Source organism: Gossypium hirsutum, chromosome D11, assembly GCF_007990345.1.
Source record: "Gossypium hirsutum isolate 1008001.06 chromosome D11, Gossypium_hirsutum_v2.1, whole genome shotgun sequence".
Taxonomy (NCBI): Eukaryota; Viridiplantae; Streptophyta; class Magnoliopsida; order Malvales; family Malvaceae; genus Gossypium; species Gossypium hirsutum.
Genome location: NC_053447.1, coordinates 48378230 through 48450318, shown reverse-complemented (window position 1 = coordinate 48450318; position 72089 = coordinate 48378230). Strand labels below are relative to the sequence as shown.

Genomic DNA, 72089 nt, shown 5'->3' with positions numbered 1-72089 from the left:
TTGGAATTCTGTAGCTCAAGATATAAATAATTTAGGGACAATGACTCAAGCAGACAGCTTTGAATGAACATATAGGTAAATAGTGAAAACATATATGAATATTTAGCTAGCATAGGTTACATTAAAAATGAATCACACGGCCAATGCCAATTTGGGCTGAGTGGGCCACACGGGCACACACGGGCATGTGGGCCCACTTTTACCGAAATGTTTTTAAGGTTGCACGGGTCGTCCAAGTCGACTGTGAACTTACTGTAAGGTTGGTAAGCGCTACTTAAACTGCTAAATGTGTGAAATTGACTGAATGATATCTGTACTGAGCATGTTAATATCTGAACCGAATATTTGTACTGAAATTACATAATAGCATATCATCCATTGTATGTTGCATTGCATTGGGTTGGGGTTGTTATTCGGAGGAAGTGTATTGAAAGGCTTTAAGCCTAATTTACTGGCAGCTCAGCTGCAAACTACTGTTTTGTGCCACATTCGGTACTACTTGGAATGTAGAGAGTGGGTTAATTATATCCCCACATGGAGTGTAGGGTTGGACGGAGATGGTGTGTAGAGGCTGGATGGGTAGGATTTTGCTACTGCATAACTGTTATTACTACTAATACTATGATGGGCTAAGGCCTTACTGCATTTTTTGACACTTTACTGAGATGGGCCAAGGCCCAAACTGTCACTGATACTAAAAAGGATTAGGCCCAAAACTGTTCAACTGTGCATCGAGAATACTGATTGTTTGTTTCTGCAGGATTACACATTGAGTTTACGTAAACTACCCTTTTTGTTTAATGTGCACAGGTAATCCCCCAGACTTAGACGGATCGATGCGACGGAGAACTCAGTGGTGACCACAGAAATTTTTGGACTTCATGGTTTTCAATTTACGTTTTATGATTTAATTATTATTGATTATTTGGTTTGTAATTTAAGGACCCTCTGGGACTTTGGTTTTAAATTTTGGGTTTTTATTTATTTATTTTACTTTATGGATTTATACCTGCTGGTAGTAGGAAATTCGGTTTTCAAAAAGTTAAAGTAGTTTCTAAACGCATGATCACTTAAACTGTTTTATTAAAGCTTCCGTAACGAGGGATGTTTCAAAAAAATGTTTTAAATGAATAAAGACGACTTCCTAAGTTCTAAAAAGGTTTACTAAAGATAATAACATGGAATGTTTTCAACGTAACAATGAAGTTTCAAAAACACTATCGTGTGACATTGCCAGATACGGCATAACGTCTAGGCTGGGTTTGGGGTGTTATAATCCCTAGTTTGTTTTGGTACCAAATGCGAACTAGCAGTCCTTGCCAGTTTTCCAGCAACTCGTGTAGTATTAGTTTTCTTGTCGAGGCTCAAAGCTTGTTCTATCATTTTCACTCATTCAACTAGATCGGCAAATTCTGAGATTCAGTGAGATACGAGTTGAACTCTAAGTTCGTCACGCAAACCACACAAGAAAAATTTACAAATTTCAGCTTCGGTAGGTACAAACTTTGAGGCATATTTACTGAGTCACCGAAGCTATGTTACCTTCTGTATGATCACTACTCTATGTTTAGAGTCTACTACAAGTATCTGTCGAGTACTTGCTCATATCATTCAACCACGGTCCAACAAATCCAACCTTTTCAGAAATAAATAAGTTTAAGGGTATGCTGCATAGTCGACTATGTCTAGGGATTGCTCACATACATTGTAAAGAATAAAATAATTGAATGAAATAGTAAAATAACTCAGATTTATACTGCTGCCATTAAAGGTAGTTAAAGTGTCATCAAAGTAATCTCAACCCTATGAGATTTAACTCATAGGTTGGTAAATAAAATTCAACTAAAACATCATTTTCATCACTGTAATTCATGAAGGAACAAATTAGAAATAATGGAAGAATGTCGGGAAGACAGCGTTCGCTTGTCCAATCCACACTCCAACTATGTAGTGTCTTGAGGCATATTTACTGAGTCACAAAAAATCATGCTTGTAATCAGTTGCGAACATTTCATTCTATTTCAATAAGAAAAATTATTGTTTTCGATCCTCTAGGTACAATTCTTCGACGTACTTTTTCTTCAATTCGGTTTGAAAGAACTCCCAATCAGCTCACTCGATAGGTACGTGGCGTCTAACTGTCTGCTATTATGTATATGCTTCTCCTTACAGTAGAGAAATAGTAAAGATTACACATTCACACGTGGTGCATTCAAATTGTTGCAAAATTTATTTAGTCGGTTCCAACCAAACTTTAGCAGTTAAGGGATCAACCCCTTTCAAACCTAGAAATTCGGTAGCAACATACTGCCGTAAATATTTAATTGGGGCATGTAGAATGAAAGGTACATGTACTACTGTAGGAGTAGTTCCCACCACTCTCCAAAGAGCTTCAACAATAGCTCAAACTAAAGTCAAATCACCTTACCCCTCATTTCTATCTCTATCAACCCTATGTTGTTAAGCAGCAGCTGAATCAACGCTTGGTGCCATTAATTCGTCCCTAATTTCATTCTCAGCAGAGTGACCGCTACTACGAATACTCTCATTTACTTCATTTCTAGATTCGTTTTACATCATTCAACTATAAAATAGAAACAATATAATCAACACCCATATCTTGACTCAAACTTGACCCAACTTCAGCATGTACATTTAGACTTGATTCTAAGCTCGATTTAGACTGAGAATCGACTAAACCTATATCTCTGATATCGATAAACGTAACACCCCTTACCTGGTCCGATCGTCGAACCTAAGCAATAGGATGCTACGAAAAAAACCAAACAATTACATGCAATTTATAATTCAAAAATTCAATAAAAAATCATTACATCAAATATGATCAAGTTTAACATTTAATTCAATTAAATTCGGGTTTATATCGAGCTTACAAAAGCTTAAAATCAACCTAGTATCATACAAGGATCTATTTGAAGTAAAAACAAAAATATGGAAAAATCTGCAAATAAGGGTCACACGGTCATGTCCTTTGACCGTGTGGAAATTTTAAGCCCGTGTAGGATGGGACACACGACCGTGTAAGAAAGTTGTGAAACAGACTGATGTCGTGTAACACCCCTAACTAGACTTAGGAGTTCCGGCTAAGTCGAAGGCTTTACATTGATCACCGAAGTGATCTAGTAAAGCCATTCTTCTGCTTGAGTTAATTTGCAAGAAAATTTATATTTTGTTTTTAAGGAAAAAAATTCATTTAATCAATCCGGCTTTACTTAGTAATCTAATTACAATATTATTAACGCAAAGTTTTTGAGAAAACGGTTAAGGTTTAAAAAGACTTATCAAAACTTTAAATATTTTGCAAAGCAATAGAAAACCATAATAAGAATACTAGTTTTCTAAACCAATTAGCATGCTATAATCAGAGTAATAACTAAATGACATGCTTAAAAATTTATAAGCAAAATAATCCCCAAACCATAGTTATGAAAACAATAAACAAATAATAGTTTACAAGCCGATAAAAAAAACAATTATGGAAAAGGGGGAGTCAGCTTAGGACATCCCCATATGAGTCTAATTTTTAAACCATTACAGATAATTGTTCAAATGGTAAAGAATTCAGTAAATTAAAGCATGTACAAATTTCATAATGCAATGCAATTATAATTTTAAGTCCCCACCCATCCATCCTATCCGCCCTCGAGCATATCTTAGCACTCCAAAATTACACATATCAATTACACACACAGAGTTTCATATCAATTACACATACACAGGTTCTTCATGCAAACTAAAAACTTGTATCGATATATTAACAATAGGTTCTTAATATGCTAGTTAGGCTAACACACACATAACAGGTTCTTCATATAGGATTCGCACATAGGCTTCGAATACTAATTCATATAGGGTTCACATAAAATATAGGGTCTGCATAATATATAGGGTTCGCATAATATATAGTAAGAGATCACATACTAAATCATATAAGGTTTGCATATGGGTTCGCATAATATGTAGGGTTCGCATATATAGTAAGAGATCGTATACTAAATCATATAATGGTTTGCATATGGGTTCACATAATATGTAGGATTCAAATAATATATGGTAAGAGATCGCATATTAAATCATATAAGAGTTTGTATATGGGTTCGCATAATATGTAGGGTTCGCATATTCACTTATAATTGAGTTCACATGTATACCTATTTATGCAAAGGTTCGCATGACATTTCATATAGGGGTTCGCTTAATAGTTCACCTAGGGTTCGCATTCATAAGGGTTCACATACCTAAGGGTTAGCATACAAGGAGATTCGCATACATAATGGTTCACATATATGGGGGTTCGCATACATGGAGGTTCACATAACAAATTACCCTAATTAATTAATCATACACAATGGTTTAAGTTAAATCCTACACTTGATTGAAGAAACAAAAACATTAATTTTTGGATGAAGAAATTGACAATCACTGGGAGGAGAGGGATGAAATTGAAAACCTTGAAATCTTTTAAGAACCCTAATTCCAATGAGGGTTTCAGTAATGAAGAAAAAGAAGCGAGAGTTTTGAGAGCTTTTCTTTGAAAAATCTTCTAAGTATGAATTCTAGGTTTTGAAAATATTCGCTATTTATAAAAATTTTCTTCCTTAATTGCAATGGGATTAGGAATTAGTTTAAAATTTAGGGTTGATTTAAATTAAGCACTAAATTAAAAAGAACGATTTTTGGTCTAGGTTGGTTTAAAATTTTAGTACTTTATTGGCGTAAAAATAAGATAAAATATTTTGGCTGAAAATGCACAAAGGGTTTCAAACTTGGGACCAAATAAAATGCTAAGTATTTATAACTGAACAAGGAGACTCGTTCTTGTCATAAGTCTTCAAGAAAATTTTTTTAAGGGTTTTAGCCAAGCATTAGGGGAAATGGAAAAAAATCAGCAAAGGGATGCAATCAAGGGAGTTCGAATCTAGGACCTTAGCTTGCCTAACACTTAACCATCAAGCCTAGTGGTTTATTCTTATTAATTCCTTATCAACAATAATTTTTAAGGCATTCTAAGTTCGCTTACCTTATTATTATACATAAAAATCTAAATTCTATCCCTATTTCTTCTAGCCCTAATTTTAGGATGTGACATACTGTGTGGGTTGGAATTAGAGGTGTTCATGGGCTAGGTGGCCCGGCCTGGCCCGACGGCCCGCCCGAAATATGGGAAGGTTTATGGGTTTGGGAAAAAAAACAAGGCCCGTTTAGAAAACGGGACTGGGCCTCGGGTACCACTTTTTTGGCCCGGACCCGGCTCGGCCTGACCCGAATATAATAAATAAATATTTTTATTTTTTTATTTTAAAATATTTTAAAATACTTTTTTATTTTTAAAATAAATTTTTGGTGTTTATAAAAAAATGGGCCGAGCTGAGCCGGGCTCGGGCTTAGGAATTTTTTCTCAGGCCGAGCCTGGACAAAATTTTAGGCCCATATTTCGGGTCGGGCCCTGGCCTAGGATACGGGTCGAAATTTTTTTCTGGGCCAGGCCGGACACCTCTAGTTGGAATCGTACAACCGTGCGAACAACCGTGTACACTCACCAAGGCCGTGTAGGTCAAAAGTGTAAATATTCAAAAATGTGTCACACAACCGTGTCGCTGGGCCGTGTAACAAACTATGGTCGTGTGCAACAAAAATCGTCCAAACCTACAGATCGCAAAGTCGTCACGGTCGTGTTCCAGGTTGTGTATCAGGCCATGTGTACCTGAAAATACCTTCCAAAATAAGCTATTCAACCTAAACTCACTTGGGCAATAAGCAACCATTTAAATCACATCTCAACAATTCAAGAGTATCAAAATCAAACCATAATCATCATTTATAACAGCTATCCTAAGTGCATAACCAACATGTCACAATTGGCACCTCAATATGTTCAACTAAGCATAGATCATTTAACCCTTTTTAAGACATAATGAAACAACTCAACTTAAATCACAAATCATGCACCAAATCTTACCATTCAATACAATATCAATAATAGCATACCATCCATCATTTTCACAAACAAGTATCAATCAACCACATCACATAACATATTATTTACTCAACCATTAGACCATTAATCACATAAACCAAACTACTTTAGCGAGACAACAACAACATGACTTTTCTCATCACATACATATACGTATATATACATAATCTTCAAAATGCCAAAATAAACACTATAACCATAAGACATCTTAGGTACATGCCAAGACCGAAATAAAAGCATCACCAACACTTGAGTCTGGGATTGTCGCTAGATGCTAAGTTGACGATCAAATCGTTAGATACCTAACCTGCCATAGAAAACAAAACTATATGCTGAGTATAACTCAGTGGTATTTCTATAATCCGAACATTAAAAACATTTCATAAGTCATCATGAATTAAAATGTTTGAATCTCTAAATATTTGAGCTCCAGTAAACAAACATTGGTTGGTAAACTAAACCACAGTTGAGCTTGTTATATTATACTCTTATCTGCTACTACTCTGGTTTACTTAAACAAGATATTTGCATCGTTATATGCATTGACTGCCTTTGTTAAAATAAAAGTTATTTAGCATTTTTATAGAAGAGTGGTGGAGAAAACATTATACATTTTCAATAGTGATATGAGCCTGTTAGATATGCCAAATAATATGGAAAATGATCCAACAAATACATCAAAGTAATAATTCATCTTGTTATGCGCCTGCCCCTATTTCCGAGTCTTTGGAACAACTATAAATTTAAATTAACTCAGAATCATTGCCCTTGATGATGATGGCAGTGGATAAAGGAAGAGATGGGGTGACATGGAGGGGAAGAAGATGATGTAACAATAGTAGTGGGGTCAAAAATGATATGCCACATACATAATATTTGGGTGATTAAAATGAAAATATTTTTTGATAGTAATGATTAAATTGTAAATATTTTTATTTAGATAATCAAAATGAAAACAACTAAAAAGTTCAGAGATGAATTAAATAATTTACCTTTTCTTGAAAGTTACTTGATATACTTTTTTTTATATGTAATTCATGTTTTCTTCAACTCCGAATTTCTATACTTATATGTCCAAGAGATTTTCTTAGTTATTCTTGGCACACACCACTCCTTTTCCTTTTTTTTTTAAAAAAGGTTAGTTATAAGTTTTGATTTTTTTAATATAATTAATTCTTATATTTTAATTTTAATATAATTTGATATTTATATTTTTATAATGTTATTAATTATTTTAATATTTTTTAATATTATTAATTAATTAAAATAATTAATATTATTGACTTTTCAATAAATTGTGGTTATATATAATTTGAGAACAAATTTTTAAATCTAAATAGTACAGGGATTAAATTGTTTTTTAATAGAACAGGGATTAAATTCTTGAAAATAAAAATAGTACTAAATTCTAAATATACGAAGTGTAGAGACTTAGGGTCATAGTTGTTTGAACCGAACTAGCAGGTCGAATTGGGAACTTACCAGGGTACCAGTCTGAAGAGGCTTCAAACTAGTTGATCAAACCGGTAGGGGTCAGTTGAACAAGGCTAAAAAACTAATTGATCTATTTTTTATTTTTTAAACATTTTTATTTTTATGATTTATTTATTTCAACCGCACGAACCAATGACCTGACCAGTTTAATCGCTAATCCAGTTCAGAAAACTTTACTTAAAGTATATTTTAATCTTTAAATTATTAATTTATAATTTGATATAAACAAATAATCAACCCGAAGCGAAACGTGAGTGAATTATACTAATAATACTTAGTAAAATGTTTTCTCTAAATAAATCTAACTCTTATAAGTAAGAGTTCACTATTACATCCCTATTTTAAAATCCTAATTCACTTATTATTCACCTTATATTAAAATTCAAATTAATTAAATTATTTTTGGGATCTAAAATCGTTAAAAATTTCTAATATTGTTTCTATAATAATCATCTTTATCTACCTACCTATTTATCTATCTATCCATTAAAAGTGAACAACGTAAATACCCTTTAAATTTTTAAATTTAACAAATTTATGCTATTTAATAATGTTATTTTATTATTTTATTTAAACTTAAATTAATTAATATTTAAAAATAAAGTTCACATTATATTAACATACTTCAAAATTAATAAATTTAAATATGAAATTTTAATTAATTTATTAAAATTTTAAACTAATAATTTTTCTTTATTTAAGTAGGTTTTAAAAAATAAAATTATTTAATTAAAATATAGTTTGTCATTAATAAATTTTCTTTATTTAGGTATGTCAAAGGGAAAGATTGTTAGAACTTTAACGGTCTATTCAATAAATTTGATCTATTTCTTATTTAAACAGTAGTTTGAAATAGTTAAACCTTGAAGAATTAAAGTTGATCAAATTCCTTGAAGAGAGAAACCATTTCGAACTTTGAAGGATAATATAGTTTGGGATAATTCTGGATACCTAAAGGTTTGCTACTTCATTTTCAAAACACAAAGCTTATTAATATGCTGCTGATTTCGCACAATGTGGCAGTTTTTTGGAGTGCTTTTACTTGATAATTTAACAGCCGATCATTGTCTATTTAAACACTCTTTGTTTATGTATTTATTGGAGAGATATTTTTAATTGTAAGTGAGTTTATTTAGGAGAGAGAATAAAGCAATTTGGGTTTGACTTTAGATCTGCAATTATCCTTTGTAAGAAGGTAGATTATGCTTAAGCTAATAGTTGTATGGGGTTACTTGTTGAGTAAAATCATTCTCTAAGTAAAGCTTCGCAAAGTAGAATTGGTGAATCTGAACTATAATAATAAAAAATATTATGTGTTGAACTTTCTCCTTACCTTACTCTCTTTGCAAAATTTTTTTGTTCCATTTTCTTGTCATAACTCTTATTCAAACAACTAACAGATCAATGACTTGGAACAAGTGCAAATCGAAGCTTTTTCAATGCTAATGAGATTCTTTGCAGAAGTGAAGGACAATGGGACTAAGATGGACCATAACACCCATATTGAGATGGTGTTTAAAATCTCATCTAAGAACTTTGTTGGCTTTAAGGCTACTTATAACCTAGAAAATAAAAAGCTTAACCTTACACAGCTCATGAAAAAGTCAATTAGAAAATAGGGAGTTTATATTGAATGGTAAGCACCCAATTCAATCAAATGTTGAAGCCAACTTTGCGATCACTTCTTCCTCCTCCAAAGGGAAGAAAATGAAAGCTAAGGGAAAAACAGGCTAAGACTTCGGTTTTGTCCAAAGCGGATGGGATGAAGGATACAAAGATGAAGGATATATCAAAGTCCAAATCTTTCTTACATAATAAGAAAGGACACTTCAGAGTAGATTGAAAAGAGTACAAGGACTATTTATATAACACCCTTAATCCGTATCACTTCAGAGTAGATTGAAAAGAGTACAAGGACTATTTATATAACACCCTTAATCCGTATCCGTCGCCAGAACAGGGTTACAGAGCATTGCCGGAGTTTACATTTCAAAACTATCAAAAATTTTAAAAAATTTAATTCATATCATCAATCATAGGAAAACCAATCAATAGCATACATATTGTCCCTTATACGAGTCCTCGAGGCCCTAAAAACACCTTAGAAACAAATCGGGACTATATCAGAAACATATAGAAATTTTAGGGAAAAGATGAAAATTTATAAACTGCAGGGGTCACACGGCCGTGTGGCCAGGCCATGTGACTCACACGGCCAAGAGATACGCCCGTGTCTTAGGTCGTGTAGGCATTCAAAATACGGTCGTGTCCCAGCCCGTGTCTGTGCCTGTGTAACTCACTGACTTGGGTCACACGGGCAAACTACGCGATCGTGTGTCAGGCCATGTACCCTTTGAAATAACCTCACACGTCGTGTGCCAGGCCATGTGCTAGGCCGTGTAAAACTTGACTTGCAACCCTTTGAAAACTACAGGGGACACACGACCGTGTTACCTAGCCGTGTGTCACACACGGCTGAGACACACGCCCGTATAGATGAAAATAGGCTATTTTACAAGCCATTTTTTCACCTTTTTCAACATGTACCTATAATCCCTTTTGCACATATACCTAAGCCCTCAAAAGGCACCAAAGCCATGCATAATCAAGCCAAACACATATGGTACAACAACATCCAACCAATATGCCCAAAGGGACCTCAAATGACAACATTAAAACATGTATAACCATGTATTCAATTTGGCCAAAATAATTGATTAACTTCTAACTAAGTTTGCATCATTACACAACATGTAAATCACTTGCCAAAACATACCATTTGGTACCAACTGTACCACATAATTATTAGTATCAAAATACATATATGCTTATCATGGTAAAACACCAATTCACAACAAGTTATATGTCATATCTAATATGCACATTCATCTACTTTTTTATCTACCATAATTCAACCATAACAAGTCATATATCAAACATTACAAGGCTACTTATATACACCTTATAATATATATATCATTTTACCAACACAAGGCCAAAATGCAAACTAACCAAATGATAATTTCCACAACCAAAACACATAGGCTAACATTAGCCAAAATACATATACATGCCATTATAACCTTAACCAAGATATCAAAATCTACCGATATAATCGCTGGATAGTGTGATAAATCCCTAACGAGCTTCCAACCTAATGGAGCTTTCGATAGTCTGAAAAGTAAAGAAAAATAACTAAGTAAGCAATGAATGCTTAGTAAGATCGTATAAACTTTAATCATATATATCCATTTCAAATATGAAATTTATACATATAAAGAATAATCATATATTGATACCACATGATTCATGAAGCCAAATCCAACAACTCACAAATTGAATAATTCCACAACATCACTTATACCTATCATCCCTAACAAAGTAGGATTTTATAAAAACTTTAAATCTCTTTCAATTTTCTTCCTTTTGTTTGCATGTCATTACTTTCCATTACATTTACTTCCTTTAGCTTAAATAACATCATCAATTTACCTCATTGTTCCATTTCATATGTATAATACACAAGACACAAGCATATCATTAACCATAGCCATAAGCTAGTGCATTTAAACATAGCTCTTTTAGATTTAATCACATGATAAACCATTTCATAAGAATTTACATAATTTAAGCCTTACCACTTATTCAGGAGTACAAGTATAATTTCATTTGAGCACTTACCATTTCAATACGACTTATAAGTAAACATAATACCATTCAACCACTAACTTGACACTTGCCTAAGCATCAAATAGCAACACATGTTAGCATACTTGAACATATTTCATATAAATTCAACATTGATAACGTTATTTTCTATATATGTCACACTTGAGTTCATTACTCGTCTTAACTTACATATTTACCACGTATGAAGATATTAAAGATATTCATATATGTACATGTCATGATGCATATCAATATCTTACCGTTTCATCATATACATATACCATCCATTACAATATATCAATATATCATGTATCATCATTTCCATGTATTTCACGTATATACATGTATTAGTTCGTATCGAACTCATATCGTCTCATAATAGAATTATACTCGTTGAACCACTACAATAATATCAGATACGCGGGAATCTCATACACTATGTGCCAACACGTGGTCAAAACCACTACTATCTCATATATCATATTGATTCTCTCTCTCGAGCCATAACTGGGTCTGGTCACACAAACTGTCAGTCAAGACATAGCTACACGGTCGTGCTCACACAAGCTGTAAAGTAATTACAACACATGTAGAAAACTAAGCCACCGGTATGACATACGAGACCAACACCCAATACATAGTAACATCTAATTACATGTCATTTGTATCCTAAATATTCCTAAGGTTCAAACGGGACTCGACAGTCATCATTCGTCATTGAATTTTCCTCGTTTCATTATAAGCTAAATCATATAATTACATATATATATATCGATTCATTTCCAATAAAATTTCATATAATAACATTCAATTTGATCAAAAATATACATAGTATAGTTCATACGAACTTACCTAGCTAAATTGTAGAAATACCAAAATTTAGGGGCATTTTGGTAATTTTCCATTTTCCTCAATTTTTCCACCTGATCTTGATCTAAATTAATAATTTCATTAAATATATTAATTTAGACAATAAAAAATTCATTTCATACAATTTGGTCATTTTTGACATTTTACAAAATTACCCCTAAAGTTTTACTTTTATTCAATTTAGTCCCTGAGCCCAAAACATGAAAATTAACCATTATTACCCAAAATTGAGCTTATTTTAATGTTCATGGTATCCAAAACAGCCCATTCATGCAACAATTTCACATTAAATCCTTGTACTTTTATTAATTTAACAAATTAGTCCCTAATCGAAAAATTCATCAAAATCACTTAACAAAATACTTATAAATATAAATCAACATTCAAAATTCATCATCTAACATCAAGAATCACAAGATCCATCAGTGGAAACATTCAAAATCTTTAACAGTTTCAAAATCGAAGGTACGGGCTAGCTGGACCTAGTTGCAATGATATCAAAAACATAAAATATACAAGAAACTAATAGTTTAGGGGCTTACATGCAAGGAATTTGACTAGCTGAAATTTTATAGCATCCATGGCTTCTTTCTTGCTGAAATTTTCGGTTGAGGAAGAAAAATAAAGATGAAAGCTTTATGTTTTCTTTATTTATTCATTTAATACCTAATTACCATTTTACCATTACCTAACTTTAAAAATTACACTAATTCCAAGTGATGCACATCCACTATCACCTTTAATGGTCTATTTACCATATAAGGACTCCACTTTAAATTTCTATAGCTATTTAATACCTTTAGCTTATAGAACACAATTTTTGCACTTTACGGGATTTAGTTTTTTTTGCTAAATTAACTATCGAAACGCTAAAATTTTCCAACAAAACTTTAATATCACCTTAATTACACTCCATAAATATTTATAAAAATATTTACATCTTGTTTTATAAAAAATGAGGTCCTGATACCTCAATTTCTAAAACCACTTGACCTTAGGGTCATACCACTTGAATTTAATAAATCGCTTATAAAACAAAAATCACAATATCAAAAACTTTTTTAAAATCACAATTAACTCGTAAATATTAAATATAATAATTAAAAACTTACTTATCAGATTTGGTGGCCCCGAAACCACTGTTTCTAACACCACTGAAAAACGGGCTGTTACAATTTAGTCTCAAAAGAAAAAGGTAAATAACTCATTAATCATGTTTGTATTTCTTTAAAGGGGTTCAATGAAACAAGAAGTCTACAAGATAAAAACCTCTTGTTACGAACAAGTGATGAGAGCATTGTGATAGCTGAAGTAGTGGGAGAAGTACATATTTATTTTAATAGTTTTAGGAAGATTGTTTTAAAAGACATTTTTTTATGTTCCTAATTTAATGAGAAAATTTATTTTAGTTTTTTTTATGTAATGATGACTATGCCATGACATTTAATAAAGGTGTTACAATTCATAAAAATCTTTCTTTTATGAGTCACAGATGGATGAAAAATAATCTCTCTTTTATCAAACCAAATATATACTCATTGCTTGAAACCAAACTAGTGAATAAGAAACTTATAACTTCTCATTCTAACGAAGTGTAACATTAACGTTTAAGGCTTTGATATAAACTAAGAAAGAATCACTAGATTTGTGAAAGACGAAACTTTAAGCTCAAATAAGTAAATCATCCATAATGTGAATTTTACTTGAAAAGTAAAATGACAAATATGTCTTTTAATGCCAAAGGTACAAGGGCTACTCAACTACCAGAACTTGCACACATTGATTTATACAGCACCATGAATATTAATACATGAGGAGGTTATGATTATTACATAATTTTCATAGATATTGGTATGTTTACCTAATGTACCATAAGAGCAAAGCTTCTGGTAAATTTCAAGAGTTTCATGTAGAAGTGGAGAAGCATTAGGTTTATCAATTAAGACATTATTTGATCAAGGTGTGGAATATTTATCAAACAAGTTCTTAAGCTACATCATAAAAAAATGAGATTTTATCCCAATTAATAGTGCCTGGAACTCTACAATAGAACGGTGTATGTAACAGCCCGGTTTAGACCCTAGTCAGATAATAGTTTCGAGACCACAAATTCGATCAAAAAAATATTTTAACATTATTTTTCGTGCTTATAGTATGTGAATTGACATGTGTGAAATTTTCGTAATTTAATTTATCCGTTTGTGTGTTTAATTTGATAAAAGGATTTAATCGCGTAAAGTGAAAAATTTGAGGTCTATTTGTTAAAGGGAGCAAATTGATATAAAATGGAAATGTGGAGCACTTGCATGTCAATTATACCATTAATAATAGTGGTGGACAATAATGGAAAAGGTTAGGTGAATTTTATGTTAAATTATTAAGGTTAAAATAGTAAAAAGGAAATTAACATACAATTAAATTAAAGAAAACACAAAATGGCCATGCATTTGTTCATGCTTGGCTGAAACTTCAAACGAAAAAAATAAAGGAAAACAAGGCTAGGTTCGGCACTTTGAAAGCTTAAATTGGGTAAGAGTTTTGCTCGATTTTTGATAATTTTTACGTTTTTTATATCGTTACTTTGTATATGTGTTAATTTTTGGAGTTGATGATGAATTTGAGAATTTTCATTGCTGATATTGTGTTGTTTTTGTTGTTTGATGATAGAAAATAAATATATGTTGTTTGATTATCATGTTTAATTAAGTGATTTTTTGTAAAAATGCCTATTTGGGATTAAATTGTGAATTTTGTAAATTGAGGGGTCTAAATGTGAAATAAATGAAAGAAATGGGCTACTATGAACCTTAGTAAAATTTGACCTAACTATAGGATGTTGAAATTTTGAATATTTTGTGTTATTTTGAAATAGGGATTAAATTATGAAAAGTATAAAATGTCAAGGGCAAAATGGTAATTTTCCCATTTATGTTTTTTTACTAAATTGAATAAAATGGTGTTAAAATAAATTTAATTTGAATATGTTTAGATCAAGAACCAAAGAAAACGGATTTGGATCGGAGGAAAACAAAAATAATCGAATAGTCGTTTATTCCGACCGTCGATATCCGAGGTAAGTTTATAAGCAAATAAATGCTGTTAATTTTCAATATATATGAATTTTATATGCTGATTTGAATTTTATGAATATATTTAAGTGTTGGCTGAATGTTTATAAGCTTGGAAGCTATCTTTACGAGATTGATTCGATCGAGTTACGATGTCCAAAAGTCCTGTACAAAACGTAGGAATAGCTAGGATACATATGTCATGACATAGGATTCCGTTATGTGTTATCATGTAACACCACGTCTGGGACATTGGCATTAACTTGTGTTTACGTGTAAGACCTTGTTTGGGATAGTGGCATCATTATGTGATGACATGTAAGACCACGTGTGGGACGTTGGCATTGTACGATATGTTTGACTATCTGAGTATCCTTTTTAATTCCGAATGGTTCAACGGGCAATGATATAGTAATATTGAGTGTAAAATCGAGTTAGAAAGGATCAGGTATGCATTCATACTAAATTATGAAAATAAGGTAAGTTGAATGTTTAAATTGATGATATGATGCTATATGTTAATGTGAATTATGTGTATATATATACATATATGTGAGAGTAGGTATATTCGGCCTAATGATGTAGTTGTATTATTGAAACTAAAGGTTAAATATACTAAGGTTCAACTAAGTACTCGACCAAAGGAAAGTTATTACAGGTTATATATGCTTTGATATATAAGATGATACGTTGGATTGTATATGAAATTATAATGGCTTATTACTACTTAACTAGCTTAAATTATGTAAATGATTAAATGTTTATTTTCTTATGGCTTACTAAGCTATTTAAGCTTACTGTATGTGTGTTTGTTCGTTGTTTTATAGATTTTGAAAGCTAGTTACGAGCTCGCGGATAGTTAGAGAAATCTGTCACACTATCGATTACTATTTCGGTATATTTTAAAAGCTTGAATTATGAACTTATGGCATGTATAGGCTAGTACTTGTCTTGGTTGATTTAGAAATTGTAAATATAAAGCCATGCGAAAATGGCTAGAAATGATGTTTATGTTTTTGCATGTTCGGTCTTGGTATATATTCATGTTGGAAAAATTATGCTTCTTGGTATATATATATTTGTGGTAGGATTTGTAAATGTGGATTGTTATGACTCGATTCAAGTGAATTTAGTGTATATATGCTGTCCAATTTGGTGTACAAATGTTGTCTAATTTGGTATATATATGCTGCCCAATTGGTGTATAAATCCTGTCCAATTTGGTGTATATATGCTGTCCAATTTGGTGTATAAATGCTGTCCAATTTTGGTGTATAAATGTTGTCCAATTTGGTATATATATGCTGCCCAATTTGGTGTATAAATACTGTCTAATTTGGTGTATATATGCTGCCCAATTTGGTGTATAAAATGCTGTCCAATTTGGTATATATATATGTTGTTCAATTTGGTGTATAAAATGCTGTCCAATTTGGTATATATGTATACTGTCCAATTGGGTGTATAAATACTGTCCGATTGATGTATAATAGTTGTCCAAATAGGGTAGATTACTTATGTTTGAAATGAAATAAATGTGTACAAATAGATGTTTTGATATATGCTTGGTATATGATATATAATCATAAATGTTTGAAAATGTTTTAAGAATTTGAATGATATCAAATTTTGATTAGGTAAATGATAATGTTATGGTTGAATTTTGAAACATGGTTGGTATATGTAATTTGATTAATGATTGCTAGTTGAATTTGATCGAAAAAATATATATATGGAATGAAATTTTGTGATTGAGTTAGCCTATTTATGAATAAATTTTAAAATCAAAGATTGTTCTGAGTTGGATTTTGATCGGTAATGCCTCGTAACCCTAATCTGACAAAGGACACGGGTTCGGGGTGTTACATTATATTGGTATCAGAGCCACAATTTAGTCGGTTCTAGGACTAACGTAGCGCGTGTGAGTCTAGCTATACATGCCATATTTTATGCTGTGATAGTGTGATGATTCCTGACATTTACAAATGTGTTTTTGTATACTAAATGGATACCGATATATCTGTAGCAGATGATGTAGATAGTAATGCACCCGCTCCCACTCAAGGGGCAGTGCAGTTTGATTTTAGATCTTCTGCGAGTAACCAAGAGGGAGAGGCTAAGCAAGGATTCTTTCAAATGATGAACGAGTGGTTTACGAAGTTCGTACGAATGAATCCGGCTGCTCAATAACCTCTACCCTCGCCTAATCCCTTCAGGCTTCTGTTGTATCTCCTGTTATGAATCCGATTTCGACGAATAAGCCTCTTGTCGATAAAATCCAAAAATATGGGGTCGAAGAGTTCAGGGCTACCAATGATGATGATGCTGAGAGAGCCAAATTTTGACTCGAGAATACCATTCGAGTATTTGATAAAATGACTTGTACTCCCGAAGAATGTGTTAAATGTGTTGTTTCTTTGCTGAGAGATGCAGCCTATCAATGGTGGAAAACTCAGATTTTTGTTGTTCCGAAAGAGCGAATTACCTGGGATTTCTTTCAATCTGAATTTTGGAAGAAATAAATTAGCCAAAGATTTATTGATCAAAAGCGAAAAGAGTTTCTTGAGCTTAAACAGGGCCGTATGTCCGTAACGGAATACAAGCGAGAATTTGTTCGCCTGAGCCGGTATGCACGAGAATGTGTATCAACTGAAGAAATAATGTGCAAAAGATTTGAAGATGGTTTAAATGAAAATATTCATCTATTAGTCAGGATTTTAGAGATCAAAGAGTTTGTTGTGCTTGTTGATCGAGCATGCAAAGCTGAGGAACTCGATAAAGAAAAAAAGAAAGTCGAATCTGAAACTAGAGATGTGAGAAAGAGATCTTCGAGTAAACCATTTCAGTCTGCATCAAAGAAATTTTGAGATGATTGTAGCCACTCAAAGGCCAATGTGGGACATTTGAACAGAGATCGTGCTAGATCACATTTGAGCTTTAAAGCTCCTGCTACTTCAGTTGCAAGTGTTGGAAATGTTCCCTCCGATCGACCTAAGTGCAAGCACTGTGGTAAAAGACACCTGGAAAGTTGTAGATTGAATGATCGAGCTTGTTTTAGATATGGATCATTAGATCATTTTATCCGTGATTGTCCTGAGTTGGCTGAATAGAATACAGTACAGAACATGAGATCGAGTAATACTGAAGCTAGAGGAAGACCACCCAGAGGTGCTGGAAATGTTAGTGGGAGTCAGAGATGACCAAAGACACAGCTGTGAGGTCTGAGGCCAGAGCACCTGTTAGAGTATACGCTATTCGTGCTCGAGAAGAAGCATCATCTCCAGATATCATTACCAATACTTTTCTTCTCTATGATACTACTGTTTTTGCATTGATTGATCCTGGATCGACTCATTCTTATGTATGTGAGACTTCAGTATCCAGTAAGACTTTGCGGGTAGAGTCTACTGAGTTTGTGATTAAAGTATAGAACCCCTTGGGCCGATGTGTCTTGGTTGATAAAGCATGCAAGAATTGTGCATTGATGATTCGAGATTTATATTTTCCAGCTGATTTGATGTTGTTACCATTCGATGAATTTGATATAATTCTGGGTATGGATTGGCTAACTTTGCACGATGCTATTGTGAATTGCAAATGAAAAACTATTAATTTGAGATGCAAGAATGGTGAAATAATCCGAATTGAGTCCAGTGATCTGAACGGGTTACCAGCTGTGATATCAGTAATGAAAGCTTTGAATTATGTAAAAAAGGAATGTGAAGCTTATTTTGCTTATATGATTGATTCGAATATGACAAATAAGAAATTAGAATTAGTGCCTATTGTTTGTGAGTTTCCTAATGTGTTTCCTAAAAAGTTACTGGTTTTGACGCTGATCCGAGAAGTTGAGTTTGGTATTGAATTAGTGCTTGGGATAACTCCGATTTCAGTAGCTCTGTACTGAATGACTCCGAACAAATTGAAAGAATTAAAGTCTCAGTTGCAAGAATTGACAGATAGAGGGTTTTCTAGACCTAGTTTCTCGCCTTGGGGTGCTCCGGTTTTGTTTGTGAGAAAGAAAGATGGCACGATGAGAATGTGTATTGATTATCGTCAGTTGAACAAAGTGACTATAAAGAACAAATATCCTCTGCCCAGGATTGACGACTTATTTGACCAGTTGAAAGGGGCTACCATATTTTCAAAGATTGATTTGAGATCAAGCTACTATCAGTTGCGAGTTAGAGATTCAGATATACTGATGATACGAGTCACAAAGGCCCAACTCAAGCTCAAGAACGTGATGGGCTCAAATTACCACAAAGTCCAATAATAAGGTCAAAGGCCAGGCAAATACGTATAAAACTAAATGGAACAGTTCAAGACTTTATTAGCAAAGCCTTAGACGCGTATATAAAGGAAAAAGAAAATCAAGATTCACTTTCTTGTTTTCAAAAAAATCAAGAAACCGAATCTTGGTCCAATTTTGCTATTTTGAGCGATTTTAATAATCAAGAAAATCAAGATTTCAAATCTTGGAAATCTTGGTTCAAGAAACTGAATCTTACAGTTAAGGCCCATTGGATCTCAGTTACGAGCATCAACGAACCAATTTTAGGAGAGAACAGATTACAAGCCCAAGTTATTGAAGATACAACACTTAGTTGAAAATCAGGCCAAATTGTCAAAGTGGCCCAATTTGTAAAATTTTAATTCTTTAAATACTTAGTTTTAATTTTTAGACTTTATGATTAAATTCCTATGTAAAAATTCAGCCCAAGAAGCCCATTAAAAGCCTTGGTCGAATTTCCCTTGAAATTAGTAATTAGGTTTTTTTTAGATTTCCTAATAGGGTTAGGAAAAATAGTTAGAATGCCTATATTAAGGCTTGGCCGGCCACCCTTAAAAAAACACATTACAATACATTGAAATCAGATTTTATTGAGTGAAAAATTCTCTTTGAGTTTTCTCCAAGAATTCTTTCTTGAGTTTTCTTTAGAAGTAGTTTTAACAATCTTTTTTATTGTGGGAGCCATCTTCAGCCTCCTTCTTGCCATTGTTCTTCATTGGAGGGGAGATTAGAGCCGTTTGAAGGGAGTTGTAAAATCTTTCTCGATTTCAAGGCTTCTTAGGACTTTATTCATCTTTCTTGTTGTTTGTCATTCTTTAATTATTTTTGTTTTTGCTGATTTATGGGTTAACTTAATTTAATTGTTCTTGTTGCATTTCAGCCATTCCCAAATTTCAAGATCTGTCTTTATAACATTCTTTGGCATCAAGAAACGTTCGTCAATCATATTTTTCCAGATTATTTGCCGTCCAAGTATTCTATTTTCCTATTCAGATTTGGGTTTCTTGATCCGTTGAGTTTAACTTGCTGTTTTGGGTTCTCCTTGTCAGATTCGGCTTGGAGATTCGTTCGTGCAATTTAGATCTCGTTTCTTGACTTCCAAGAAACCATATTAATACGTGTTCTAATTATTAGCTGATTCTTTCTTGTTTTGGGCGCTCCATTATAGATCTATTGTTGCTAAGGTTTAATTTTTTGTTTCATTTCAGATCCAAGCGTCTAGCGTTTTCGTAGGAGTTTCTCATGACTTGACAACTCGATCTTGGTCTGTGCGCAATGCTCTATCAACTAAAGACTGCTTTCAAAACGCGATACAGTCACTATGAATTTTTAGTTATGCCTTTAGGTTTGACTAACGCTCCTGCGGCATTTATGGATTTAATGAATAGTATTTTCAGACCTTATTTAGACAGATTTGTTGTTGTGTTCATTAACGACATTATGATCTATTCTCGTGATGAGATGGAGCATATTGAACATTTGAGAATCATGTTTTAGACTTTGAGAGATAAACAGTTATATGCTAAATTCAGTAAATGTGAATTTTGGCTTCGAAAAGTTAGATTTCTGGGTCATATCGTTTCAGCGAAAGGTATTAGAGTTGATCCGAGCAAGATATCTGCAATTATGGATTGGAAACCACCGAAAAATGTATCTGAGATAAGAAGTTTTCTGGGATTAACGGGATACTACCGGGGATTTGTAAAAGGATTCTCGATGATTGCAGTACCGTTAACTCCATTACTTCAAAAAGATGCGAAATTCGAGTGGACTGATAAGTGTCAACAAAGTTTTGAATAGTTGAAAACACTGTTAACAGAGGCACTAGATTTAGTTCAACTTGAAACGGGTAAAGAGTTTGTGATTTTCAATGATGCATCGTTAAACGGACTGGGTTGTGTATTCATGCAAGAAGCAAAAGTTATAGCTTATGCTTCCCGACAGTTGAAACCACACGAGAAGAATTACCCGACACATGATCTTGAATTAGCTGCAATAGTTTTCGCATTAAAAAGTTGGCGACACTATTTGTACGGTGAGAAATGTCGAATATTTACAGATCATAAGAGCCTGAAGTATTTAATGTCACAAAGAGATTTGAATTTACGACAACAGAGATGGCTTGAGTTACTAAAAGATTATGAGTTTGTAATTGATTATCATCCGGGAAAAGCTAATGTTGTAGCTGACGCTTTGATCCAGAAGTCCCTATTTTATTTGCGGGCAATGAACACTCAGATGATGTTATGTGATGACGAATCTATTCTAGCTGAATTAAAAGCTAGACCGATATTTCTACAACAAATTTGCGAGGCTCAGAAAAATGATAGAGAGTTGCAAGCTAGACGAAACCAATGTGAGTCTAATTCTGATTCTGAATTTAGTATTAGAACTGATGATTGTTTAATGTTCCAGAATAGATTTGCATACCTAAAGATATCGAACGAATTCAAAAAATTTTGAGCGAAGCACACAGTAGTCGCTTTTTTGTTCATCTGGGTAGCACTAAAATGTATAATGACTTGAAATAGTTGTACTGGTGGTCGGGAATGAAACAGGATATCTCAGAATTTGTTTTGAAATGTCTAATTTGTCAGCAAGTCAAAACCGAACATCAAGTACCATCTGGGTTATTATAGCCAATCATGATTCCAGAGTGGAAATGGGACAGAATCACGATGGATTTTGTATCGGGTTTGCCTCTATAACTGAGTAAGAAAGATGCAGTCTGGGTTATGGTTGATAGACTAACAAAATCGGCCCATTTTATTCTTATATGCACTGATTATTCGCTTGATAAGCTTACTGAGTTGTACATCTCTCAGGTTGTAAGATTGCACAGAGTTTCTATTGTTTCAGATAGAGATCCAAGGTTCACATCACGGCTTTGGAAGAAACTGCAAGATGCATTAGGTACAAAATTACACTTCAGTACTGCTTTTCACCCATAGATGGATGGTTAATCCGAACGAATTATTTAGATACTCGAGAATATGTTGAGATGTTGTATTCTTGAGTTTGATTGAATTCGCATATAATAATAGCTTTCAAAGGAGTATCAAAATGGAACCTTATGAGGTTTTGTACGGTCGCAAATTTCGAACACTTTTGCATTGGACTAAGCTGAGTGAGAATAAAATACACGGGGTTGATTTGATCAAAGAGACTAACAGAAAGTGAAAGTGATTTGCGGCAGTCTTAAAGCAACATCGGATCGTCAGAAATCGTATGCAGACTTGAAAAGGAAAGATAGTGAGTTTCAAATCGGGGATAAAGTGTTTTTGAAAGTATCTCCGTGGAAGAAAATACTTTGATTCAGTCGTAAAGGCAAATTGAGTCTGAGATTCATTGGGTCATATGAGATTATTGCGTGTATCAGGTCAGTTGCTTATAGATTGTTGTTGCCACTTGAGTTAGAAAAGATTCACAATGTGTTTCACGTATCGATGCTTAGACGATATAGATATGATCCCTCGCATGTAGTTTCTCCGTCAAAAATAGAAATTCAGTCCGATATGACTTATGAACAAAAACCGATTCGTATTAGCTCACGAGATTAAAGAACTACGAAATAAGAAAATTTTGTTAGTAAAAGTATTGTGGCATCGACACGGTGTTGAAGAAGCTATGTGGGAGCCCGAGGATGCTATGAGAGAACATTACTCAAACCTATTCGTCGGTAAGATTTTCGGGGACGAAAATCCCTAAGGAGTGAGAGTTGTAACAGCCTGGTTTAGACCATAGTCGGACAGTGATTTCGGGACCACAAATCCGAGTCAAAAAAATATTTTAATATTATTTTTTGTGCTTATAGTATGTGAATTGACATATGTGAAATTTTCGTGATTTAATTTATCCGTTTGTGTGTTTAATTTGATAAAAGGATTTACTCGAGTAAAGTGAAAAATTTGAGGTCTATATGTTAAAGGCATCAAATTGGTATAAAATGGAAATGTGGAGCACTTGCATGCCAATTATACCATTAATAATAGTGGTGGACAATAATGGATAAGGTTAGGTGAATTTTATGTTAAATTATTAAGGTTAAAATAGTAAAAAAGAAATTAACATATAATTAAATTAAAGAAAACACAAAATGGCCATGCATTTATTTGTTCATGCTTGGCCGAAACTTCAAAAGAAAAAAATAAGGGAAAAGAAGGCTAGGTTCGGCACTTTGAAAGCTTAAATTGGGTAAGTGTTTTGCTCGGTTTTTGATAATTTTTACGTTTTTGATATTATTGCTTTGTATATTATCTAGCCCATGTGTTACTTTTTGGAGTTGATGATGAATTTGAGAATTTCCATTGTTGATATTGTGTTGTTTTTGTTGTTTGATGATAGAAAATAAATATATGTTGTTTGATTATCATGTTTAATTAAGTGATAAAAATGCCTATTTGGGATTAAATTGTGAATTTTGTAAATTGAGGGGTCTAAATGTGAAATAAATTAAAGAAATGGGCTGCTATGAACCTTAGTAAAATTCGACCTAACAATAGGATGTTGAAATTTTGAATATTTTGAAATAGTGACTAAATTGTGAAAAGTGTAAAATGTTAGGGGAAAAATGGTAATATTTCCCATTTATGTTTTTTTGAATAAATTGAAAAAAATGGTTTTTAAATAAATTTAATTTGAATATTTTTAGATCAAGAACCAAAGAAAACGGATTTGGATTGGAGGAAAACAAAAATAATCGAATAGTCGTTTATTCCGTTCGTCGATATCCGAGGTAAGTTTATAAGCAAATAAATGCTGTTAATTTTGAATATATATGAATTTTATATGCTGATTTGAATTTTATGAATATATATAAGTGTTGGCCGAATGTTTATAAGCTTGGGAGCTATCTTTACGAGATTGATTCGATCGAGTTACGATGTCCGAAAGTCCCGTACAAACCTTAGGAATAGCTAGGATACATATGTCATGACATAGGATTCCGTTATGTGTTATCGTGTAAGACTACATCTGGGACGTTGACATTAACTTGTGTTTACATGTAAGACCCTGTCTGGGATATTCAGCCTAATGATGTAGTTGTATTATTGAAAGTAAAGGTTAAATATACTATGGTTCAACTGAGTATTCAGCCAAAGGGCAATTATTACAAGTTATATATGCTTTGATATATAAGATGATACGCTGGATTGTATATGAAATTATAATGGCTTATTACTACTTAACTAGCTTAAATTATGTAAATGATTAAATGTTTATTTGCTTATGGCTTACTAAGCTATTTAAGCTTACTGTATGTGTGCTTGTTCGTTGTTTTATAGATTTTGGAAGCTAATTACAAGCTCGAGGATCGTCAGAGAAATCTGTCACACTATCGATTACTATTTCAGTATATTTTAAAAGCTTGAATTATGAACCTATGGCATGTATAGGCTAGTACTTGTCTTGGTTGATTTAGAAATTGTAAATATAAGGCCATGCGAAAATGGCTAGAAATGATGTGTATGTTTTTGTATGTCCGGTCATGGTATATGTTCATGTTGGAAAAATTATGCTTTATGATATATATATTTGTGGTAGGATTTACAAATGTGGATTGTTATGACTCGATTCAAGTGAATTAGTGGATATATGCTGTCCAATTTGGTGTATAAATGTTGTCCAATTTGGTATATATATGCTACCCAATTTGGTGTATAAATGTTGTCCAATTTGGTGTATAAATGCTGTCCAATTTGGTGTATATATGCTGTCCAATTTGGTGTATAAATGCTGTCCAATTTTGGTGTATAAATGTTGTCCAATTTGGTATATATATGTTGCCCAATTTGGTGTATAAATGCTGTCCAATTTGGTGTATATATGCTGTTCAATTTGATGTATAAAATGCTGTCCAATTTGGTGTATAAATGTTGTCCAATTTGGTATATATATACTGTCCAATTGGGTGTATAAATGATGTCCGATTTGATGTATAAGAGCTATCCAAACAAGGTAGATTATCTATGTTTGTAATATGTAGTATAGTTAGTAAATTGAAATGAAATAAATGTGTACAAATAGATGTTTTGATATATGTTTGGTATATGATATATAATCATATATGTTTGAAAATGTTTTAAGAATTTGAATGATATCAAATTTTGATTAGGTAAATGATAATGTTATGGTTGAATTTTGAAACATGGTTGGTATATGTAATTTGATTAATGATTGCTAGTTGAATTTGATCGAAAAAAATATATATATGGAATGAAATTTCGTGATTAAGTTAGTCTATTTATGAATAAATTTTAAAATGAAAGACTATTCTGAGTTGGATTTTGATCGGTAATGCCTCGTAACCCTAATTAGACGACGGACACGGGTTCGGGGTGTTATAGTGTAGATGATAGAAAGAATTAAACTTTCATAGACATGGTTTGTTTAATGTTAAGTTATTCACAGTTGCCAATATCCTTTTAGGGATATACACTACAAACCACTTGTTATATATTTAATGATGTGCCAACTAATTATGCACCGAGGACTTAATATGAAATGTGGCACGACAGGAAGCCCAACCTAAATAAATTTAGGATATGGGGTTTCCCAACACATGTATTATATAAGGATGCTAAGAAGTTGGACTCACGAATGAAATTGTGTATGTTTATAGAATATCTGAAAGGAACAAAAGGTGAATTATTTTATAACTTAAAGGACCAAATGGTTAAAGTATCAATACATGCAAGCTTCTTAGAGCAAAGTTATATGGACAACATTAAACCTTGAAGTAAACTATTACTAGAAGAAATTTCGAGAAATAAAGAAAACCCTCAAGTTTCGATATCAGACTTTATTACGAATAAGAGACCTATAAACGATCAATGGCATTGGGAAACTCATAGTGGTGGCAAATTTTTTTGTAATTTAGATTTCTTCATGTACGATTGTACTGTTTATAACACAAAAATTTTCGAACAATATGATGATATGCTCATGTATGACGATGCTATGTAGAATGTTAATTCCATTGCTTTGAAAAGAAGTTATGGATACTAATATGAACTCTACGAAATCCAATACAATTTGGGAACTTGTAGACTTACTGGATGAGATTAAACTTATAAGGTGTAAGTGGATCTACAAACGAAAAAGAAATGCATATGAAATGGTTGAAACCTGTAGAGCTAGACTTGTAATGAAGGGATACACATAGAAATAAGATATTGATTATGATGAGATCTTCTTGCTTGTACCAATGATGAAGTCTCTCCGCATTCTTTGATCAATTGGTGCATCTCTCAACTACGAGATCTAGCAAATGGATGTCAAGACTACATTCTTGAATGAGCATCTTTACGAGAACATATATATGGTACAACCTAGTGGTTACATAGCTAAAAAACAAGATAATTAAGTTTGCAAGTTGCTTAGATCCATTTTTGGACTTAAGCAAGCATTTCACTCATAGAATCTAAGATTTGATCAAGTGGTCAAAACCTTTTGATTTGAGAAAAATGTTAATGAACTTTGTGCTTATAAAAGTATAAAGGATGGAAAGCTAGTATCTTTCGTTCTATATTTTGATAATGTTCTACTCATTGGGAATGATGTAGGGTGATCATTGATTAAATTATGGTTAACTCTATAACACCTCAAACTCGGCCTAGACATTATAACCAGATTTTGAGGAATTATATCAATTTATTTAAAAACTACTGTTTTAATCAAACTTGGAGTGTGTTTCGTAAATATAAAATTTGGCAAAACTCTCACAAATGTTTCGAAATACTTAAGTCCGAAATCACTTATTTTAAATCCAAAATTTGAATTCAAAACCGTGTTTTGAAAGTAATAATTTTGGCAAATCTTTTCAGCTTTAAGGCAAACATACGTTAAAACTATTTATTTATTTTCAAAAAAACACTTAAGAGGTTACTTAATTTTGCAGCGGAAAAATTTTAGAGTTTTAATTTTGAAAACCAAATTTTAAATTGTTAATCCATTTTGTTTTGTAGTTTCATGTAAAAATACTGAAAAGCAAACAAACAAAACAAAAACGAAAAACGAAATCTAAACAAATTTATAGTCCAAAATAATTAATAACGTAAACTATTTTATTTACTTAATCGAGAAACAATCCGAGTTCCCGCACGTTGTCCAATCCTAAACTCGCAGTTTACCTAAAAAGTTAGAGATAAAACAAAGGGGTGAGCTATAAAGCTCAGTGTATAACTAAAACTCAAACTGAAATCACACACAATACAATATACCAATAAGAGAATCATAGAAAATTTCATAACGATCAATTAAACAAAACTGAGAATGCATGATTATGCCAATGCGGTATTTTTCAGAAAATCATAATGCAGATTTTTTAGAAAACTTCCTACCCAACTCCGCTACACACCAAAATAGAGTTCCCCAGAACTCATCCAACCAGATCACACCAACAGAATAGTTTTGGTCAATGCCACCAGAGATTACAGTTAAAACTGCTAGATCGGATATATGTAGTCAAGCCACTATATTGCAGCCCAGTTGCCAGAACAAACATATGTGGTCAAGTCACCATAATTGCAGACAAACTACCAGACAGAAATGTGGATTAACCACCAAAATGCGCAGATCATTAAATTGTCAGAATATTTTCCATTCAACATCATCCCAAACCCTATGCAACGTGTCATGGCATGCATATACAGAATCAGAATAATAAGCATGTAGGACATGCTGATGTACAACAATAGAAAATAGAAGGCATGGAAGTCCACGCTTTGGAGAACAGATATATCAAACCTCATTGAAACACATCAATTTTTCCATGAAGTTACATGCATAGTTATATAACAGACTCAGAGATATACAATTTAACATATTCTGACATCACATGCTCACATTCAAACATAGTAACATAGAAACATACTGTCAAAATTAATAGAACACGGACCATACACGTATAAATCACACACCTTAAACACATCCCATACAAAAGCATTTCACAGATACCTTGTTTTCAAGTCTTATTTAAGCGGTATGGACCCTATGGAGAGGCTAATTACGATTCACAAATCAAATAGAGCCTAAATGGAAATTTTCAAAAAATGGGCCCTGTAGGGCCCAATTGACGCAAACCATGTGGTTTACACAGTCTGGCACAAGGCCGTGTGATGTCGACAATCCATGTTTTTACTTTCTATCTTTTGCTTTTTTATGATTTTTTCGATACACACCTTACTATTTTTTCGATGCAAACACAACCACAAGGATTCCAGTATTTAGAATCGACATACAACCAGTTTTACTAGCAACCAAATCTAAGTTACAACTCTTATGTTCTTAAAATTAAAGCCTAAACCAATAAACACTTGGCCTTAATACCAAATTGATCACTTACCCCAAAGAAACAACAGCCTAAAATGATGCCTAAGTTGTTGGAGAGACGTTGTATGCACTACCCTCTTCTCATATCGGGAAACCAAAATAATCAATACGCATATTAACAACTAACCCACAAAGTATACCTATCCAAGCGAGTGAGGAAATTTTCACTACTAAAACAAATAACAATAATTACTTACCAATTGAAGCACAACGATTAACAGTGCAAAATACAATGAAAAATCGAACTACAGGTAACAACAAAAGAAAGGGTGACAAGGATGAACAACGAAAAGAAAGAAAGAAAAAGAAAAAAAAATGAAGAATGGCCTCAGCAACCAATCAAATTTTCTTCCCGGAACAAAATTAGGAAAAGATAGAGAGAGAGAGAAAGGGGAAAATGACATGAGAAAGATGCAAGTGGGGGAGAGATTTTTGGGGATATTTTTTTCCTATTTTTAAAAACTACCCACACCTACACCCCTACCAACTCCCACTAAACTTGATATTATTTCATGTTTGAAAACACAAGGATTTGAACACAAGACCAAAGGGTAAGTTGAAACCTTACCACTAAACCAACAGACTCATTCTATCATCAATTGCACGAAAATTATAATTAATTCCAATATCCAAAGTCAAGGGTTGGAATAAAAATAACAAAAATTGAAGGGAAGGATTTTGAACACAAGACCATAAGCGCACATAACTAACACTTAGCCACTACAACAAATTAATTTCTTGATGCAATTTCACAAAATTTAACTAAAAACAAAACGTGACCATTCTCACGTTTCACTAATCCAATTTCTACTAACCCAATTTTTGGGATGTGATAAACTCAATAGTTTAGCATGAAATACTTGAATATCTAATTTTGTTCTAGGTATTTGAATTCATACGGATCAAAAGAAAAAATGATAGCTTTATCAAAAGCATCATACATTGATAATATTTGGTTAAATTTTGTTATTAGTCTTTGTACTTTGTGAAAGTTGTGGATTTGATCCTTCTACTTTAATTTGGTCATTCTTAATCTTTGTACTTTTCAATTTTTAAAGTTCCAATCCTCAACAAACAATAATTGTTAAATTCATTAAGTTAAGTCCTGTTATTTCCAAAATCTGATGCATTTTACACATATTACTAACTAAAAATCTCATTAGTGGATTAATGGTTGTCATTTGTGTCAAGACTAAAATTGGAAAATTTTGAAAAGTACAAGAACTTAGAATGATCTAATTGGAGAATATGGACCAAATCTACACATGTACACATAGTATAGGACTAGTAATTGAATTTAACTAAACAAATTTAACTGATATTGTCTGGGTCAAGACTAAAATCTCAAAATTTGAAAATTAAAAGGACTCACATTGATTAATTTGAAAAGTACTAGGATTAAAATCGATCATATTAAAGTATAGAGACTAAACCCATAAATTTCGCAAAGCATATAGACTAATAGTAGAATTTAACCATAAGATTTTGGAATGTTTTGCAATAATTGATGCAAAGAAAGGTGCACAACCTTTTGCATCGGATTTTTATCTTTCTTTGGATGACTATCCTAAGATGATATAATAAAGAGTGCATATGAGAAATGTTTCACATGCTTAGACAATAGGAAGCCTTATGTATGTTATGCTATACACACATCTAGATATATATTTTCTAGTAAGATTGGTGAGTCGATATCAAACGAATTCTGGACTTAGACATTGATAAGACATGTAACGCCTCTCGCCCGGTCCGGTCGTCTGACCCGAGCCATAAGGTGCTACGAACAATTAACACATAATAATAATCAATTTACAATTCAAAATCGTGAACAAATATTAAATAATTACATACGAGCATATATATGATCATTATTCAATCTAATTCAAATAAATATTGAGTATTCAGAGCCTAAAAATAATTCAGTAATGAACGAGAATTAAATCAAATCAAAATAAAATGTCTTTCAAACCAAACAAGTTACCCATAAAACACTTATGCTACAAAACAACCATTTAAAACAAATTTAAGATCTTTAAAAACAATCTTATGCTACAAAACAACCATTTAAAACAAATTTAAGATCTTTAAAAACAATCACTTCAAGTCAAAATCATCATTTTAAACAATTTACCCATAAAATACTTATGCTACAAACTACCATTTAAAAAAAATTTAAGATCTTCAAAAGCAATCACTTCAAGACAAAATCATCATTTTAAACACCCTAGGTACATGCCAAGACCAAAATGAACAATTCACCAACAATTGAGTTCGGGATTGCCGTTGGATGCTGAGTTAACAATCGAATCGATAAGTACCTAACCTGCGCATGGGAAAATAATTCGTACGTTGAGTATAACTCAGTGGTATTTCTGTAATCCGAACATTAAAAGCAAAATATAATACATTAAACTATTCAAGTTAAAACTAGATAATACTATACTAATGTCATATTGAACGTGCAAGTTAATATATGCATTAATTTATCAAATACATTTTACTATTAATAATAATACATGGCAAATTCAATTCACTTATAATATAGTATCCAAGCCTAATTCCATGTGTACCATGATCACATCAACCATAATTCAGTTCATTTCATACATAAATATCCATTCACTATTTTAATTTTCAATTTACATTTCATTTCATTTCGAAACATTTTCTATTTCATTAGCATTGTCATTTCACTGTCATTTTCTATTTCGAAATCATTAATTCGAGTTTATCATTTCTTCCCCTATTAGCATGACTCGGACTCGGAGGGATACACGGATCCAACAAACACACCCATTTGGCACCCAATGCCTTATCAGATAAATCCGAAGCAAATAGTTGTGCCCAGCGCTATAAATAAATTGACACCCAGTGTCTCATCGGTTAAACCAAAGCAAATTTACACCCAGTGCGTCATCGACTCGTAGTCGAAGAATCTCTAAACTCTTCCTATCCTATGGCATGCCAAGTATATCCGACTCTGTACGAATAGTTAATAGGGTTTCCATTTCATTATTCAATATCAACCAATGTCTCAATTCACATTTATTTATATTAAGTAACATTGATTCAACATATATAGTAATCACAATTATCCCAAATCATGTTCATTTTTCACATTTATAAAGAACACACGCACTTTTCAAATATACTCAATTTAATCCTAATAATCATCAATCGGTTCAAATAATCACGAATGAACAAGTAATCTCACCTTATAATCTTATCATGAATAAATAAATTAATATGTAGCATTTTATATGTTAGTTCAAATTATAAAAACACAAACCATAAACTTTGAACTATTCGTTGATGACTTTGTCTTTTCCTTTCTTTTTTGAGGAATCTAAGTCGATATTAGCTACAGATTAAAACAAACATAATAATTTATCAAGATATCACCAAAAGCTTCAACTATCTAACAATGGCAAGTTTATCAAACTTTAACAGTATAAAAAATTACAACATACTTCAGCTAGGTTAAACTACGGAGACTCTAAAAATATAAAAATGATAAGAAACGAATAAAATTATACTAACCAAATTAAGCGTCGACCTTAGAAAACCCTAACGTCCTTTTTTTTCTTCCTCCGCGTCGATGGTCTGTAGAATGAAGAAACAAAACTGTTTCTTTTCATCCACTCCCACTTTTTAATACATTTCAATTTCATTCTTTTTTCTTTTATTATTATTATTATTATTATTAACATATATTATAACAAACAATTTCACACCTAAACAGCACTAACCATTTTAATGGTTAATTGCCTCTTTAGTCCTTCTTTTTTATTTCAATTTATAATTCTTTTATAAATTGCATTTTTACCATTTATGCAATTTAGTCCCTGTACTTAATTTAAGCACCACGTAAATGAAATTACCTATTCGAAATTCAATTAGCCTATAGATTATCTCCTTAAATATTTTTATTAAATATTTATGGGTTTAATTTGCGGAAACGGAGTCCTAAAAACATATTTTCCATCGCCACTGACTTTTGGGTCTTTACAAGACATTAAGCATATAATGAAATATTTACAAAGAACGAGAGATTATATGCTTGTATTTTCTAGTGGGGACCTAACACCCTTGGATATGCAAATTCAAACTTCCAAACATGTAAGGATTTGAGGAAATCAACATCGAGCTATGTATTTGTCCTAGGTAGAGGGGCTATAGTTTGGAGAAGTGTGAAGTAGACTTGTACTATTGACTCCACTATAGAAACAAAATATGTGGTTATTTTTAAGGCAATAAAAGAAGTAGTTTAGCTTCAAAAGTTTTTAGCTGATCTTGAAATCATTCCTAGTATAGAACAAGCTATCACACTATATTATGATAAGAATATGGCAATAACTAATACTAAGGAAACAAGAAATAATTAAAGGAAAAAAACAAATTAATCCTAAGTATTACATACACGAGGGGAAATAGATGATGGAATGGTAGTTGTAGTCAAAACCGCATTTAAGGACAACCTTGTGGATCCGTTTACCAATATGTTGGTGGCTAGGAGTTCTGAGAAACGTGTTGAGGGTATGGGAACGCAAAATTTGACTCATTTACTTCAATAGAGTAAGACTGAGTTTAGCATTACTTCTCAAAAGTGCTTTTGGGGAGAAACTAAAATTTTTATCTTTTGAAAAAAAGTGTTTTTGGACAAGCAACTTGTTTAGGAATGTTTTTGTCTCAAAAGTGGTTTTTATCCCAAAAGTGGTTTTTGTCCCAAAAGTGCTTCTTAGAAGAATATTAAACATACCCTAAGTGGGGGATTAAGATTTGTGCTCTTAGTGCAATGATTTCGTCATGACTACTTGTAATTTTTTGGATTGATTAAATAAATAAAATTACCACATCTTTCATTAATTAAGTAATCTTTGTATGCATGCTCTTAATGGTTTTTGCATGAAAAATAAAATGAATAAGCAAATATATACTCATTGATTACCTAAAGTTTAACTCATACTAAGTTGAATTAAGTAATCGACTTTTCATGAAAAACAAAATGAATTAAGTAATTAAATTTTCATAAAGGAATATGTAATGGTTACCATGAGATAAAATAGGATCATATTGAGATAACAGATTTATCCCAAAGAGATTAAAGATATCATATGAGGCAACACACTTATGACAAGGTTATTGGACAAACACTTATTAAGTAGCTTTTGTAATGGTTTATAATAAGGAAGAGCTTAGTCACGATACTATTATGGAATAACTTTGTGGCTAAATAAATTTATAATTAATAGGCAAAAGATCGAAACTTAATTATAAATTATTTGAGCCCTAATTATATATGTCTAATCGGTCCCTCCACTAGCTCGTTAAACTAGAAATGAATTGCATGTAGAACCAAATGAATAGAAATGAATAAAAACAATAAAGTAAGAGAAATAGATCAAATTTGCATTGTATTCGTTTTCTCGCTAAATGTGTAAATGACTTGAGAATTAATTTAAGTTTTTTCAAATTATTATTTAAATAATTATAATTAAATAATTGAAGTTAAAAAATAGAATTAAATTAACTAGTCATCTATGAATTAGTTGAATAAGGAAATTAAACATATTTCCTCATAGATTCTTCTACGATAAAATTGTCACGGTTTTAACATAATTAGAATAGGGTTAAGAAAATTATTTAATTGAGAAATCAATTTAGTTAATTTAATTAATCAAATTAATTTAATAAATAATATTTATTTTGGGAGGTAAAGAAAATATTACGCTGAATTAAATTATAAAATATAGTGTCAAAAGTTCAAGAAGCATATATAATTGGACTCAATACATGATAAGCCCAACATGACCTCATATAGCATGTGAGGGATAAGCAACCCTAGTAGAAAAGTGTGTCGCTCACCCCTATCTCATTTAGAGTGAGATTGTGTTTTCTATTTAAATGATATTGTTTATCAAGGGCTTGTTCAATTAGGATTCTTGTATTTTCCTCTATAAATAGAGAGCATCGGTTGACCTAAAATAGAGACTTCATACATTATTAGAGTTATCGTTATTCTACCAGAAAGTAGTAAAAATTTAATTAGAATAAATTCTATTTTTTAGGAAATATGATATTTACCAATTTTATAGAGAGAACTTGCTTTCCAATTGAAAGAAAATCGTTTTCTTTTGTGATTTGGTTTGTGTTACTCAAGCTCACACTTGGTGTAATTTATGGTACGTGAATAGCGGAGAAGGTCGTTTGGTTGAAAGCTAATGGGTGATGGGACAAGTGTGGCGGATGAAGCAATGAGAAATGTATATCTTTATCTTGATAATTTTAGGAAGATTATTTTAAAATATGTTTTTTATGTACCTAGTTTCAGGAGAAACGTAATTTCAATTGCATTTTATTTAAATATGGTTTGACCATGACTTTTAATATTAATATTGCAATTTTTAGAAACCGTACTTTTATCTGTAATGGATGAATGTTAAATAGTCTCTATTTTATTAAACCAAAGATGTACAAACAACTTGAAACCAAATTAACAAATAAGAAACTTAATACTTCTAATTCTAACAAGGTGTACCTTTGGCATTTGTGACTTAGTCACATTAACCAATAAATAATTACTAGAATTGTGAAAGATGACACCTTAAGTTCACTTAAAGGACAATGTAAATCTTGTTAGGAAGGTAAGATGATCAATCTATCTTTTAATGCAAAAGGAATAAGGGCTATTAAACCCTTAGAACTTGTGTACACTGATGTAGGTGGCCCCATGAACATCAATGCGCAAGGTGATTACGATTATTACATTACCTTTATAGATGATTATTCCAGATATGAGTATGTGTACCTAATACACCGCAAGAGTGAAACTTTGATAAATTCAAAGAGTTTTGTGCAGAAGTGGAGAAACAACTAAGTTTACCTATAAAGACACATCAATTTGATCATAGTGAGGAATAATTATTGGATGAGTTCTTAGGATACCTTGTAAAGAATGAGATGTTATCCCAATTAACCACGACTGGAACTCCAAAATAGAATGGTGTGACAGAGAGAATGAATCAAAATTTGTTAGACATGGTTCAATCAATGTTAAGTTATTTGCAGTTGTCAATTCCATTTTGGGGATATGCTTCACAAATGACGTAAGTGTTCTTCCAATCTGGTGGAAGTGTTTTTAACATTGAATCAGTCGGACAAGAAGATGATGACTCACTTACATTTGACGAAGCGATGAAGAGTGTTGATTCCAAGCTTTGGGACATAGCTATGAAAGCTAAGATGAATTCTATGAAATCCAATTCATTGTGGGAACTTGTAGACTTACTGGAAGAGATAAAAGCTATAGGGTGTAAATGGATGTATAAGAAGAAAAGAAATGCAAATGAAAAAATAGAAACTTATAAGGCTGAACTTGTAGCAAAGGGGTATATTTAGAAAGAATGTGTCGATTATGAGGAAACCTTCTTTCTAGTTACCATGTTTAAGTCGATCTGCATAATACTATCCATTGCGGTGACTCTCAATTACAATATTTGACAAATAAATGTCAAGACAACGTTTTTGAACAATTATCTTGAAGAGAACATTTATATAATGCAACCCACCAGATATTGGCTAAAGGAAATGTGCATAAAATTTACAAACAACTTATATCTCAATATGAAGTTAAGCAATCATATCACTTATGGAATCAAAGATTTGATCAAGCGATGAAAGATTTTAGATTTGAGCAACATGGGTAGGGGGTATAACATCAATTGTGACATTAAAAAAAAATCCATTCCTTTTACAAAACAACAAGTATTATTTTGAACTTATTTATGTCATTTTATATTTCGATAAATCTAACAAAAACTATTATTAATAGTTTGATTAAGTTGATGTCACCTATCAGCCGTGACTCAACTCAATTGTGAAATTATAAAAAAAATCCATTCTTTTGATAAAGCAATAAATATTATTTAGAGATAATTTATGTCTTTTTAAATTTTTATAAGTCTAGCAAAATGCATACATTTGAACTTAAAACATCACGATTTTTAATTATCTTTACCATTTTAATATCCTTATAAAAAAAGAAGAAGAAAACTTCACCATTTGAACTAAAGTCATTTATTTTATAACCATGATCTCATATAATTTAATTTAGGGATATATCCCAAAACTATACATAAGCTCTAATTCAATGTGTAATATTATACATGAATTTTGATTTTGTGTAATTTTATACATGACATTTTTATTCGATTCAGTTTTCATAAGTAGCTAACATAATTTTTCGTTTACATATTACATACACAAATAATTTTACTTATCAAATATAAAAATAATTTGATGTATTATATAATTAAATCGAAATCAAAATTTTATGTATAAGTTTATACCAAAATCAAAATTTATGTAATGGAATACTATTTATATTTGAATATCCAATTAATATAATAACTTTTCTCTTTCAAAGTAAAATATTCTTTTTCTAAAATCATAACAATTTTCCACCACGTGTAGAAGATCTAGAATGCGGTTTATTTATATTTTCTTCATTCATTTAAAGACTTTGCTGGGTCCCACATTTGTAATTGAAAACTTAAGATTTTCACACTCGTAAAAAAGGAAAAGTCCAACGACTCAGCAGCATTAACCACCTCCGTACAACCAAAATCCTTTTCTTTCTCTTCTCAAACCCACATTTTTGTTCTAAAAAAAGAAAGAAGGGAGAAAAACCCAGAGTTTTCCCCCATTCCTTTCAAACAAAAAATTCAATACTACCCTTTTATCATTCTGATTCCCGCAAACTCAGACCAATAATTAAGTCCCAATACAGGTAATGAATGAGGCTTTCCCCCTTTTATTTCCTTCTTACCTTTTTAAATATCTTGTTTGGATCCGAGATTATTGGAAAATCTTATTTCTTACTGAATCTTATTTAGCTACAGATTTTCTTTTTTTGGCTAGTTTTTAGTTATTTTTTCTTTGTTGCCGAGCCGTGCTTTTTCTTTAAAGGCTCTTCTTGGAATTGTTTAAGACCAACAGTATGAGCTATAACATTTTAATGAAGTTTACTATTTATATGTTTCTGAAGAAATTAAGAGAACACGAAGTTTTCTTTCGGCTTTTTTTTCGAATGTACCCAGTACTTTGTTGAAATAGATAGTTATATTGTATTGTTATCTCGGTTTTGGATTGATTTGTTTCTGGGTTTTAATCTTAAGGTGGGATCAATTGTTCTGCCCACTACAATCAACTAGTTCAGTGTGCTATCTGGAAGTTGGATTGGTCCTGTTTAATGAAATCTTTTGTAATTTATGTACTTCATCTCATGATATGATCATTTATACTTTTCTTCTTACTAGTTTGAGAGCCGTAATAGTTCTGTGTACTGAATGGTTGTTTATAAATTTCTTTTTCCCCCCAGAAACTATTGAAATTTACGAATGAACTCTAGATAAGAAAAGAAAAAAAGCAGAAAATTATTACATGGTCCAATATCATTTTGCTGGGTATCGGGTCTGTATTTGGTCGCCTCATAAAAAACTTGTATCACCATAACCATACCTTGATTATTTTTATTTCATGTTAATTGTCATGCAGCTCTGGAGGTGATATCCTTATCATGCACAAATATTTTTACACTCTAGACGATGAAATATGGAACAGGAAAATAAAATGAGGTACAGTGCGAGTATTTGTGACTGATGATGGAAAATATTAGTTCTCATGCTTTCAAAGCCTATCTTGAAGAGAACCTATAATAACAATGTGATGTTTTCTAGTGAGCATTCCATGCATGGGATTAATGGTGATGGGTTTAAAGCACAGAGCTCTGATTTTTTTAGAAGGTAGTTCCTCAACTAGGTCCAAATTGTTTCACTTAACAATCTTCTATGAACTTTCTATCTAAAGTATTATAGCTCTGTTACCTTTTCAAGTAAGTATTGTCTTGCTAAGCAGGCACAACTCTGAAACGCATCTTGCTCCAAGTAAACTAAAAGATGGAAATTTTGATTTTCAAAGTCCAGAGGCTAAGGTACTAGAACTTTCTGAACATTTCAATGGTGGATTCTAGAATCATGATGAGGGTTTTTGTGGTTCCCTCACATAAATTTTATGAATAGGAACTTCATTTGCGAGTTAGTGCTCAAAAAGAGGAGATTCGACGGCTTCGGGAACAAATTGCTGTTGAATGTGTGAAGGTTTGACATTTCCAAAGGCCATTGCTTGCATGCAGATTAATTTCTATTTCCTTTTGGAAGTAAAATCCTTCCAACTAATTTTATAGTCATTTTGCCTCTAATGTTTACAAAGAATCATATTAACCTGTATTGTCTCAGGAATTACAGCTCCTGAATGAGAAATGTGCATTGGAGAGGAAATTCTCTGACTTGCGGATGGTTCGTTATATTCTCCACATTTCTATGCACTAATTCATTGTATTATTGTGACAAATTGACAAGTGTATCATTTACACATGAACTGATGTAACATCATTTTGATTGGCAGGCAATTCATGAAAAGCAAAACGAATCCATCACTTCTGCCACAAATGAATTGGCTCGCAGAAAAGCTGACCTTGAAGAAAATTTAAAGTTGACCCATGATTTAAAGGTGAATAGTTGTATTTATACATAGTTTATTTCCATGAGAATTATGTATGCTAAGTTGCTGGTTATCTTTCCACCAATGCGCAAAAGATCAAAATGAAGCTAGTTCAACAATTAGGGGAGGCCTCTCTTAAATGAATCAAGTCACCTGTTGGTGCAGCCGCTACTTGTCTTACTGTGTTCATCTACTCAAAGCATATTATTTGACTTTAGCCCCAGTATTTTAGTTATACACTTTTCTGATTTAACTATAAATAAACAATAGCTTGATATATGGATAACAAAATTGAGTCCAGAGGTGAAGCTATGGATTTTGGCTTAAGGGGTGCATTTTAGTAAAATGAATTATGACGAGTTGATTTTAATAATCCTAACAATAACTAATATAAATATAGACAAGATTGCTAGTAAGCCTAACTGCTTAGAGAAGGAAAATATAACGTCTTATAGAGATATGAATCCTTAACAACAAAATTCTGTTTATCTAAAAAAAATACAACATATAAATTCTGTTGGTTGTCTCATCATTTAAAAATTGATTTTAGTTTCCTATTTTTCTGTTGGTACGTCCTACTTTTTAAATGTATCTATTTTCCCTCTCACAGTTTTCTGTCTCTTTTTTGCCTGCTACCACTCTATTTTGTGGTTTGCCTAAATTTTGTGAATATATTATTTAACCCTTTTCCTGAAAAGTTTCTTTACTGAATCTGATTCCTTGAGAACTCTTGTTTGATCCTTAAAATCCTGAATTTAATATCAAAGCCACCCCTGTTAATTTCATTGATTCTTTAGAACAAAATCTTTTGATAGGAATGATTCTTGGAACTTAATTACAACCCAGGGTTTTCCTTAAATACTGTAGGTTTTATTTGGAGGAAGGAGTAGATTTTGTCTCATGATTTGCTTATATTTAAATTCTTTTTAGACATTGAGATAAGTGTTGCTCCTTCTTTTTTTTCTAAAAGAATGTATCAATCTTTAGAGTCCATTGTTTGGCATGGCTGCTAGATCTGTCGCATCCTCACACTTTATCTGTTATGTGTTTGAGTCGTGTATAAATTTGAAGAAGTGAAATCTCTGTGACATCAAACAACATGGTATGAAACTGGATGTCATTTCAGGGGGGTAGTTGCCACTTTTCCATGATCACCTTTGTAGATCTCCATTGTCATTGCTTTCCCTGCTAGAAGAAATGGACAAACTAGAGGACAGGTTACAGTTTGCCACTGGAATAAAAACAATTTTATTGTTATCATTGTGTAGAAATCAGAGTATTATATATTAAATAGAACATAAATCAGAGTTTTTATATACAACCTATGACACTACTTTAGGAAACTCTAAGTTAGGAAAGATACTAAATAGGAAATATGATCCCTTAAAATAAGGGATTTTAATAAAAAGAATATCTACAAAATATTCCTAAAATATTTACAGAATATTCCTACACTCCCCCTCAAGCTGGAGAATATACATTGTATAATCCCAGCTTGAATAGGAATTTATTGAACACAGGTTTTGGCAAAGCCTTGGTAAGAATGTCTGCAATCTGTCCTTCTGAAGGAATGTAAGAAAGAGTGGCTGTCTTTTTGTTGACTTGATCAGCAATAAAATGCCTATCAATTTCAACATGCTTTGTTCGGTCATGTTGAACTGGGTTCTTGGCAATCTGAATGGCAGATTGATTATCACACAAAACTTCAAAGTGATCCTCCTGATTTGTGCCAAGTTCTTTTAGTAATTTAAGTAGCCAAATTCCTTCGCATATCCCCAAAGCTAGTGCTCTAAATTCAGCTTCAGCACTACTTCTTGAAACAACAGATTGTTTCTTACTTCTCCAAGTTGTAAGGTTACCCCAAACAAAAGTGCAGTACCCACTAGTGGATCTTCTTTCAGTGAGATCTCCAGCCCAACTAGAGTCTGTAAAAATCTTAACAGTTCTGTCTTGTGTCTTCTTAAACATTAAGCCGTGTCCTGGAGTTTTCTTCAAGTACTTGAGAATTCTATTTGCTGCTGCCATATGCTCTTCAGTAGGATTAGTCATGTGTTGACTTATCACATTTACGGGAAAAGCTATATCTGGCCTTGTCAAGGATAAGTAGATTAGTTTCCCAACTAACCTTTGAAATTTCTCTCTGTCTACTAAGGACTCATCTTCTTTATTGAATCTCAAGTTTGCCTCCATTGGTGTATCAACCGGCTTACAGCCAAGAAAACCAGTTTCTTTGAGTAAATCAAGTACATACTTTCTCTGGTTGATCACAAGTCCTTCTTTTGATCTTGCCACCTCCATTCCTAGGAAATACCTTAGCTTTCCCAAGTCCTTGGTTTCGAATTCCCTGTTTAACAACTTCTTCAAATTGCTAATCTCTTCCTCATCATCTCCAGTAAGAATGATGTCATCCACATACACAATTAGGATAGCTTTCTTATTTGTAGAAGTTACCTTGATGAAAAGCGTATGATCGGCAAGGGACTGCTTGTAGCCATTTTGAAGAATGACTTTAGTGAACCTCTCGAACCAAGCTCTGGGTGATTGTTTTAACCCGTATAGAGACTTGTTGAGCTTGCAAACCTTGTTGCTACCTTCAATAGACTTTAAGCCAGGTGGCAATTGCATATAGACTTCTTCCTCAAGCTTGCCATTAAGAAATGCGTTTTTTACATCAAGTTGGTGTAATTTCCAATCGCAATTTACAGCCAAACTTAGGAGTACTCGAATAGTGTTAAGCTTTGCCACAGGTGCAAAAGTTTCTGTGAAGTCTATCCCATATGTTTGCGTGAAACCTCTGGCCACTAGTCTAGCTTTGTATCGTTGGATACTGCCATTGGAGTTATACTTTACAGCAAAGATCCATTTACAGCCGACAGCCTTTTTTCCTTGAGGAAGGTCTGTAATGGTCCAAGTAGCATTTTTCTCTAGTGCACAAATTTCCTCTTCAACAGCCCTTCTCCATTTTGGATCCTTTAGAGCTTCAGCTATGCTTGTGGGAACCTGTTCTTTATCCAAAGTTGCTGTAAATGCTTGAAAAGACGGCATCAATGAATTATAACCAGTAAATTTTTCAATAGGATGCTTGGTGCACTGTCTAACCCCTTTTCTAATAGCAATAGGAAAGTCATCTAGAGTAGTGGACTTACTGATTTCTTCTTCCATTTCGGCAGCTGGACCCAAATCCAATTCTCGGCAAGAATCAGATTGCAAAACAGTCTCAGGGATATGTCTTCTTTTTCTTGTGTAGACACGAAGCTGTTTCGGTGATGGTGTTTTTTGAAGACTGTCAATTGGAGTAGGTGTATTTTCAGGAAGAGTGTTTAAAGTGGGTGTAGGTGAATTAGTCATAGGTACTACAGGAGAATCAATGGGAGCATTCACAGGTGACAGATCTGCAGGTAATGGCGAACAAGATGGCAATTCTGAAGGTTGACAATGAAGATTAGAAGGAGATACCTGTTGTGGCTGAAAATCACTCCATGTTTCCCCCTGAATTTCAGCCTGAGTGAAATAGGAATCCTGCTCATAAAATGTTATATCCATAGTGGTGAAAAATCGTTTAGAAGGAGGATGATAGCATTTATAACCCTTCTTAAGTGAAGAATACCCAACCAATACACATTTTAAAGACTTAGGATCTAACTTGGACTTATTAGGAGCAATATTTTGGATAAAAACAGTGCAGCCAAAAATTTTAAGTGGCAGAATGGAGGAGATAGGCTTAAAATGAGGAAAGTGCTGCAAAAATATAGATTGAGGCGTTTGAAATTTTAAAACCTTACTAGGCATCCGGTTGATTAAATATGTGGCAGTTAATAAGGCTTCCCCCCACAAATATTTAGGAACATTAGTGGTAAATAGAAGAGAACGAGTAACTTCAAGAAGGTGCCTATTTTTTCTTTCGGCAACGCCGTTTTGCTGTGGGGTTCCAACACAAGAACTAATCTGAACTATGCCCTTTTCCTTAAAAAAATCACCTAAAGACCTAGCAAAAAATTCACTGCCATTATCAGATTTAAAGAGCTGGATTTTAGACCCAAATTGAGTGAGAACCATGTTATAAAATTGCACAAAAACACTAGCAGTTTCAGATTTATCTTTCAGCAAATAAGTCCAAGTTATCCTACTGTGATCATCAATAAAAGTGATAAACCACTTACAATTATCAGCATTCTTCACCCGAGAAGGGCCCCAAATATCACTATGGATCAAAGCAAAAGGGTAAGAAGGCTTGTATGTAGAAGGAAAATAAGATGATTTAGTATGTTTGGCAAGAGAGCAAACTTTGCAAGAAAAAGAATTAGGCCTTTTATTAATGAATAGAGCAGGAAACAATTTTGCAAGGTATTGGAAACTAGGATGGCCTAAACGAAAGTGCCATAACATAACCGTATCAACTTTTCCTAAAGCGGTAAATGACTTGGAGATCTCGATTTTAGGAGAGGTAGGGAGGATGTAGAGACCATTATGCAAGCTGGCCTTACCAATCATCTTCTTCGAGTTCAGTGCCTGCAAAGTACAATCACGATCATTAAAAATTACAGAGCAGTGCAAGTCTGTGGACAATTTACTAACAGAGATGAGATTGCACGCCAGATTTGGTACAAAGAGAACATTTTTAAGTGCAATCTGTTCATTGAGAATAACAGTGCCATGTCCCTCTATTTTGCACAAGGTACCATCAGCCGTTTTGACAGCTTTACCAAAGGTATGGAAAAAATTGTGAAACAATGCCTTGTTACCAGTCATATGATCCGTAGCACCAGAATCGAGGATCCAATTAGGATTCAACTGGGAGGAGAAAAATGCAGTAGGAGAAAGGTTACCTTCTGGATCTTTTATGACCAGATTACCTTCACAAGACCCTTGACTAGACGAATCTGATGGAGCATCGGAACCAGAAAAATTTTCTGGATTTGAAGTAATCTCCGAAGTAGGAGAAGGAGTTTCGGACATGGTCTAGATTGAAAAAGAAATCGTAACCTAAGCTGATACCATGTAGAAATCAGAGTATTATATATTAAATAGAACATAAATCAGAGTTTTTATATACAACCTATGACACTACTTTAGGAAACTCTAAGTTAGGAAAGATACTAAATAGGAAATATGATCCCTTAAAATAAGGGATTTTAATAAAAAGAATATCTACAAAATATTCCTAAAATATTTACAGAATATTCCTACACATTGATGTATATAGCTTTTGTACAAGAAATCTTTAGTTGCTTGGTTCACCTTTTATGGCTAGAGAAATGCATGGAAAATACGTTGGGAAAGAAAAGTAGTTATTGTTAATGTATGCTATTTCACTGATTATTTACTCTGTTGTGCTACCCATCAAAGCAAACATACAAGTCATATAATTTCTAGCTGGGAAATAGTGGACAACTTTCCAGTTTGATTCCAAACTAGCTTGGTGGTTTTCTGACTATTCTCTTTAACGGGTATAAGGTTTTGTGCCTGCATACCCTTAGGGTATATTGGAAGAATCTAGATATCAATCCATTTTGTCAAAATTTCTGATTTTCAAGTTATAATTTTAACTATTTAGTATGTTTTGTGTCGGTGTCTGTACTTTGCAATGTTCGTGCTTATTGTCTATCATTGCTATTTTCTGTTTCCCTTTTCTTATAAAAGGAAGTTGTTAAGGGCATAATTCTTCTCAGGCTGCGGAGGATGAGAGATACATCTTCATGTCATCCTTGCTTGGGCTGTTGGCTGAACATGGTCTTTGGCCCCATGTTGTAAATGCATCTGCCATTACCAGCAGTGTGAAGGTATGAACTTGATAACATGTAGGTTTTCTTTGTTTGACAACTAGGTAGGGTATTATGGTCATTGGATTTCAATAACACTGATATGGCCACATGGTATTAATTTGGGCCTACCCATGATACTTGGCAACATTCTGTTTTACTTATCCCATCACAGGACAACCTGGGGCTTATGCACAAGCCACATTGCTTTGCCCATCTACTGAATAAGTAAAAGAAATTGTACTGTCAAGATCTCACCATCATACATTCAATTTGACTTCTCCCCATCAAAGTTTAAAAGTGAAAAACACGTAGCAAAATCAGGACAACCTTGTACCTGCACAAGCCACAGAACTTTGCCCTTGCTAAGTGAAAATTTTATACTTGCTGGTACTCACCATTTAGCATTTTGCCAAGGTTCTCATATGATTTCTGTACAAGTTATGCCCTCCTATTATTATTTTCTATATAAAAACATCCTTTGGCTACTGGCGTCAATTTACCTTCTATACACCTTGTACTTTTTTGATGGTCGGATGGTATCTGTCAATTAAGCAAGCATGGTCTGATTGCATTGCTTTGCATTGTAATACAAGGTACAAAATAAAACCACCAAGGCTCTATTTACGACATGTTTGGCTCAAAGTCTAAGGACAGTTCAACTAATTTTAAGCATTTATAGTGCAGACTTAGCTTTGAAAGGCATATGAGTTATAGGAATTGGGCATATGAATTGCAATGAAGTTTCATATAATGAGGCTTTGAAGGGCTGTATGTGTTCTTTACATCTCTATGACCATGTTATCAGGACTATAGTTTTTACCTGTTGCTCATAGGCTGATGTTCTTTTCCTCTCCAAGTGTGATTTATACACAACTACTATAATAATTTTTCAGTCAGTCCATTGATGAATTTCTTTTAGTTTTGTAGGACCATTAAGAATTGTGCTTTATTTAGTAACTTTGTATTCTTCATTTTAAGTAAATGGTTTCGACAAATAAAAACTTACTATCTTGCATACATTTGCAGCATCTACATGATCAGTTAGAATGGAAGATCAGAACTTCACATGTAAGTGTACCGTCCTCAGATTGCCTATATCATATGTTTTCTTAGCTCCATTTTATCCTTATACCCTACATCTATAGAAGAGAAACTTCATGTAGAAAATTGCAATTGCCAAAAAGCAAACGTCTGGAGCAGAGAAATCTAGAATTGTAGAGGATAAACCATTATTTTCTATTTGTCTCCGTAATCTTATAGACTTATCTATTTAGATGGGTAGAATAGTATTGTTTGGGTGTGTGCCTTAATGTTAGACAACAAAAGTGCCTAGGTCCCTTTTGGGCAAGGCACGTTTAATCAAGTGCATTCTTGGTGCACCTAGGCATGCGTTTTTAGGAAGGTAGTTAGCAAAAAGAAGCTTGCTTGATTGAAGTTCTCTTTGATTTATTCAATTTTAAAATTTTTCATTAATTGTACCTTTAATATTAAAAAAAGGGACAGTATTGTGCTCCCAACTTCATAATGTTTGAGTTCAACAACAAATATAGCCATAAGGAAAACATGCATATTGAGGAAAGAAAGAAGAAAAATTTCCATGTTTTGTAGGATGAACTTTATCACTCTTTAGAGTTGATTATCATAATTATATATCTTAAGCTTATTTTATATATACTAACACATGTAAACTATATACATAGACACACACGTATTATGCCCTACTTCATTTAGGCAAATACTTTTTTGCTTCTTTGCCTCAAGCAATAAAATGGTTCTAGTGCCTAGAAGGCTCCTTGCTCCCTTGAGGGCCTTGACGACATTGGGGGTAGAATTCCAATTTTAGTTGAATCTGAACTTTCTTTTATAAATATTAACTATTTACATTCCCCATTTGTACCTCTGTTACAACGTAAGAATAGTGATTTATGAGGTTAAATCATACTTTGAAGTGCTAATTCCTCCAATTTCAAGTTTTAAAGCTCAGTACAAAAGTAGTTTCTAAAATGATTTGCTGCATGTGAAAGAGAAGAAGGTAAAGGTTATTTCTCCATATTCATACAAAGTAGTATAATAGGTATATACACACAAAAAACACAAGCTAGAGAATCAAATCAAATCAATCTAGGTCCTGAAGTCAAGCTGTCCAAATTCAGGGCTAGAATCAAGTAAATATATACTTTTACAACAATGCATAATGGATTTCCTCAAAGAAGATTCTGTTTGAAAGACACATGGAAGAATCATGTTATTATGCTTGCAATAACATTTCTATACTTGTTTAACAATCTAAAGAATAAAATAACTAGAACAAGGAAATTTAAGTTTTGTTTGACAATATGGCTGCTTTTTGTATTGATATATCACAACTAAAATATTTAATTTCAGCTTATAGTGGTCTCAATAGAACTGAATGTGAATTCAAGATAAATCCATTATTTAATCCTACACAAAGTGGATAGGTCTTACATAGAAAGTTAAGGAATTGGCATAATTGTTGAGTTCTTCTTGAAACAATGTGAAAGGCACTTACAAGGATCTAGGTTTAAAGGATTCTCTTCTATATTACCATTGAAGCATCAAGGTTCCCACGTATCCTACTTGCATGTCTGTGCAGGCACAAATGCATGGACTATTGATGTGGCTATGTAGAGATGTGTGCTTATATGCAGGCGTAAACTCTTTGCCTGATTTGTGTTTCTTGCATCAAGATTTTTCTTTAATGAGGCATTATATCTTTAGGCAACTTGTACTATCAAGGCTTTTTCTTTGAGTTTAACCTTTGTTAGGATTATTATTGATGTCATTATTTTGGAGAGCAGATAGCCTCATTGATTTACTTATATCACAGGATAGAATTAGAGAGTTGACAGGTGTTCTGGGAACTCATGCTGGAGGCGGATCTCATGAAAAAGATAGGCCAAATTCTGGAATTTTGAAAAATCAAAATCCTCATAGATCCACGGTACTAGTTGCATGTAATCTACTAGATTACCATCTTTTCCTATTGCTTTTTCTATTATATCAACTTTGATTCTCTTTCATTCATGTCCATTTTGTATTAAGCAATCCTTTTATTTCTCTTTACTCTCTCAGGCTAGTCATGGCTTTTCTCCCACTAATCACCATATGGATGAGCAACATCATATGCCACCTGAGACTATGCTGAGATACATGCATGATAGTGATCACACTGTGAAAAATTTAGGGTTCAATGATCTGGGGCGACAGCAATTGAGCAATGGCAATTCGCAGGAGTTCTTGTTCCATTCTGATAGGTTTGAACCACTAACCTAGTTCTTGATAACGTTATTAATTGAAATATTGTGTTGACTCTTGAGATGTGATGAAACATATCCATAGCCTTTCTTTTGGATACATCACCAATATTGTTCCCTTGCTGCATGGTTTCTAGATTGCAAGAGATATTATCCAAAAGTTTCCTTATTATTTGATTTGGTTACATATGATAATTATGAGTAGCTTCTCTCCCGAACCCTCAATTCCTGTGATGAAGGGTGTAGATATGCTAGTTGAGGGATTAGATTATTGAGGACTTTATTCATCCTGTAGTGATGTATTTTCCCATATTATTTTGGTACATCTGATTTAAGCAACTTGCTGTGGCGAGTTAAATTAAATCCTTTTCACTGTTTTCTTATGTTTATGACCCTATCTCCTCTGTGTTCTGTAATTAATAAGCCCTGATATGAATTTAATTGATATTGCAAACATGAATATTGAAATCTTATTGCAGTTGTAAATATATCTAACATGTCTTTCCTTACTCAAAGGCAGTATAACTTTCTCTTATCATGATTCCTTTTATTTATTCTCAAACGAAGTTAGCATGTATAATATGATGTACTTGTTCATTTAGTGCGAAGACAATACTTTTATTTGATAATAATTAGAATGACTTTTAGTGTGGCTTTACTTCATCCTTATCTGATAATCATAAACTACAGAGGCGTTCCTGGCCCTAATCCTGATAGGGCATTTGACAAAGGTTTTGTAAGAGTTGGGCCTGAGGATATGACCAATGATGCCTTGTATCAGCCTGATGAGATGGCCTCCCAAGGTTCTGAAGGTGATTGACATTTGATATGCTGAAAATTGTGATCTTTAACATCATCTAACATAATTTATTAAATTCAGATTGGCCTGGAATTGAGGGGTTTCAGATAATTGGTGATGCTACACCAGGAGAAAAGCTTCTAGGATGCGGATTTCCTGTACGAGGAACTACACTTTGTATGTTTCAGGTAAAATTTCTTGGACACATGAAAGATTTTCACTTGTAAAGTTTTCATTTTATATGTAAGGATTAATTTTCATATGTTGACAAAATTTTCTGGACTGCAGTGGGTACGTCATCTTCAGGATGGCACCAGGCAGTATATTGAGGGTAAGAACATGAGAAATATAACCTTCTTTCAGTGTTCTTCATGAAGGTATTTTGTTACCTTACTTTTTTAGATAAATTATTTTTATCTAGGAGCTACAAATCCAGAATACGTTGTCACGGCTGACGATGTTGATAAACTGATTGCTGTTGAGTGCATACCAATGGATGACCAAGGCCGTCAGGTACATGCATGCAGCAATGAATTTTTTTTTATTTTACCTTATTTTCTATTACCAGAAAAAAGCCCATGCATTCTGTTTTCAATTTTATGTAGAACTCAATCAGACATTGTATGTGATAGAATTTGATTTATTTTTAAGAAGGTCACCAATATCTGAAATTGAACACTGTTTTATACTGTGTCTAAGAGATAGATTTGAGAGGATTTGGGCAGTATACTACATGTCATTTTGAACTTCCTACATAATGGTAGATGTGTGCTTGTTGTGACAGCCTTTTTGCATCCCTTTTAAATAAAATCCCTTTTCATTGGAAGCAGGTCTTCCACACTCATAATGCATAAACTTCTCCTGCAACTCACTTCACTAAACCTTTTCACAATTTTTAGTTGAGAAGAATAGTCATTTTGATTCTACTTTTTGCCAAATTGTTTACTGTTGTCAGGGGGAACTAGTGAGGCTTTTTGCTAATGATCAGAACAAAATAAAATGTGGTAAGTTTGTCTGAGCCCAAGTTGTTAGACCTTATGGTCATTGAAATTGCCCTATCTAGAAGTAATACTCAATGTATTTCGTTTAATTTCATTTTCCATTTCCTTGTGGTAAAGTTATCTGTTCTCATTGTTTGTCAAACCTTAAGTCAGTTGTTTAAATGATACTGGATGGTAAGTTTGTTGCCATGTGTTCATTTTCTGCCTTACAACAATTCTTTGCTACTTTGAAAATATGGTTTATTTTTAAATTTATGTCCCTAAACCAATTATATAGGTTTGAACTTGCTTATAAATGGTCTTCTTCCTCGCTCTGCATGTGTAGACTTATTCTCTGTACAACATTATAGGTCTTTTGAATGATCGTGATTTTACTATTATATATATTGGATGTATTCCTCTGAAGTCCAATGATGATTATATCTTGAATTTGCGCATACTTTTGTATATAATTTTTCTTTTGTTGCTTAATATTGAACAGAATGTTTTAGTTTGTCATCTTTGTATTATTTCATAAATTTCTGATCAGCTGCTTTGCAGACCCAGAAATGCAAAATGAGATCGACTCGTTCATTTCCGGTGGCCAAGCTATATTTACCGTTCTATTGCTGGTAGGTGTAATGATTTCTCTTCCATTGTTATTTGGAATTTTCACCCCTTCATGATTTCTTTTTTACTTGTGTTTTCATTTTACTAACCATGCCTAATAATATCTATTTTCCAAAAGAACTGATGCTTGGGGAATTCAAATAAATGGTTGGCAATTTTATTAGCAGGAGACTTTCATTTTATTTATCCATCAATTCTTGTTTATCAGTTCTGCTGCTTTTGTCAACTAAGAGGATAATAGTGTTGTCAATTCATACATTAAGTTTATGGAAAATTTAGGTTTATTACTGTTATGAAACTTTACCTAACTTTATTGGACTAGGATGAGAGGTAATATCCTCCCCCTTCTCTGTCTCAAATGGTTCATGAGTTGCACAATTCTAAATCAAATGAGGTTGGGAAAGTTGTTTCAGGGAAGCCTTATGCATCTATACTATACTTAAAACCCTTGATTGAGTAGGTGTCACGAATCAACCGGGCACCAAATTAGGCTTTGTTTCTTATGGTCAAAAGTGTTTTTGGAGCCATAAGCAATGCTAAACAGAAAGCTTTCAAAGTCAAAAGTGTTTTGAACCAAAAAGCAAAAGCTTTGCTTTTGGGAAAAACACTTTTGGAGCCAAATGACATTTTTAACCCTTATTTGTTATCCAATGTATTTTATGTAATATTTATTTATATTTAAATTTGTAATTTTTATATTTTAATAATATTTAAGGTATAGATTATATAATCATATTAAATTTTACAAATAATTAATATTAATTACTTACAAATATTTAAAATTTATATTTCATGTCAAAATATTAATAATATGTTTCAATAAATTATTTTTTTATATTCTTACTAAAATATCATAATATTAACGAAATTGAACATTATTTAATGCATATTTTTACTTTACAAAATCATGTCTAAAATGAGAATTTTATTTCTCAAAAACACTTTTTGACAGCAATACTTGACACTTAAATCTTAAACCAAACTTTTCAAAAGCACTTTTTCACCGCACTTTTCAAAAGCAATGAGAAAATAGTCATTAATTGGGAAATGACTAAGAAACCATTATTTTTACCAAGTTATATTATTATGAGAGTGTTTTTATCTTTTTATATGAAATCAATAAAAAGCTACATATGGTGAGATTTGAACTTGGAACACTATGGTTTTTGAATCTTCAACTTTACCCTTCAACCGAAGCTTACATTAACTTTTCATAAATATTCCTTTTTTGCCTACATCATGGGTGTTCCTTAATCTAATGCCTTAAGAGAAGAGGTGAATCTTACCATGAAAGATTAATGAAAATGGTGGTCAATGCCGCCACTGCTGATATACATTTTATACTTCGTCTACAAAATGATTAAGAATAAAAATAAGGTTTAGAAGTAAATACTTGAAACCTAGTGAGATGCATATTTCTTTTTTAGTGCCTTGGCTCTTTGCTATCTTTCTTCTTGACTTATGGGTTGTATGTTGTTCGCAACTGTTATGAGGAAACAGAGTCAACTCCCTTTCTTGTGGGGTTTGGGAAATGGTGGTTTTCTTCAAACTGAGTAAATATGGAGGAACCCTATTGATAAATTTGGAAATAAACATTGACCAATTAATTTAAAGAAGTTTGTTGGCTCATTTATAATTACTGTTTTTGTGTTTATATAAATGTGGAACAGAAACAATCGAGATTCAAGAAAACTAATATTGTTCTGACACGTATATGTTCCTCCACTTTCTAAACAGGTGGATTCTTCTGAGAATTGGGAGCCAGCAACACTGACTTTGAGACGGTCAAGTTACCAAATTAAGATCAATAGCACAGAAGCTGTGGAAATTTCGGAGAAATATTCAAAAGAATTATCGGTATGTATTTGAAATTATTTTTCATTTTCTTCAATAAGTAAAGAAGTCATATGGAAGTTTTTCAATTTATTAATTTATTTTTATTCCAAATAGTTTGCAACTAAGATTTAGTTGATTTGAGTAGAATTCATACTTTGTGGTTTGGTTGAACCGACTATATGCTAATTCATGTAAATCTACTTGTCTGACCATGGTCTGGATCTATAGTACTTGGACTCAAGTGTGAGTGTTGGATATGGGTATGTGTTCGACATTGGTATGTTCAATCTTTTTAAAGAGTTTCTATATACTTGGAATGTCCTTGGAATGTCATATGCAAACACTTGTGTCCGAATGTGTGTCAAACATGGGTGTTTGATATGGACACTAAAGGCAAAATGAAGATTGGGAGCAAAATAGGTCTATATGCTGTTATCATTGTATGGATGTGAAAGTTTACATCTATTTCAGGAATATATATAAATTTTCTATTGTTTATGAATATTCTGCATCTTTCTTGTTGCCAACTTAATGACCATCAACATCATCTACTCTTAGAGGGTATTGTGGAATCAATACTTCTCTAAAAGAATTAGGAAAAAAGAGCACTTAGTCTGAATTATATTCTGCATGAAAAATAATTAAAGAGAATTTGACTATCACTTTTTTCAACCATAAGGTCAATTAGGAAATTAAGTTAGGAAACTTCCATGTGTTACTTTTATGAATGATAAAACTGGTAAGAGATTCTTATAATTTGCTTAAGTCAAGCATATAGTTTAGTATATACTGTTAGAATACAATAGTGGCCCATTGCACCGTGCTATGCATTCTATGTAAAAATAGGTTATGGAACTTGTGCCAAATGGCTGACTCATTAACATGAGATGTAAGACATTTTTAACTTGATGTTGCAGATTAAAGTACCAAGTGGGCTCTCTACACAATTTGTTTTGACATGTTCTGATGGGTCTTCACGTCCCTTCAGCACATATAATGTTCGGTAATCCATTGATTTAATGACCAATATTTATATTCTTCAAACTAATACGATAGGTATTTATATTTCCTATCTAATTGTTGCATTTTGCTTATCACTAAGCATGTCCATTTGACTAATATTAACTTTGCTATGTACAGTCCTGGTTCTGATAGCATATATAATTGTGCTAATGAAAATACTACTATAAATAAAATCTGATTTATATGTGATAGAAACTGTACTTCAACTTGGGAGCTCTAGCTTAGTATAAAAAACGAAACAGGGAAAAGGGGAAGAGAAATAAGGAGAGGCAAAAACGGAGAGAGGGAGAGGGGATGGTTGGATGATGGAATTATATTTATCGCTTATTGGAAGTTTTTAGATAAACCCATCAATTTTAAATGATATGGTTTGTCCTTTTTCATGTGGTATGCATGTGCTGTTCAATATAGGAATTTACAAATTTATGCATTTAATGCAATTAGTACCTTTTTTTTTAACAATTATCTTTGACTAAATCATGATTACAAGTTGAGAAATAGTATTAGACTGACATTTTGTTTTAACCATAGTAGTTTCTAATGCAATCTTATTCATGTTTTTACAGAATGCGGGATACACTTGTTTTGACCATGAGAATGTTCCAGAGCAAGGTACTTTACTCATCAAAATTTGCTTAATAGTGTTTCACATACATGCATGTGGTTTTTGTTGTAGTGGTGATGCTGATGGTTGTTTCTAGTGGAGCCCATACGGTATCATTTTGAACAAATGACACCACTTATCCATTTTTGTCAATAAATTCAAGTTCTGTCTCAAGTACATTAATAGGTATCTTATACATGATTGTGATATCACATAGAGAACTTCACTGCTAGATAAGATAGCGAAAGTTGAATTAATGGGGATATATAATAAGAAGATACCAAAACTATTTTTATTAGATATATAATAAGAAGATACCTTTAAAGGCGGAGTTCTTATTCTAGTTTCTTATGCCATCTTATGATTTTCACTGGAGAAACAAAAATAGAAAACAGATCAATGTTCTTGAGCATGGGTACAACAAAATTGTCATGAGATGAATAGAACTATAAAGAATGCCAATGATAAAATCTTAGAGGACCATAAAAGTTTGGCTGTTGTTATTCAGATATAGTTAACAGGACGAATTGATGAAGGGAGACATCAAAAGGGGATATCTATGCGATGATGCATTGTATGCCTGTTATAGCTGTACTAGGACATAAAAGGAAATACTAATAGATTGGATACCAACATAAGTACATGTACTAATCATAGCTCTACCCTGCAGGACTTCCATGAAATATATTTAGAATTTCAGGGAAAAGTCGTACTACTTTTACCTCGGTTGCTAGTGTTTGCATCTTTCTTAAGCCAATTTTTACTTAATTTTGGAGCAGGCCTTGGATGACAAGAGAAAAGGAAGAGCATAGGCACTACTTAGTTTGAGTATAGCTTTAGCCCTATAGTAATTATTCTTTTTTTTTCCTTAAATAGAATTTGGGAGGAAAATAAACACGTCAATGTTTGTATCCTAGTTTGAAACAATAATGAAAGAACAGTTCTATAGATCTTGTTCTTATGTTGTATTTTAGATTTCATTGTTTAGTCCACTTCTAGGAATATCTATCATTAGATCAGCATATTGTCAAACTAGTTAAGCTGCGAGGCAAAAAGCACGGCTCGGAACTAGAAGATGGTGTAAAACAAGTAACTGAAGCGGCTGCTTTTGAACCGGGTTGCTGAATTTCCTCAATTTGTAATTGTTCCTAAACAATCTTAACTATATGTCATTGGAAGGCAAATGCTGTGGCTCCATCCAGAAAGGGTGTCGGATTCGGTCGGCTTTTTATGCTTTGGTTTGTAAGTAATAGCATATAAATTCACTGTTTCTTAAGATTTTGATTTCAAGCATTTTGGGATTGATACTATTGAGATATTTTAAGTGGAAGTTTTGAGTTGGCAAATCACCCCAATTGTCAAAGAATCCTCATTTATGTGGATTCAATATATCGGAGAATTTGAGCTTAGAAAACTACACCAAGCTATCAAAATATGCAAAAAAAGGATTGTATAAAATGGGTTACAAATACACAGTTTCTGTTGATTTTTGGTCTTCTCGGGTTCTATTATTCGGATTTATTATTAAAAAAAAGGAGTGCTTATTGTTTATCTGCCATATTAAATTTTAATAAAGTACAAAACTTTGTTTTCATTATTTACAACATCCTATGTTGTTATTACTGAATTTTTTATTCCACAATAAAATTTTAGGACATAAATGGAATGAGTACCAATAATTTTTTCTTTTTGGCTGGAAGTAAATCGTCAATGAGAGAAATGATTGTGTATAGAATGTCAAATTTGACATTAAGAAAATAAAAGTGTCGTAACAATATATGTCAAAAGCTACGTAACATGAATATGAAGATATCAAAATTTATACAACGTAACATTTTAAATCCACCTATCCAATTTATTTTGTTTGTTAGCCAAACTTCCGCTTTTGTAGCCAACTTAAGTTTTGCAGTTAAAAATAATTTGGTATTAGCATTTCCTCCAAAAGTTTGTCAAACATTAGTTGCGTTATAATTATTCCCATCAGGGGAATTCATTTCCTTATGTCGGGTTGTGTTCAAGCTAGTGCCATATATGATATCAATATAATTTATAATAGGGCTTTTAGGTATATTTTCAACCTTTGCTCTTGCGTCATGGGTCTTGGATTAAAGTTCATGACTAACGCACACAAAATCAGCCAATGAGGTCAACTAATTAAATTGGATTCATTTAACCTACTTGGACTAGTTTGATTCGTAGAACAAAGAGGGAAACCCATCAACTTGAAGTCTTGGTGGTCTAGTGAAAACACTCTAGTAATTTAGAGTTACCATTATGAATATTTGTAATCTTAGGGGATAATATTGTGTAGTGTTTAAAATTAGGACTCTCATTTTGTAGATTAGAATTAATCTTAGCCACTGATGTAATTTAAACTAAATCGTTGGATCTGGAGGAGCTCAACTATAAATAGAGGTATTCCCCTTTATTTGTAATTATCTCATTTTGTAGATTAGAATTAATCTTTGTGAATTTTTACTTTTCGAGAGTTAGGCTAACTTAGGTGGATTTGAAGTAAGGTAATCGCCTAACGCCGCATAGTTCCTAGACTAAAATTCTAGCTTTATGACATTTGCACCACCCAAGAAATTTGTACCTTCCTTCAAACATTGCAACTACCTACACTGTCACCTGAACACAAGAATCGTTTGGAACTACTATTCACGCTTAAAGAAATCAAGATGGAACCCTTCCAAATCCACCCATCTAAAACATCGAGCATCGATGGCAAGCTGGGTTTTTTCTTCCAAAAATATTGGGATATTGTTGGGCCTTTTCCTACCTAAACATGCATTGACTTTTTTAAAACTGACTTTATCCTCAAGGAATTCAATAAAAATTTAATAGTACTAATACTAGGAGGGTAGCATCCAACTATTGCCCTATCAATCTTTGCAATTTCATATACAAGATATGCTCAAAAACTCTAATGGACTGCCTCTAACCAATAATGGCATATATATCCACTACATAATGCAACTATCCGAGATCGGAAAATCATGGATAACATACTGATAGAATGTGAAGTAATACAATAATTCTCAAAATCGACATGTGTAAAGCTTATGATAGAATCAATTGGAACTTCCTATAGAACTATACTAGAGGTGATGTGATTTAACGTACATTGGAGATAGCTCATTCACTAGTGCATTAGTATAATCATTTTTTAGGTCATGATCAACTGACAACCTACACCATCATTCCACCCCCACAGAGGACTCCATCAAGGTGACCCACTATCTCCATACCTTTTTCTCTTATGTCAAAATGTCTTATTCGTTGTTACTGCAAGAAAAATGGGTTTTGATTGTTTTGGGTATTAAGATTGGAAAACATTATGCCTATTAGTCATATTCTATTTATGGGTGATTCCTATCTATTTTTCACTACATCAACCCCAATTTCCAAATCGCTAAAACAAATTCTTAAAACATTCGACACTTATTAAACCATTCCAAATATGAGATCTTCTTTTGTAGCTCAAGACAAGAAAAGAAAAAATGCTAGATCACATGCATTTTCAGTGGAGAAGGCACACTGACACTCGGTGTTACACCCAAAAATGTTAAAAGTTTAGTTTAACGGAAATTTTGAGCATTTAATTAAAATTTTTTCTGTTTAAGCGGGTTCTAGTGTGAATATGAGAAACTTGTGGTCTGATTGTAAATAGTTAGAATTTAAGTTTAGTCTCGTTACATTAGAACTAGGAGTTTTCTTTTATTGGGAAGCATTATTATTAAGGATATTAATAGTACTGACCAACTTGGGATCAAGGGAAACGATAGTGGAAATATTATATAAGGGGAGGATTTTTTCATTTTGGTATTGATTTTTCTTTCTTCTATATTCTTCTCTAGTTTATTTTGAAAGAAAGGAAATTAAAAAGCGATTTGCATGAAGGGAAAAATGTAGGGTGTTAGTATAAATATTTGAGAACTTAGCAATTTGGTAATCTTTCTAACTTTCATGTACCTTTTGATTTAAGAAAAGGGAAGGAAAATCTAAGAATTTCAGCATAACCCATTTTAAACTATGATGATTTAAGTCGTAGTTAACATTTATAACTCCTTTGCATGCATATAAATTAAGGTTTCCTTACACATGCACACCTTCGTTTTGATCTTTATATGGTTGTTATGCTTAGCTAACCAAGAAAGATGAGTGATAAAGAGAAAGCTAAGCAGGTGTAAGTTGTGTCTACCCTAGATATTTTGTTGGTGAGTTTCTAAACTCAATCTCTCTGTGGTTGTTTTATATGTATCAATACTGTGTTACTATGTTTTGTTTGACATCTTGTTCTACTGATGATTAGTTGAATTATTGTGGGTTGTTTGTTGTACTGATGAGGCATGTAAAGTATTGATTAAAGATACATGTTTGGTTAAATATATAAGTTGTTATTTTGATAAATTGTTAATGGTGAAGTAATTACTGAAGAGATTATCACTAATTCGAGATGATAAGTGATATGTTTGTTATATATGGGTTGTTTTATTTACAGTATGTATGAAAATGAATGATATGCGGAGTATCGAGGGATGTATGGTGGATGAAAGATGAATAAATGTCATGTTGTGCAATTTGTAACACATATTATTTGGCTTTGTGGAGGTTTGAACGGACTGTACGGGGAATGTATATGCAAGATATTTGGCTTTGCGAAGGTTCGATTGGATTATACGAAGATATGCACACATGTTTATGATAACCTTACGTGGGTTTTTTCAAGTATGAGACTCTATGGAATTGACTTGACATCAATATAGTAATTATTGTAGGTCATTTCTACACTTAATAAGCTTTTTTTCTTAGCATTTCAATAATAATTATTATATTTTCAATATTAGTAGGTTAGGAATTAAAATTAAATAAAATAAGCGTTTTTACGCATTTTTTGCCATTTTGATGACTCGTAAGGTTGACTTGGACCTCGTGAGTTGCAAATGGGCTATTTAAGTGTATAGGATGCTAATTCAGGTCCAAGAATACAAGGAATGATGGTCGTGTCGCGAAGCGAGAAAGCTCGTGTTGCAACACGGATCAATGAAGCTATCAAGGTCGGGAAAGCACACGATGTTGTAACAAGGAGTTTTCTTTCGTCACGATGACGCGATGAATATGGGAAGGGATTCAGAGTGGTGACACTGTGGCGAGGAGTTTTCCCATGTCACAAAGACACGACGATGGCAGGTCAAAATGAAGTTGATTCCTTAGACAACACTTTTGGGATGTTTCCACATTTGGATCCTAGCATTTATCAAAATATTACATTTATTAGTATCTAAGTGTGTCTAGGGTGGAGTGATCACCAAGTAGCCCTTTGCCTATATGAGCAACCTTAGGGTCACTGGAATTAGTGTGCAGTTTTAGATAGGTAGTTTTTCCTATTCAGTTTTCTTTGTATTTTCTTTTCATGTTCGCTTAGTTGGAACTTTTCTATTCCGATGTGAAGACAATTACAAGCAGAGATTGCTCTGGGGTCGCGCTTCAATATATATTCATGAGCATTCTCTTATTTCTTCTCTTTTCTTCTTTTATTTGTATTTCATTGATTTCGCCAATTAATCGTTGTATAAATATTTGAATAGATTATTGTGCTTTATTTATATATTGCATGTTTCACTTAATAAACTAATTTATCTGTTAAGTGATTCTTTATTTGAAATTAGTTGTTTATTCAAGAGTGCTTAGTATATTAGGGAGTGACGTCCTTGATAGAATATCTAGATAAGTGAGACAGGAAGGGTATCATGTCATGTATAACTTGTGCCAAGCGGTGAAACAGGGAGGGTATCCATATGCCTAGGAAGAGATCGGAAGAGTGACTTAGGTGGTAATCCTTAATGAAGATGAGACCGGTAGGGTATTCTTAGCTAATGGTAATAACTCAATTGAGGATAATTAATTATTTAATTAGATAATTAGGGATTTAACCAATCATATGCTAGAGGCTCGTATTGTCGATACTATGAATAAGAAATTCCATTAGGTTAATTTAAGTTAGTTAATTTAATTAGTTTAATAAATATATTAATTTGGATTGACACTACTAATTCATGACTCGATTATATTAGTAATTATTTTGTATAAATAATTTAATAATAGTTTCTTCAATCTGTAACCCTTGTGTATGATCCTCGGAATACTTACCAGTGTTCTATTGTAACACATTTATATTACAATTTGTCCCGTACGCTTGCGGACACCGCCGGTGTAATTATATATATTTTTGGTGTGATATTTATATTATAAACGATAACACATTTATAGATGGTCAAGTTGTTGAAATTTTTATCAGTTTGATTATTGTAAAATATTATTAATCGAAAGACAAACAAGCTAGATAGTGTTCTAACTTTTTGTACATAATTAAATATTTTTATTTTGAATTTTTAGTTAATTAAATATTTTTATTTTTAATTTTTTATCTACCTTGTTGATTATTAGATTTAATCATGAATGTTGATTTTTATAGGTCAGTATACGAACTATGCAAATCGAGTTGGTTGTACGGAGCTTCGACAAACCAATGGATTCGTGATTACAAAGACGAACAACCTATGTGTTTGAACAAACTTGAACCTAAACTAAGCAAGTATACGTACAAGAGGGATGGAGATTCGAAGAACCTATGTGATGAAGACGAAGTATACGATCAATGAGAGATCATAGAGAGCCAAGGATCACTTATGCAAGAACTGCTTCAACGAAGAAACAAAATAATGGAAGAGATACATGAGCGACCTTTAGGGGCATTTGAGTATCTAGCCGAAATGCTTGTGATTCGTATGACTATACGTCTGAACAAGAAATCCACGAGCGAGAATTCCAAACTATATTAAAGAGAATCTAATAATAGTTGGATCAGTGAGAGAAAATTTTTCGTAAAAAATCCCAAGCAACTACTCTATTGGAAGAGGTCATACATGATGTCCCCAGCTCTGATATGAAAGACCAATGTATTACCGAAAATCATACGGAATTAAATCTTGAAATCCAACTAGAGCTTGGAACTAGAGATGGGGACGAATTGAATATAGTAAAAGACATCTCTGGTCCAATTAATATGGTTATAGATGTAGTAGTAGAAGTAGCAATAGAATTAGATGTAGAAGAGCTTCAGTTGATCCTGAATGAAAGTATAGACGAGTCAATACACTTTCTGGCCATAACTGAAGAGGTGCTAGTTGGAGAAATCGATGAGTTTATCTCATTCTCTTTCAACGATGAAGATAAAGCTTGGGCAACCAAAGCTTCTCGCAACATGAAGGGGAGAAAGCTCGAGCCAATAATACTCCAGAAGACATTTGGAGTTGGCTTGGATATTTTTTCTTGATGGTAACTTTATTAAGCTGCCGATAATCAATATACAACTACATCAATCCATCTTTTTTCTTAACAAATAACATAGGTGCATCCTAGGGAGAAACACTAGGCCGTACAAAATCTCTATCCATCAACTCTTGTAACTGTGTTTTTAATTCTTGTAACTTAACCGACGCCATTCTATAAGGAGTGATCGATATCAGAGAAGTTCCTGGCAGGAATTCAATAGCAAATTCAACTTCTCTAACTAGCGGTAACCCTGACAATTCTTCAATATCACAAACAGTCGGAACTAATTCCAACCTCGATTATGAAGCTCTGGTCTCTAACATATACGCTAAATACTCATTGCACCCCTTTCGAATAAATTTCTGATATGCCAAAGTAGAGATATTATTGGTGGCATTGTCAAATCTTGGCTCAACTCTGATTGATTCACTGTTCTAACATTTCAAAATAATCCATTTTCATCTACAATTCACAACCTCATTATGAAAAGTCAACCAATCCATGTCGAGAATCACATCAAATGCATCAAACGGTAATAGCATCAAATCAGCTAGAAAGTTGCAATCCTAAATTTTTAGTGGACAATTTTTACAAACTTTGTCAACTAACACATATTGACCTAATGAATTAGTTACTTTGATTACAAATTCAGTTGACTCTACTGGTATTTTCTTATCCATTACTAATGCAGTACAAATGTACGAGTGTGTTGGCCCCGGGTCAATCAAAGCATAAATAATAATATTAAAAATAGAAAATGTACCAGCAATCACATCAGGTGTTGAAGCATCTTCTTGAGCTTGAATCGCATAAGCCCTAGCTGGTGTTCATGCCTCAGATTGAACTATCCTTCGTGCCACTTCGACTAACTCTCGCATTTCCACTATTCTTCGGTGGCTTATCTTTAGAAGGCACATTCATTGGTCGAACATTTTGAGATTTATCTGTCTTCTGTAGTTGGGCAATCTTAGAGAAAGTGGTCGAATGAACCACATTTAAATCATGACCCTTCCTTTACCCGAAACTCTCCAAAATTTTTCTTGCCACAATGTTGACAATTTGGCTTGTTTACATTTCAAACACTGCCAACACTAGTTTTTAGGGTAACTTGAGGTCTCGAGCAAGCTTGCTTCCCTCGATCTCTCCTAGAAAATCTCGATGAAGTTGACGTACGACTACAAAATTCTTTTATTTTCTTTGAAGGAGAGAAGAACAATTTTCCCAATTGTCTTTTACTCAAGTCCCGAACTTCTAAATCTGTGTTTTATTTGATTTTCTAAAATCTTAAACTTTCTGTGCCCTATCTACTAACACCACGAACTTTTTCAACTCCAATATTATGACCAACAATTGAATGTCTTCATTCAAACCCTTTTCAAATCTGGTACATATAACTACTTCTGACGGAATACATTCTCTGGCATACTTACTAAGGCAGACGAACTCTCTCTCGTATTCAGCTACAATTCTATGGCCTTGTTTTAATTTAATGAACTCTTTCTGCTTTTTATCGAGAAATCATTGACTGACGTGTTTCTTTCTGAACTCAGTTTAGAAAAGTTCCCAACTTGCACGATCTTTCGGTACCACAACTATCAAAGTATTCCACCACTTATATGCTTCGTCTTTCAAAAAAGAAACTACATACTTAACACAATCGTTGGGAGAACACAATAACTCATCGAAAACTCTGGTAGTATTGTCTAGCCATAATTCACCCATTTCTAGATCATCTTCTACTTTACCACAAAATTGTTTAGCCCCATATTTACGAATTTTATCAACTAGAGGCTTGTTTACACGTACCTACTCTAAACTTTGAGGAATAAAGGGAGTTGGTTGGGGTATGAGAAGGGGTGGAGGTCGTTGAGCCTTCGGATTGGTCATAAAATTAGTAATCCTTTTTGATGTCATATAGAAGAAAGCTTAACATGCCTCACTTTCACGACCCTTAAAATGGGTTCACTATTAACTGTTCATTGTATTGAAGCTTGAATATTGCTCTCAGCTTCATCTGAATTAGATTGGTTATGTTTGGGTGCCATCTTTTATTTAAACAAATAAAAAAATTGATTTAAGTCAGGAGTCATCACTCTATCACATGTTATATAATGACATGTATTTCTAGACTCTATACATGTTATGTTCAGACTGAAAACTGAATAAACTGTAGCTCTGATACCACTAAATGTAACACTCTTAACTCATCTTTGTCGCTAGATTAGGGTTACAGAGTATTATAGTACAATTAGAAACATTTAACTTCAAATAGAAACAATTATTCAAATTAAATAATAAAATTTAAAATAAATTTTTATTTATAACATAAATACTCTTATGGGCCTTAAACCGAGCCTACAGGGCCCTAAAAATATCTTGGGAACATTTAGTGACTAATTTGAAAAAAATAAAAAATTTAGGAAAAGTTGAAAATATTTTCAAGCAGGGGTCACACAGCCGTGTGGCTTGAAAAGTTGGCCGTGTGGCCAACCGTGTACAATTCGTAGTATGGGACACATGGCCGTGTCCACTTGTGTGGATATTTAAAATAGGATCACATGGCCATGTTGTAGGCCGTGTGCCAAACTGTGTGTGCATTCGAAGTTAGGTCACACAGCTGTGTAACTCTCTCTGACCGTGTGGTTCATCCTGCACTTAAAATTTAAATGACATACGACCGTGTGGTGTGGTTGTGTGTGGCATATGACCGTGTGACAGCCCATATGCTTCAAAAATAGCCTCTAATGCAAAACAAATGAATTAAAACTTGATCAAACACAACTAAAACATGCCAAAATCAATTAACCTAGGTGCCTAACCAATGTGCTCTCATTGACACCACAATTTACTAGCGAAAACAAACCAAATCAAATACTTATCAAAAACCAAACTATCATGCATTTAAATTGACTTTGAATAAGAATAATCACCTACCTAACTACCATAAATTCAAACCATCCATGACTACTTCCAACAGTCACATAGTTTTAGCTCAAACTATTACCTTAAATATATACTTAACATGTAACAGCCCGTTTTTAGTGTTGTCAAAAACAATGGTTTTGAGACCACGAATTTGACAAGTGAGTTATTAGTTTAATATTTATTTAAGGTTTATATGGTTAATTTAAGGTAGTATTAAATTTTTGTTAAGAAATTTTGAGGTTTAAAGGGTTAATTAGTTAAAAAAGACTGAATTGAAAAAGGTGTAAAAGTTGAGTTCTATTAGTTAAAGGGATTAAATGGATTTTGAAATGCAAATTAATGGACTTATTTGGTAATTATACCATATACTTTGATATTGGAAAAATACGGACATATATATGTTAGTTTTTAAGTTATATTATAAGGGTAAAATAGTAATTAATTAAATAAAAGCAAAACAAATAACTAAAATGGTATCATATTCTTTCTTTTACTTTGCTTCTACCGAAAATAGCCATTGTAAAGGGGAGGAAGCTTCAGTTTTGCATCTATTTCATGCATGGAATGTATTTAAGCCACGTTTTGATTGATTTTTATGTTTTTTTAGCTCGTTTTAGCTTAGTCTAGCTAGCCTAGGGGTTAAATTGCAAAAATGTTAAAGGTTTAAGGACTTTCCGTAGTTGAAAGTGAATGCGTTTTGATGTTAGTTGATAGATTATTAATCTTGGTTGTTAAACAAACTTGTTTTGTTAAGTGGTTTTTAATGAATTTAGGGTTAGGGACTTATTTGTAAAAATAGTGAAATTTCATTGTAACATTATGAGATGATGATTTAATTGGGCTAGTATGGGTCTTTAAGAGGTTCGGCTAGCATGTATGGAGGACTAAAATAGTTAAATTTTAGATTATGAGCTTAAGGACTAATTTGTGAAAAAGTTAAAATAGGAGGGGTAAATTCATAATTTTGTTATAATGTGAATTATTGGTTGAATTGAAAGCTTGATTTTAACTGAAATACTCAATTGAATGAAATTATCTATTTAGATGAAGATAAACCACAACCGGACCTAAATCGAGGAAAAGTTAAAGCTTTGGACTAGACTTCAACTCTGTTATTGCAATCATAGTTGTGAGGTAAGTTCATATGAATTATAATATTACTAAACAGAGTTTGATTGATTATTTTTTATATTATGTTAGTTATAAATTGACTTGAAAACATATATATATATCGATGATTTGAGAAATTGACGGATAAATGAGCCTGTTTGAACCTTAAAAAATTGACAGATAATTATAATCTTATGAATGACAAGTCATTAGGGATTTCATGTTTCAGGTGCTGGTCTTGAATGTCCTACTAATGGCTAAGGTCTTGCATTTTTTGCTGATTCTTCACAGCTCGTGTAGCTAACATTTTGACTCACAGCTCGTGTAAGCAAACCCATTTCACAGCTAGTGTGAGCACTATTGTAAAGGAAAGGTTACGATTATATAGAAAGAGACACTATTTGTGAGCATTCCTGAGTATCCGATGTAATTTTAGATGGTTCAACGGGTAAGTAAATGTGAATGGTAAGGCATGTGTTCAAATGGATAATTGTTCTTAATCTCTTGAAAGTTAAATTTAGAGGAATGTAAATGAATTGATGAGAACTGAATGAATATCTGATGAATACCATGTTTATGAATATTTATTGGTGAAAAGGTTTATTTTCTATATGCATTATACATGAGCTTACTAATTGAGAGTTTGATGGTGTTAATAGGATTGTATTAAACATATGAGTTTGGTAATGATGTTATGCATATTGCATAAAATGAGTTTAAAAAGGGTAAGTTATGTTTTAGTTTATACGAGCTTACTATGCACTAGTTGCTTACTTAGTTAATTTTCTATGTTTCGTATATTATCGGAAGCTCGATCGGTTGGAAGCTTGTCGAAGGTTTATCACACTGTCCAGTAGTCATTTCGATAGTTTTTGAGTTATTTTGACCAATGTTATAAATGACATGTATAGGACTTTATGTTATGGTATTTTTTAATATGATAGTGATCAACTTGGAATGAATATGTCTTTGGAGTTGTATTTTGTACGATATACTTATAATGCTTAGGGAAGTTCAAGTCTTTTGGTCACTTTTAAGTACTTGTCATATATGGCCCTTTTGGTATGTTTATTGTGGTATGTGAATGGTTTGACAATTGATGTCATTAGGTAGCTAAATTGATTATGATTTGTGCTTGAAGTATGGCATTATATCCTTGTTTAGTTTGAAGTTGTTTTTGCATGAGTGAGGTGCCTTGAATGACATATTGGTTAGATGAAATAGATTGTTTTGATTTTGTCTATTGAATGTATGTAAGAATGGGGTAGATGTTTGGGTAAGATTTGGCTTAAAATGGCTTGTTTTTAGGGTCAAATTGTGGAGCACACGACTGTGAGTCACTTATTATTTCAAGTTAGTTAGTTACACGGTTTGACACACGGCCTGCAGCACAGCCACGTGACCTAACTCAGTGAGTTACACGGGGTAAGACACGGGCTGGGACACGGTCGTGTGTCCCTATGTTTGCACACCACACGGTCTAGGTTGTGTCACACGACCTGGCCACACGGTCGTATGACCCTTGTTTTCAAAGTTTACAAATTTTTCCCAAATTTTATGAACTATTTCAAATTAGTCCTGAATTGTTTCTAAATTGAGTTTAGGGTCTCGAAGGCCCAAATGTATTTGTTTGATAGGCTTGGAATGAGTATTAAGTATTTAGTGCTAAATGATTGTATTGTTTTGATTCATTCGGTAATGCTCTGAACCCTAATATGGTGACGAAGACGGGTTAGGGGTGTTACATAACACTTCTCATACATTCCATATCTTAACATCCCATAAACAACATTTAAATATCATCATAAAGCATCCATAAAAAACCTAAAAGCATTTACTACAATACCATTAAACTAAAATACCAAGCATATATACAAGACTACAAAGTATCACTATCGCAAGTACTAAACATAACAACATGAACAAATGAATCAAAAGACCCTAATACCTGCCATTCACAGCCAATTTCCAAAATAACTCAAAACATCTACCAAGATGAGAAACAAATAGTGTGTATGCTCCGACTTGAACTCCCTATCAACTAGGCTTTCGTAATCTACAATGAAAAACATGATAACATGAGCATGATATGCGTAGTAAGTTTGAATATTGATAAATGCCAAAAGTAACATGTTTTAGCCTCATTTTTAATGCATCTTTAGATGATTATTCGATGTAAAATGGTGAATTTTATGATCTTAATCCTTTAAATTCATGTCTCTATACTTAGGAGAGCATTTGGGAGAAAAAGGAGCGAAAAATGAAAAATTTGAGCAAGGTACAAGGGTCACATGGACTGAACTCTCCCACACGGGTGTGTGCTAGACTATGTCAAAATCACAAATTGTACTCTAAACATACGGAAAAATATAATTTTTAGGTTTCCAGGCATTCTAAAACCTATATATGACAAAACCAAGAAGATAGGAGGGAGTTCTCAGAGAATATTGAAGAAAACAACTCGAAAGACACCATTGAAGTCGACTCTAAAGTAGATTTCCATCAAGATTGAAGAGCTCCTTTTGATTTCTTTGAAGTTTATTATGAGTTTCTTTGTTTCTTGTGGTTATACTGTCTTTGAGATGTTTTTATTTGCTATCATGAATTAAATTTTCCAAATACCTAGGGAGATAAACCTTTGGATGGATTTTGTTATTTGATTTCTATTTTTATGCAATAAATACTTGGATCTTGTTCTGAGTTATGTGTGCTTAATTCTTAGTTTAATATTTCTAGACTATTACTCCATGTTTGATGTGCTTGAATCAGAGGAGGAATAGACCCTATTTAAGAGTAAATCTAGCATAATTAAGTGGAGTTTCATGCAATCCTAGAAATAGGACGACATAAATTTACCAGATTAGAGTCAAATCTAATAGGGGAATCCATAGATCGAGTTAATGTGACAATAGGGGTTTTAATTAGAAAGAAATTTCAATTAATCCACCTAGAGTTAGTTGTTATTAGTTTTAAAGAGAGATATTAACATAATTCAGGGATTTTTACGGATCAAGATACTAAATGAAGAAATTCGGTAATATAGATTGATAATGACAGATGAAGTCTAGGTGGATTCTTTCCTGGGTATTGGTTCGCTTCTTGGTTGTTTACTCAATTATTTTCTTGAATTGTTCTTTGTTGTGTCTTTAGTTAAGTAATTTAGTTAATTTTAGTTTTAATCAATCACTCCAATTTTTCGGTTAAATAATAGAATGACGATAATTACTAGTACTTTTAGTCTTAATAGGAACGATATCTGTGCTCACCATAGCTTTACTATTAATTAATAGGTGCACTTGTCTTATTCAAATTTTTAGTTGGTTTACGACCGCAATCAAATATTTTTAAACATAACTTACCGAGTAAAATTACTTTTGTAACAATCCAAACCCGGCCTGGACGTTATGGCTGAATCTGGCGATGTCACATGATAGTGTGTTTGAAAATCGATGCTCGTGTTAAAAAAATCGTAACTTTGCTTAAAGCATTTTTCGTTTGGATCTCGTCGTTATCTTTTATAAATCCTAAAATAGTGATTTTTATTCAGTCATTAGTTTGCAAAATATTATACTTTGCGGAAGCTTTTTAAAACGGTTTGTGTCATTGTGGTTATTTTGCTAAAACACATGCATTGGTTTTAAAAAACCCGTGTTTTATCTACCTCTAGTAGATATAAAACATAAAACAGTATAAAATCCAAATTTTAAGCAAAAACTCTTTGCGACCATTATTACAGAAAAATACCTCAAATAAAGCTTTAGGAAAAATAAACCTAATTAAATACGAAATGGTAAGAAGGAGTTGTGTGGCCACAGCTGTGTCCTCTGCCGCTCCGATCTGCCTAAGTTTGGGGATTACCTGAACAGATGAATCAGAAGGGTGAGTTTATGAAAACCCAGTGTGTAATCGCCACATAAAGAAGCAGACAGTATGCAATCATAGTCTAGGCTTAAGCACATTTCGGTAACAGTTTCAATTTCAGTTAGGGCCTTAGCCCATTACAATACAGAAGTAGTCATGCATTTGGGCCTTGGCCCATTACAGTATCAATACTCAGTACAGTAACATATATGAAGTATCAAATCCTACCCAGCCAGCCTCTACACTCCAACTCCGTCCAACCCTACACTCCATGTGGGGATATAGTCAACCCACCCATCCCTACACTCCAAAAAGTACAAAATGCGACACTAGACAGTAGTTTGTAGCTGAGCTGCCAGTAATTTAGGCTCGAGGCCTTTCAGTACACTTCCTCCGAACAATATAACCCCACCCCAATGCAATGCAATATACATATATGACATGCTAAAACATAATATCATGCATAAAATCATGGCATACAGTATCAAACCAGTGAGACATCATCATGCTTGATAACATGTATAATCGTATCAGGCATACTGTCATTTCAGTCAATTAGGGGTCTAAGTAAGCTTACCGACCCTACAGTAGGTCCACAGTCGACTCGGGCGACCCGTGAAACCTTAGCAGTCAAATAGTGAAAATGGGCCCACAACCCATGTTGCATGCCCATATGGGCTCACATGCCCGTGTGGCCCCCACGACCCAAAATGACCTTGGCCGTGTGGATCTCATGGCTTGGCCCAATATTCCCACACGCTCGTGTGGTTCACCCTTGAGGCCCACATAGCCTAATTCGGCCCAGCCCATGAATCGCTCATGGCCAGCCTCGTTGATCACACGCCCATGTTCGATCACACAGCCTACCACACGAGCGGCCGCACGACCATGTGATGTCAACATTCACCTGTTTTGGTTTTTTGCTGAATTCCTATTACGGAGTTGTGTTTACACACCTGACACGATTTTTGGTACGTAATGCTCCTGAGATAAACACACCTAAAACGAACGGCAATTCCATGCCCAACATTAGTCACACTTAGAACTAATACCACTAAAACAATAACAATCGAACTTCATTTATGTTGCTTACCCCCACTGCTCCAACAAGATGTAGCCTACGATTTCACAGGTAAACCAAGTTCGATGCGATTTGATGCTGTCAAATAAAAATTCTACACAACGGAGGGTTAGGAACTTATCACAATTAAACAAATAAAATTTCCCCAAATAAATTGAGGCATAACCCTCTTGCCAAAAGACTTACCCATCGACACAGGCAACGTTGAAAAGACAGAAGACTTATTAAGGAAGAAATCGACGAAAAATAGAGAATGAGGGGAGGTTTCAGGAGAAACAAGGAGAAACAATTGCCAACAGAGAAGAGAATGGATTTCAGCAGCAACATAGGGAGATTGTAGTCAATAGAAAAGGAAACAAAAGATGTGGGGAAAAAAATAAAAAAAAAAGAAAAAGGGATAGAATTCGGATATGGAGGCAGAGAAAAATAAAACAAAAAAGAAAGATGGTAGAGGAGGACGAGAGTAAGGTCAGAATTGTTGGAGAGATTCTGGGAAAAAGATGGAACTGAATTTAGGAAAAAAATTAATTAAAATCAGATATTCCCTCAATCCCACATTTTTCTCTTAAAATCACTCCACCACTCCCATAACTGTCCACTAGCATCAGACTTTTACTAACCCACAAACACCTACACAGTATCAAGCAAAAATATATCCCCCTTTCCTAGCGCAGGGACTTGAACTCCAATCCTCCTGCATGCCAACTCATGCCTTAGACACTAGACTAGCAAGCCCATTCTAACATATTTTATCAACATTCATTTATAAGCCTACTGATTAGAGATAAGGATTTATTCATTTAAAAACAAAAAAAAAAATTGCCCAAGCTAAGGCTTAAACTCAAGACCTCTCAGACACTCCCAGAACACTTAACCACTGAAGTAGATACACAGTTAATGGATAAATACACAAAAACAAATATAAAAATTTTTGGGCGTTACGACTTTACTTAAAAGATAAATTATCTCAAATCTCACTTATGTACTCATAAACTCTTATTCACATAACAAACCTTAGAACATTAATATGATAACCATTCAATTCATATCCTTTTCAATTATTTCATTGTTCAGAGGATGCCATGGTATCTTTCAACCAAGGTCTTACAAAATTTCGAAGTGGTTTTATAGTATCTTTCAACTATAGTCTTGATTCAATCACATTTAATGCCATAGTATCTTTCAACTTTGGTCTTTTTTATTTCGGGTATAATGCCATGATATCTTTCAATCATGGTCTTTCTCATTTCTCAATCCAATGAATTTAATGAATCAATCAAATATTGATAAGTATTAAATTATAAATCATCAATCAATTAACTACTAATTTCACTTACGAACTTACCTAGGTAGAACCAATTCCAACACAAGACTGATGATTACGTCGCTACTTTGTCTTTCCCGCGATTAATGTCCGGTGAGTTCATTTCTTGATCTAAATAAAATTTTTCATTCAATTAAACAATTCAAATAATTTAAATAATTAATTCAAGCATATAACCCTTATCAATGTGAATTTACAAAATTACCCCTAAAGTTTCACTCTTTATACAGTTTAGTCCTTAAATAAAAAACTCAC

General features: G+C 33.0%; 1 protein-coding gene across 3 annotated transcripts; it reads left to right on the top strand.

Annotated features, from left to right (window-relative positions):
- Nucleotides 1–37315: 37315 nt before the first annotated feature.
- On the top strand, nt 37316–55525 carry LOC107913557 (uncharacterized). 3 transcript variants are annotated; one of them, XM_016842183.2, is made up of 21 exons: nt 37316–37514; nt 38282–38361; nt 38464–38529; nt 38642–38717; nt 38806–38883; nt 39022–39081; nt 39191–39295; nt 44956–45066; nt 46075–46116; nt 47897–48010; nt 48142–48323; nt 49014–49135; nt 49204–49310; nt 49411–49453; nt 49544–49635; nt 50078–50126; nt 50664–50734; nt 52470–52589; nt 53486–53571; nt 54158–54203; nt 54866–55525. In XM_016842183.2, exons 2-21 carry the CDS (start codon nt 38339–38341, stop codon nt 54983–54985), a joined length of 1713 nt encoding a protein of 570 aa, XP_016697672.1. In that variant the 5' UTR covers nt 37316–37514; nt 38282–38338; the 3' UTR covers nt 54986–55525. The 3 variants fall into 3 exon arrangements, with proteins under 3 accessions (XP_016697672.1, XP_016697676.1, XP_016697675.1); XM_016842187.2 differs by having other exon boundaries at nt 37317–37514; nt 54975–55525; XM_016842186.2 differs by lacking the exons at nt 37316–37514; nt 38282–38361 and having other exon boundaries at nt 38472–38529; nt 38620–38717.
- The last annotated feature ends 16564 nt before the right edge of the window (nt 55526–72089 follow it).

Excerpts from the sequence above, each read along its gene's own strand:
- LOC107913557 (XM_016842183.2), top strand. The coding sequence starts at position 38,339 with ATGGAACAGGAAAATAAAATGAG. Across the intron at positions 49,136-49,203 it reads GGCCTCCCAAGGTTCTGAAG|ATTGGCCTGGAATTGAGGGG; the intron begins GTGATTGACATT and ends TATTAAATTCAG. Across the intron at positions 50,127-50,663 it reads TCAGAACAAAATAAAATGTG|ACCCAGAAATGCAAAATGAG; the intron begins GTAAGTTTGTCT and ends GCTGCTTTGCAG.